At 47.9% G+C, this 59818-nt stretch overlaps 1 protein-coding gene and 1 non-coding gene across 7 annotated transcripts; one reads left to right on the forward strand and one right to left on the reverse strand.

Annotated features, from left to right (window-relative positions):
* Positions 1-1555: 1555 nt before the first annotated feature.
* On the reverse strand, positions 1556-58610 carry Slc5a11 (solute carrier family 5 member 11). 6 transcript variants are annotated; one of them, XM_047534073.1, is made up of 17 exons: positions 58539-58610; positions 56258-56451; positions 47433-47591; positions 45170-45241; positions 40417-40521; positions 38922-38981; positions 31536-31640; positions 30227-30332; positions 26577-26657; positions 21848-22053; positions 10905-11040; positions 7517-7624; positions 7031-7181; positions 5368-5536; positions 4376-4591; positions 3634-3802; positions 1556-1866 (listed from the first exon to the last, which is right to left on the reverse strand). In XM_047534073.1, the coding sequence occupies exons 3-17, from the start codon at positions 47565-47567 to the stop codon at positions 1661-1663; spliced, it is 2025 nt and encodes a 674-aa protein (XP_047390029.1). In that variant the 5' UTR covers positions 47568-47591; positions 56258-56451; positions 58539-58610; the 3' UTR covers positions 1556-1660. The 6 variants fall into 6 exon arrangements, with proteins under 6 accessions (XP_047390029.1, XP_047390030.1, XP_047390032.1 ...); XM_047534074.1 differs by lacking the exon at positions 58539-58610 and adding an exon at positions 56637-56733; XM_047534076.1 differs by lacking the exon at positions 58539-58610 and adding an exon at positions 56566-56725 and having other exon boundaries at positions 4376-4516.
* On the forward strand, positions 29271-29344 carry Trnat-cgu (transfer RNA threonine (anticodon CGU)). The gene has a single exon. It is a non-coding gene; the product is annotated as a tRNA-Thr (tRNA).
* Positions 58611-59818: the final 1208 nt, after the last annotated feature.

A 59818-nucleotide genomic window follows, 5' to 3' on the forward strand; every position in this document is an offset into this window, starting at 1 on the left:
GAGGTGGAGCCAGAGGAGGGGGCGGAGCTAGAACAGGAGGAGGAGCTAGAGTTGGTGGCCAAGAGCGAGGAATGCAGCTGGTAAAGTCAGGAGGACCTGGGCCTGCAGGGTCTTAAAACCTGTGCTTGAAAGCATTCCGAGGATAGAAGGGAACTGGGGAGAGGAGAAAGGAGTGCCAGTTCAATTGTACTTCAGATGTCCGACTGTGGTGCAGAAGTTGGACTGAGGCAGAGGTGAGACCAGAAACAGGGAAACCCTGCTTCCTCTGCTGGCCTAAATTAAAGCGAGGCAGTGGGAAGGGAGTGACGTGGACATATTCAGAGCGTGGACCAAGACCTAGGAGTTGGTTTTTAACCACATTTAATCGGCCCCTTTATGGTGAGAAAAAAATGTGAATATGTTATGACCTTCAACTGCTAGGGAGAGTGACCAGAGCCCAAGCTGGAGAGAGACCTGGTCATTAGGGGTCTTGTCATTCCTGCAAGGAATGTGGGTTCATCCTGAGAGTCACTGAAGGGATTCTAGGCATATAAACCACTTGATCAGATTTGCTCCCTGCCTATGGCAGAAAAATGGGCCAGACAAGTGGGAAGGCCAGTCAGGAGGCTGATGGCAGCAGTCTGAACTGTGACAGAGACGATCCCACTGAAATGCACTTCTGGCTCCAGCTAGAAGGCAGCAGAGTCGGGGTTCAGGTCAGAGCTGGGGGAGCTCGGGACTCTTGGACAGCCCTACGCCACCCACTCCTCTCTTGGCCCTCAGAGTGGGAAACACAGCCTGGCCCATGAAGATTGCCTCTGGAGCCCTCTAGCCTCCCAACCATCTCAGGCTCTTGCAGGGAGCCTGTTCCAGGGCCTGATGGGAACATCAGCAGCCACTCTCACATATCTGCCCCTTCTTGTGTGGGCTCAGGGTGCCTTTTGCCAGCCTACAAAAACCATTTGGATTCACTTGGAGAAGCCAGGCCTCCCAACAAGGGGAGGTTCTGGGCCAATACAGGTACCTTTGGACCAGCTGGTCTCAGGTATTGAGTACATCAACTTGGAACTCAAAAGAGATCACTGAACGACTAGGGAGGAGAGTGGCTCCTCAGCCCCAGAGTCCTATTTTCCTTTGACGTCTGGAAATTGGAGACCCTGGAGAGACTGCTTCACTTTCCAGCTCCATCAGGCCAGTAAATCACTCCACTTACCAAAGTCCTTGATCCAGGGCTGCAGGGCTTTTGTCTTAGCCATGCACATAGCAAACAAGCCCTATGTGTTATCCTGTCAGACCCCATTGGGGCCCCAAACCGAGACACTGAGATGGCTGACTCCAGAGACTAGCAGGTGGCTGCTCTCCAGGTCCGAAGCAGCACTGGCCCTCAACAGTCCCAGCCCGATATTCTTCTAGCATGGGATTCAGGGCACTACCCTCAGGGTCTGTTTCTAAGAATTCATATGCACAGCAAGGATCACAATGAGAAGACCTTTGGGGACCAGCTATTCCTTTCTAGAAGAAAAGAGCTAAATGCCATGTCAAAACAGCCCATAAATACTTTGGAAGCCTCCTGGTAAACAAACAAAAGCTTTATTATTATTATTATTATTATTACTTCATTAAAAAATAACAGGGCATTGAAAACAAACTGAGAACTTTTGATCCCTGGGTCCACCCTGCATTAAGCAAAGTAGCCCCAGAGAAAGATGGCGCAGGTCATGCAGACAATGCAGTTGATGTCCAGAAGGGTTCTCACAATGGGATTTTCCTCCAAGAAATCGGTGACAGGTTCCACTTTGCCTGGGGGCTCCTCTTTGCCTTTATTCTCCATTCCACAGAGCCACAGGATGGCCTTCACCACCTTGGACCGCTTTGGAGTCACATTACCTAAAAAGAACCCAGCAAAGAAAGGTCATAGAAAATGGGATTGGTCTCCAGAGATGGGAGATGAGGGCCAACCCGGACATGTCCATGCACTGGGATAAGTACTGTCCCAGAAGCATAGTCAAACCTCCATACCCATGGGTTCCACACCCACAGAGCAAACCAAAAACAGATCAGAAATACTTGGGGGTGGGGTCATGTGAGTACTCAACATGTACAGGCTTCCTTTTTCCTTTTTTTTTATTGGCAGGGGGAGTACCAGGGATTGAACTCAGGGGCACTCCACCACGGAGCCCCATCTCCAGTCCTATTTTGTATTTTATTTAGAGACAGGGTCTCACTGAGTTGCTTAGCACCTCATTTTTGCTGAGGTTGGCTTTGAACTCGAGGTCCTCCTGCCTCAGCCTCCCAAGCTGCTGGGATTATGGGCGTGCGACATCGCACACCAAGCCAGGCTTTCTTTTTTTGACATTTCCCCCACAAAACATGGAATAACAATTCTTCATGTAGCAATTACATTGTATTAGGTATTACAAGTAATTCAGAGATGATTTAAAGTATGGGGGAGGATTGCATAAGTTACATGCATATAAATGTCACACTATCTTATACAAGGGACTTGAGTGCCCACAGTATGGGTGTCCCCATGGAACCTGAACTGGATACTGAGGAACAACCGTGTTCATTAATACCCTAGGTCTGGAAGAAGGTTTAATTCTGCAAGATTGGTATTTTCAGAATCTTGCTCTCTTCAGATGAAGAAATTGAGGTTCAAACTAACTAGAGTGAAGTCATACCCCTGGGAGGCAGGGACACAGTGGATTTACAAAACCGACTCCCTCTGAAATTAAGGGCACCTTCCTCATCCTGAGAATTAAAGCTCCAAATTGTTTTAACTTCTGAACTTCCTAATAACTTGCTTTTCTGCATCTCATATTTCTTCACACTGAGGGTCAAGGCCGAAGGGCTAGTCCTCAAGTCCCCACCTGGTGACGGACAAGGGGAAGCTGGGACTGACTGGTCCTCTGGACATAAATCTGCATATGTATATGTCCTGCCTTCTCTTCTCTTGTGAAAGGCTTCCTGGTTTTTAATTCTCTGAAGACAACAATTTGAAAATAAGAGTCCTCCTTCACAACTGACTTTGAATAAGCCTATTTTTCTTGCCAGTTCAACTCCCAAGTATTTTTGGAGGCAAAGTCCAGCCCAGTTAGGACTCCGGTCTGACACCCCTGTGTTGCATCACCTCCAGAAGACACGGAGATAATAGGAACTGGTGGGGACTTTGACTAAATGAAGGGCTCATCCCGTATCTGCTTAACACTCCAAAGAACTCCCGCCATGTGGGCACAAACATTGCCACTTTTCAAAAGAGGATGGAAATCTGAAATTTTATGTGACATCTTCCAGTTTTTAAACGTTAATGGGCATTTTATTAAAACAGCAAGTGCGTGAAGCCCAAGTAGGTCTGCAAGTTGCCAGATTGAAGTCACTCATACAGAGTACCTCAGTGATCTGGCAGACCACATGGGCTTGCGTGAGGATTACTCAAACCACGTTTGAGTGGTCACTCAAGGGCCTGCTGTTACTGACCATCTGAGGCTTCCGTTTGAAGTTACTGGAGAACCTCTTTAGGTGGCTAGAGAGCAGAAGGACCAAACACTGCATGCTAAGAATCCAAGTCTGTTTCCTTTTCTGGCTTGTGATTTGATAGGAAAATCTTCCCTTAAACACAGGCTCCTGCTATAACTAAGGTAAGAGACAACTCACAGCTATGGGTTTTGGACATGTTTTCTTGAACCATCTCATTCTGGATGCAGGTGCTGGTGGCCTCTGGGGTTCCATTCTGAGATAGTGTAAGAGGCAGGGGAATTGCTGGTGGCATCGGTTCCTTCTGGACCCTGGGGTCATGACGCGTAAACCAGGTCAGGCGACTGACCTAAGGAGCAGAGATGAACTGTGAGGTACAGGTAGAGGGCCGCCATCTTTTCCTCATCCCCTGCCCAGCCCCAAGCTCAGCCTCCATGCCTAGAGTCTGCTCAGTCTTGCCTTCTTGCCCCAACCCCCAACAGGTTTCAACTTCCTGCACTCCATGGGTTTCCCTCACTCACTCTGTCTTTCTTATGGCCCTCATTCTAGTCCTTAGAGCTTAACCCTGGCACTAGGGTATGGTGGGAACCAGGGATTGGCCATTTCTTTGGCCATAGGGATTGAATTGGTTCATGAATGAGCACGTGTCCTAAGCTGACTCTGCCAACAGGAATCAGGAACCTTGCTCGAAATCCTAGGACACAAATGCCTACACTTTTCCTCAATGACAGTAAGGAAGATATGTCCCTAAAGTCACTTTGAGATTGAGGCAGAAGTGAGAGATGGATTCTGATGATCTTTCTTGAGTTCTGAATCAGCCTGTCCCTGAGGCCCAGTACTGGACTTGGGTTTTTAATGTTCAGCCCTCTTTGTCATTTGCTATGAAGAGTCTTGGTGGACACAGCTGTCAAGCCAAATGTACCATCTCCTTGGAGGGCGGTTCTGTGAACCAGCTCACGGTGCACACAGTGATCAGGGTGGCCACGGACAGGATCATGGAGAAGTAGAGGTAGTGGACGTCCTTCACCACAGCAGGGCGCTCGTCTGGTTGATCACACAGCGGCTGCACGTAAACAAAGTCTAGGACCAGCCTGATCAAGCCCAGGAGCAGGCCCAAGAGCAGGCCTGAGAATGCACCCTGCGAACAGAGCAGAAATGTCTCTTTTCCCCAGACACTGAGGGCCCGGGCCTCCAGAAACCTAGAGAAGCCACCTCAGGAACTTGTCTTTCTTTCTTTCTTTTTTTTTGTACCAGGGATTGAACCCAGGGTCACTTACCCACTCAGTCACATCCCCAGCCCTTTTTTGTATTTTATTTAGAGACAGAGTCTTGCTGAGTTGCTTAGGACCTCACTAAGTTGCTGAGGCTGGCTTTGAACATGCCATCCTCCTGCCTCAGCCTCCCGAGCTGCTGAGATTGCAGTTGTACCCCACCTCGCCTGGCTCATCTCTAGACTACTTATAATGCTAATACATTGTAAATGCTATGCAAATAGTTGTTCTACTCTTTTTTTCTTTTAGGGACTAATAACAAGGAAAAAAGTCTGTACATGTTCAGTATAGACACGATTCCCTGCACCCCTTCAAACACTTTTTATCCATGTTTTGTTAAATCTGCAGATGCAAAACCCACAGATACGGGGGCCAACTCTAATGAATCAATTCCATTATAGTTCACTCCGTCCTTTCTAATTTAGCATCCCTGTTTAATGACAAAAATGCATTCAGATACTTTTGAGAACCCCTTGCCTTCTTTCAAAAGTCGGGTAACATGCTCCCTGCATCTTTCTCTGAGGAGCTCACCCTCCCTAGAGATGCCCATGCTTGGGTCTCCCGCTAGCCCCCTGAGACCATCTTCTCCCAGTCCCCGAGGGCAGCGCTTGGCTCTTGCATGGTGGGGCGGCTCTAGAGCTACCTTTTCATTGGCCCGCTTCCAGAAGCATCCCATGATGAAGACCACAGCCACAGGCGGCTGCAGGTAGGAGCTGATGGACTGGATGTAGATGAAGAGTTGACCTCCTTGGCTGGCCTGGACCGCGGGGATCCAGAGGATGGAGACCAGCACCAGCAGGACCACAAACACCCTGAGCCAGAGGGACAGAGACCCAGAAGAGTGTCATCTTCCCTAAACATTTACTTCTTTCTTTTCTAACAGTTTCGTTGAGGTATAAGTTACGTGCCCTAAAATCCACCCCTCCTAACTGTGCAATCCAAGAACTTTTAGGAAATTTGTAGAGTTGGACCATTATCACTATAATACAGCTTTAGAACATCTGTCACATCAAAAGTTTCCCTCCAGCTTCTTCCTGCTCTGAGCCTAAGCAGCCACTTACAGGCTTTGAGGGACATCTGCCATAAATGGCAGCACATGGGACCGGTGCAGCTAGCTTCTTTGGCTAAGTTCATCTTTTACAGTACATCCCTGTCGTGATGTGAATCGCTATTTCATTTTTTATGGTTGAAAACATTCCACGGTCCTGATCTGCCATTCCATGTCATTGTTGATCCTCTGCCAGTTGATGGGCACTCAGATTGCTTCTCCTTGTTCGGGGCTGCTTTGTGAAATGTATAGACACATGTTTTCATTTCTAGAAATGCAAACTCTGGGTCGCATGGCAAGTGTATGTTTAACAGTTGAAGAAGCTGCTGCCCATCTGCTTTGGACCAGTTGAACCGCTGGATTCTCCCATCGCAAGCTCTAGGAGTTCCGTTTCTCTTCCTTTGTGCGTCTTTTTGATGAGAGGCAGCTTAGGTGCACAGTGGTATCTCACTGCAATTTCAATTTGCATTTCTCTCATGATGAATGATGTTGGACATCTTTTCATGGCCTATTAGTCATTTCTATAGCTTCCCTGCTGAAATGTCTCATCAAGTCTCTTGGTTGTTGGTCTTATGGATTAAGAGTTCTTCATACATTCTAGATTATGAATGCTTTGTTTTATAGGAAGTGGAAATGCTTTAAATTCTGATGAAGTTCAATGTGTTGGTTTTTTTTCCCTCTCTTATGGATTGTCCTTCGGTGTCATATCAAGAACTCTTTTCCTAACCCAAGGCTGAAGAGGCTTCAGGATGCATCTGACAGTCTCTAAGGTGCTTATTTACATGTATTTTACATAAAATTTACATGCCACCCATTTCAGCTCCTCCCATTAGACTTCAGAACTTTGCAGATGATGGGGTGTAGAAATCTTTCCCCAATCGCCCAGAATAACCTCCTCCCTTCTACCTGGTTACTCCTATCATTGCTCAGGTCCAATCAGGTTGGGTGCTCCTCCTCTGAGCCTCACTTTCCGGACTCCTCACATAGGGTTATAACTGTTCATTGATTTCTCCTCCTCCTCCTCCTCTTCCATAATGGCAAGAATTATATCTTTTCACTGCTGTATTCCAGCTCCTGGACATAGCAGGTGCTCATTGAACGACTCCTGAATGAAGGAGTGACGTACTCATGCACCCTCAGAGGAGACTGAGCCAGCCTGGGTACGCCGCTGGCTGGACTTTGCCTGTGGGTGGGCTCAGTTCTCTTCGCCCTGAGTGCCTGCACCTTACCCTGCCCAGCCCCACGCCATAAGACCTACCTGCCCACAATCATGAGCTCCTTCTCAGATGCCCGTGGCCGGATGTGATTCCACAGATCCATGGTGAAGATGGTGCTGGCACTGTTAAAGATGGAGGTGAGGGAGGACATGAGAGCCGCCACCATCACAGCCATCATGAGCCCACGGAGTCCTAGGGCAGAAGGGAGGTCTATGGGCCTCGGGCTTTCTGAGGACAGCTCCTGCCTTCACTCGTGACTCTAGGACCCCAGGCCCAAAGCCAGCTGATCCAATCGGCTCAGCTCTGAGGAGGAGGAACCTCAGGACAGTTGGGCAGAGCTCCCTGGTGATCCAGGACCTCTGCTTTTTCAGGGGTAAGGGGGATCCTAATCTGGGGCTCAGCCTCTGAGTCCAGAGCCTACTCCTGCCCACAGCCCTCACATCTTGTTCCTACCTCAGATCAGAACCCACCACTGCTCTCCTTTCTGGGCCCTCCAGGGGTCTCGAGGTAGGGATGACGGGCATTACCTGTGGGCAGGAGCTCCAACACCAGCTTGGGGTATGCGATGTCGGAGCAGCCCGAGGGGTTGCTGCAGACTTTCTGGCAGATTTCTGGATGTGCACAGGCCACTTGATCTGCGGAGGAAGCACAGGCCCGGAGCTGAGCAGAGAGACCCTTATCGACTCCACCAGAAAATATATTTTCAAACCTACTTCTTGGATCAACTGTGGTATCCTCAGAGAGGACACCCAGAGGTAGCCCTGTATAACATTCTCTTCGTGGCTTCGTGTGTTTCTGTCTCAGCTCTTAGTACTACCAATAACTCTCTCCCTTATCTATCAGTCCATTTATGTATTGACCTGTCTGCACCACCAGAATATAAGGCCCACTAGAGGGGCGCTCTGTCTAGTTCACTTGGGGATCCTCAGGGTGCACTCGATTAAGGCCCAGCAGATTGGCTCTCAAAGTGTTTGTTGGATAAATAGAAGAATAACTAAATGAGTGGATCAATTACTTTCTCTGGATTTCAATTTCCTCATCTGTAAGATGGAAAGAGCAGTAAGTATTCAATTCATAATGTTATTTGGAGGATAAAAATTAGGTAATACAGTTGTTCCTTGGTATCCAGTGGGGATTGGTTTCAGGAACCCCTGTGGATGTCAAATCTGCAGATGCTCAGTTCCTTTTATAAAATGATGTAGTGTTTTTATATAACCTATGCAAATCCTCTTATGTAATTTAAATCACTCTAGATTACTTATAATGCCTAATGCAATACAAAATAGTTATTATAATCTATTATTTAGGGAATAATAACGAGAAAAGAAAATATGTACATGTTCAGGACAGATGTAATTTAAATTTTTTTTTTTTTTTTTTTTTTTTTTGGTACCAGAAATTGAACCCAGGGGCACTTACCCACTGAGCTACATCCCCAGTCCTTTTTATTTTTTATTTTGAGACAGGATCTCACTAAGTTGCTTAGGGCCTTGCTAAGTTGTTGGGGCTGGTCTCCAACTTGTGATCCTCCTGCCTCAGCCTCCTGAGTCACTGGGATTATAGGTGTGCACCACCACACCTGACTTAAGTAATTTTGATCTGCAGTTGATTGAATCCATAGACATGGAATCCAGGTATATGGACAGTCATGTATAAAATAATAATTGGGAGCACTTACAAAGCATATCAGTCAACCTGATGTGTCACTAAAACAAAATACCAGACACAAGCTACTTATGACCTAAAGAGAGGTTTATTTTGGCTCACACATCTGTAAGTTCAAGACTAAGATGGGGTGGCCCCATTAGTCTGGGCCTCTGGTGAAAGTAGCAGATGATGATGGGCATGGGGTAGAGCAAATGCTATATCTTGAGCTAGGAAGGAGAGAGAGAGAGAGGAGGAGGGAGGGAGAGGGGGAGAGGGAGAGAGGGAGAGAGACAGGTTGGATCCTATAATCCTTCTCCACACTCCCAAAGACCTAAAAACTTTCCACTAAGCCCCACCTCCAAAAGTCCACAGAACCTCAGTACTGCCACCCTGGAAACTAAGCCTTCACATATGGACCTTTGGGGGACATTCACCCAAAGCACAGTATATCATACTTGCCATGTGTCTGGACCTGCTTTAAACCCAATGAAATATCATCATCCCCATTTTACAAGAGAGAATACAGCCAGGTGTGGTGACACACACCTATAATCTCAGCAGCTCTGGAGGCTGATGCATGAGGATCACAAGTTTGAGGCCCTAAGCAACTTAACAAGACCCTGTCTCAAAATAAAAAATAAAAAGGGCTGGGGATGTGGCTCAGTGATTAAGTGTCCCTGGGTTCAATCCCTGGTACCAAAAAAGAAAAAATCAAAGTGAGAAATAAGAGGCCAAGGGATTTGAAATGACTTATGCAAGGTCACACAGCTCGTAAGTAGCAGAGCCAAGGCTCAGGCCTGGACAGTCCAGATCAGAATCCGTCCCCAAGGCCACCACCACACTACTCAAGACCCCTCACGGGGCGTGGCTGCTTGTGGCCAGGTCCTCTGTTCACCTCAAGCCTTGCTCAACAGCTATGTTTTCCACCAAGGTGCCACAAAGTTCAAGATTCCCCTACATACCTCCCTCGAGGTTTTTCCAAGCCTGTGCCCTTATCCGGAGCCGGTGCCGGCTCCTCTGGACTGGAGGACCAGGAGCCCAGAGGGTAGCACCACGGACAGCACCCCACCTTCCCTTCCCCGCTCTTTCCTCCTGATATCTAAGGGTCTTAAATGCCTTTTTTTGTTTCCTTTTGTTTATTAGCAGTTAGGTCTTTTTATTAAAATATTTTTTATTTTTACAGACACATTTTGATTCATTGTACACAAATGGGGTACAACTTTTCATTTCTATGGTTGTACACAGTGTATATTCACGCCATTCATGTAATCATATATATATATAGGGTAATACTGTCTATTTCATTCCACTGTTTTTCCATCCCCACTCCCTCCCACCCCTTTTTCCTCTACACCATCCAAAGTTCCTTCTTCTCTTCCCCCCACCACCCCCCATCGTTATATATTGTCATGCACTTATCAGAGAAAACATTCAGCCTTTGGTTTTTTGGGCTTGGCTTATTTCACTTAGCATGATAGTTTCCAACTTCATCCATTCACCAGCAAATGCCATGATTTTATTCTTCTATATGGCTGAATAATATTCCATTGTGTATATATACCACAGTTCCTGAATGCCTTTGACTAAACCAGGCCAGCTGCAGACTGTTTCATCCTCCCTTCCTTTAACAGCATGTAGGATAAGGCTCAGGGGAGAAAACTCTCCACCTTCCACTCCCCTTTAAGGGCAAGAGATAGAAGCTTCTTCTGTACAGGTTCTGACACCGTGGTCATGTCCAAGGCCATCGCCTACTACAGTGTTGTTATCCCCTTGGCACGAACCTCTCCCATTACCACATTTAAAAACATAATAAAACTAAGTGGAGGACTCCAGAGGCCTTGATATCTTCTGATATTTATTGAGAAAAGTACAAATATAAAGGGTCCCATTGGGCCAAAGTTACCCAACCACTGGGCTCAAACACCAAAAACACCAGAGGGATTTTCGCATGAGACTTCAGGAAACTGACATCAGGAAACCCAAGATTTTAGCCCAATTGGTGATATAAAAAATAGAGTTGAGAAAGAACACCCCCCCCCCAGTGAGTTTCCACTGAGTTTGGCTTGGGGCATCTCTTGGACTTGTCCATTGAACCCACACTGAGGAATGATGTTAGTCAGCAGATGCTCGGATGGAGATGCCACTGTCTACCCACTAGCCCAGGACGCTAGCCACATCCTCTTGAGGGCAACTGGTTATATGTTTAGGACACTTTGCAGGGTCCTAGACTCACAGACAGATGAACCTCTTCCCCAGCCGTCTTCTCACCTGGAAAGAGGACGCGGCTCACCATGCCCGGGAACACCATTATAAAAAGTGGAAGCACCTTCAGGTATGCGGCCAGCAGGGACCCTCCTTTGGCATGGGACAGATTCTTGGCAGCCAGAGTCCGCTGAACAATCACCTGGAAGACAGTGAGGACAGGTAGAAGCTGAGGTGGCTTGCTCTGAAGGCAAACCAGGTGTGCACCCATCCTTGGTAGGTCTTGGCTTCCCTTTGAAGAAAGAACTCCTCTGCCCTCTTCCTCTCCTTCCATCTAGCAACATCATCATGCTGGTTTGCAGTATGAACTCTGGAGATGGAGACAGCCTGGGTTCAAATCCTACCACCCCACTTCCTGGCTGCATGACCCCGAGCAGGCAAATTTACCTGTCTTTGCCTCAGTTTTCTTGCCTATCAAATGGGGGTAATACTGGGGCAGTTTTGACAACTGAATGAAGCAAAAAGGTTTAGAATGCTTAAGATAATGTCTAGTGGAGATCCAAGATGGTGGACTAGAGGGAGGCTGCGTTCCTTGTCGCTCTGTAACTCCGGTTTCAAGCAGAGGATATCTGTTTCTTGGTGAGGCAGTTTTTGCTGCTTATTGATCCCCTGCTGTTTACCCCATTTGTCTGCTGTGATCACCTGCAGTCTGCCAGCATATTGACGCCTTTTTTGAGTGCAGATTGCTCACTGTCAGGCGCCTATCATCCGCCATTTGCTTGCCTCTCGCCTGTTCATTGCCTGCCTTACACCTATCCATCACCCAACGCACGAGGTTCACCTCCTGATTGTCCAACAACAGTCAGCAAACTGATCGCCGATGGCCAGTGGAGCACCAGCTGCCTGCTGTTGCCTGGAAGTTCACTGTCACAGTACCTGCAGGTTTGATTACACGTGGCTGCCGCCATTTTCAGACAACAGCCAGACCCTGTAGGACTCCTGGCTGGACTGACTGAGCCCCGTCTCCATGATCCTTCAGCCCGACCGATCACTCCCTGCCTCTGGGGCCTTCACATTGACTGACTGCTCCCTGCCGCCAGGACCCCCAGACCAACTGACTGCGCCCTATCACTGGGACCCCAGACCGACTGATTGCAACCAGCCTTCAGGATCCCACAACCACACCAAACACACCCGACCTCCAGGACCCCTGCCTGACCAACCGCATCCCGCCTCCAGGACCTCCAGCTGACCACATCCACCCCTGAGCTGTAGTTCCCCATTTGCCAACACATTTGGAAGCCAGAGCGGCCATGTTGGATAATCCTGGAAGCCATAGCTCCAATCTTTAGGTGGGGCAAATCCCATCCTGAGACGCCTGCTGGAGGCTTGAAGCTCATTGTCAGGTACCTCTCATGCATCAGGCCACTGAACTCTGGGAGGTTTCATTACTATATGACTGTTATACTGTAGATTTTCTTTTTTCTCCTTATTGAAAAAATTTAAGTTTTTATTTCTTTACTTTTCTTGCTCTCTTTTCCTTTTGTTTACCTGTTCCCTCAGAGTCTCTTTCTCCCTTTTATGCATGCTAACATCCAATTTCTTTTGATTTACACTCTCACCCTTTCTATTATCTAGAACTTCTGTATATTCTTTTCTTATCCCATTAACAGCCACATTCTACATCCCTATGCATCCTCTTTGTCCTCCATTTGAAACTGCAGACCTTATTGCAAATCTGTTTGTTTTACTGAAAATAATATTTGAACTCATTCCGTTTATTATGACAATTTTGTTATTGTCCTCATAGGGGCTATTTGGTCTAGGATTGCATAGAGTCTGAATTGGGCACTGCTAATATTGATCTCCCCTTAAAGAAAGGGTTTTGGAAACCTATAGGGCCACTATAAGCCTATAGGGGGAAATCTGCAATACTGCAGATCTGCACTGCTAGAGGGGAAGATATATGAACAACATGAAAAAACAAGGGAAGAAAATGATCCAAACAAATCTAGATTCTATATTAATAGAATCCAATGACAGTATGTTAGAAGAAATGTCAGAAAAAGACTTCAGATTAAGATGATTAAGACTTCAGATTAACATGATTAAGATGATTCGTGAAGCAAAGGATGAGATAAGAGAGCAAATGCAGGCAATGAATGATAATACCAATAAGCTGAAAGAGCAAGTGCAGGAAGCAAAAGATCATTTCAACAAAGAAATAGAGATTCTCAAAAACAAAACAAAACAAAACAAAATAAAAAACAAAAAAAACAAATGGAAATCCTTGAAATGAAGGAAATAATAAGTCAAAATAAAAAACTCAATGGAAAGCATCACCAAAAGACTAGACCACTTGGAAGACAGAACCTCAGACAATGAAGACAAAATATTTAATCTTGAAAATAAAGTTGCCCAAACAGAGAAGATGGTAAGAAATCATGAACAGAATCTCCAAGAACTATGGAACATAATGAAAAGACCAAATTTAAGAATTATTGGGATTGAGGAAGGCACAGAGATACAAACCAAAGGAATGAACAACCTATTCAATAAAATAATATCAGAAAATTTCCCAAACCTGAAGAATGAAATGGAAAATCAAATACAAGAGGCTTACAGAACACCAAATGCACAAAATCACAACAGGTCCACACCAAGGCACATTATAATGAAAATGCCTTACATTCAAAATAAAGATAGGATTTTGAAGGCTACAAGAGAAAAGCATCAGATTACATATAGGGGGAGACCAATATGGATAGCAGCCGACTTCTCAACCCAGACTCTAAAAGCTAGAAAGGCCTGGAACAATGAATTTCAAGCTCTGAAAGAACATGGTTGCCAACCAAGAATCCTATACCCAGCAAAACTAACCTTCAGATTTGAAGATGAAATAAAATCCTTCCATGATAAACAAAAGTTAAAAGAATTTACAAATAGAAAGCCTGTGCTACAGAATGTTCTCAACAAAATATTCCATGAGGGGTAAATGAAAAACAACAATGGAGGTCAGCAAAGGGAGGAACTACCTTAGAGAAAAACCACTCAAAGGAGAAATCAAGCCAACTTAAAAACCAAAAATAAGCCAAATGACTGGGAATACAAATCATATCTCAATAATAACCCTGAGCGTTAATGGCCTAAACTCATCAATCAAAAGACATAGCCTGGCAGAATGGATTAAAAAGAAAGACCCAACAATATGCTGCCTGCAAGAGACTCATCTCATAGAAAAAGACATCCACAGACTAAAGGTGAAAGGATGGGAAAAAACCTACCACGCACATGGACTCAGTAAAAAAGCGGGGGTTTCCATCCTTATATCAGATAAAGTGGACTTCAAGCCCAAGTTAGTCAGAAGGGATAAAGAAGGACATCTCATACTGCTTAAGGGTACCATAAATCAGGAAGACATAATGATAGTAAATATTTATGCCCCAAACAATGGTGCATCCCTGTACATCAAACAAATCCTTCTCAATTTCAGGAATCACATAGACCACAACACAATAATTCTGGGTGACTTTAATGCACCGCTGTCACTACTAGATAGATCTTCCAAACAAAAACCAACCAAAGAAACCATAGAACTCAATAATACAATCAATAACCTCGACTTAATAGATATATACAGAATATTCCATCCATCAATTGAGCGGATTCACGTTCTTCTCAGCAGCACATGGAACCTTCTCAAAAATAGACCATATGTTATGCCACAAAGCAGTCCTTATGAAATGCAAAAAAAAATAGAGATACTGCCTTGTGTTCTATCAGATCATAATGGACTGAGAATAGAAATCAATGACAAAATAAAAAACAGAAATTACTCCTACACCTGGAGACTAAATAATATGCTATTGAATGAAACATGGATAACAAAAAACATCATGGAAGAGATAAAAAAATTCTTAGAGGTCAATGAGAATGATGATACAACATATCAAAATCTCTGGGACACTATGAAAGTGGTACTAAGAGGAAAATTCATTGCATGGAGCGTATTCCAGAAAAGGATGAAAAGTCAACAACTAAATGACCTAACATTACAGCTCAAAGCCCTGGAAAAAGAAGAACAGAATAACAGCAAAAGTAGTAGAAGACAGGAAACAATTAAAATCAGAGCTGAAATCAATGAAATTGAAACAAAAGAAACAATTCAAAAAATTGACAAAACAAAAAGTTGGTTCTTTGAGAAAGTAAACAAAATAGACAAACCCTTAGCCACACTAACAAAGAGAAGGAGAGAGAAAACTCAAATTACTAAAATCCGTGATGAAAAAGGAAATATCATGACAGACACCGAGACACATAACATAATGAGAAGCTACTTTGAAAATCTGTATTCCAATAAAATAGAAACTACCAAAGACATTGACAAATTTCTAGAGACATATGCTCCTCCCAAACTGAACCAGGAGGACATACACAATTTAAACAGATCAATATCAAGCAATGAAATAGAAGAAACCATTAAATATCTACCATCCAAGAAAAGCCCAGGACCAGACGGATTCTCAGCTGAGTTCTACAACACCTTCAAAGAAGAACTCATTCCAATACTTCTCAAAGTATTCCAGGAAATAGAAAAGGAGGGTACCCTACCAAACTCATTCTATGAAGCTAATGTCACCCTCATACCCAAACCAGGCAAAGACACATCAAGGAAAGAAAATTTTAGACCAATATCCTTGATGAATATAGATGCAAAGATCCTTAACAAAATATTGGCAAACCGTATCCAAAAACATATTAAGAAAATCGTGCACCACAATCAAGTGGGGTTCATCCCTGGAATGCAAGGATGGTTTAACATCCGTAAATCAATAAACGTAATCCATCATGTCAATAGACTTAAGGATAAGAATCATATGGTTATTTAAATTGATGCAGAAAAAGCATTTGACAAAATACAACACCCCTTCATTCTGAAAACACTAGAAAAAATAGGGATAGTAGGAACATACCTGAACATTGTAAAGGCTATTTATGCTAAGTGCATGGCCAACATCATTCTTAATGAAGAAAAACTGAAACCATTTCCTTTAAAAACGGGAACAAGACAGGGATGTCCTCCTTCACCACTTCTATTCAACATTGTCCTCGAAACTCTAGACAGAGCAATTAGACAGACTAAAGAAATTAAAGGGATACGAATAGGAAAAGAGGAACTTAAGCTGTCACTATTTGCTGATGACATGATTCTATATTTAGAGGATCCAAAATCGCCTCCAGAAAACTTCTAAACCTCATCAATGAATTCAGCAAAATAGCAGGCTATAAAATCAACATGCATAAATCTAAAGCATTTTTATATGCAAGCGACGAAACAGCTGAAAGGGAAATGAGGAAAACAACTCCATTTGCAGTAGCCTCAAAAAAAATAAAATAAAATACTTGGGAATCAATCTGACCAAAGAAGTAAAAGATCTCTACAACGAAAACTACAAAACATTGAAGAAATTGAGGAAGACCTTAGAAGATGGAAAGATCTCCCATGTTCTTGGATAGGCAGAATTAATATTGTCAAAATGGCCATACTTCCAAAAGTGCTATACAGATTCAATGCAATTCCAATTAGAATCCCAATGATGTACCTTACAGAAATACAGCAAGCAATCATGAAATTCATCTGGAAGAATAAGAAACCCAGAATAGCTAAAGCAATCCTTGGCAGGAAGAATGAAACAGGGGGTATCGCAATACCAGAACTTCAACTATACTACAAACCAATAGTAACAAAAACGGCATGGTATTGGCACCAAAATAGACAGGTAGATCAATGGTACAGAATAGAGGACATGGACACAAACCCAAATAAATACAATTTTCTCATACTAGACAAAGGTGCCAAAAATATGCAAAGGAGAAAAGGTAGCTTCTTCAACAAATGGTGCTGAGAAAACTGGAAATCCATATGCAACAGAATGAAACTAAACCCCTATCTCTCACCCTGCACAAAAATCAACTCACAATGGATCAAGGACCTTGAAATCAGACCAGAGACCCTGCATCTTATAGAAGAAAATGTAGGTCCAAATCTTCAACTTGTTGGCTTAGGATCAGACTTCCTTAACAGGACTCCCATAGCATAAGAAATAAAAGCAAGAATCAACAACTGGGATAGATTCAAACTAAATAGCTTTCTCTCAGCAAAGGAAACTATCAGCAATGCGAAGAGAGAGCCTACAGAGTGGGAGAATATCTTTGCCACTTATACTTCAGATAGAGCACTAATTTCCAGAATATATAAAGAACTCAAAAAACTCTACATGAAGAATACAAATAACCCAATCAACAAATGGGCTAAGGATATGAACAGATGCTTCACAGAAGAAGATCTACAAGCAATCAACAAACATATGAGAAAATGTTCACCATCTTTAGTAATAAGAGAAATGCAAATCAAAACTACACTAAGATTCCATCTCACCCCAATTAGAATGGCGATTATCAAGAATACAAGCAACAATAGGTGTTGGAGAGGATGTGGGGAAAAAGGTACACTAATACATTGCTGGTGGGGATGCAAATTATTGCAGCCACTTTGGAAAGCAGTGTGGAGATTCCTTAGAAAACTTGGAATGGACCCACCATTTGACCCAGCTATCCCACTCCTCGGCCTATACCCAAAGGATTTAAAATCAGCATACTACAGAGATACAGCCACATCAATGTTCATAGCTGCTCAATTCACAATAGCCAGACTGTGGAACCAACCTAGATGTCCTTCAATTGATGAGTGGATAAAGAAACTGTGGTATATATATACAATGGAATATTACTCAGCTATAAAGAATAATAAAATTATGGTATTTGCAGGCAAATGAATGAAATTGGAGAATATCATGCTAAGTGAGATAAGCCAATCTCAAAAAACCAAAGGACGAATGATCTTGCTGATAAGTAGATGATGATATATAATGGGGGTGGGAGGGGGGCAAGAGTGGAGGAAGGAGGGACTGTATAGAGGGAAAAGAAGGGTGGGAGGGGTGGGAGGGAAGGAAAAAATAGCAGAATGAATCAAACAACATTACCCTATGTAAATGTATGATTATGCAAATGGTATACTGTTACTCCATGCACAAACAGAAACAACATGTATCCCATTTGTTTACAATAAAAATAAATTAAAAAAAGATAATGTCTAGCACACAGTAATTGCCCTATAAATATTAGTTGCTGCTATCCACCTCTAGACTCTCAGACATAAAATTTCTAAAAATGTTCTTTTAAGTTTAAACTATTATTTTTCCTGTGGATAACTAGAATCCTCACTAAATCAGCAAAGAATCCTTAATGGAAGAGCATCCGGAAGTAGAATTTGTCCCAAACTTCACATGACGCCCCTAAAAATTTTTCAGTGTGTTTGGATGAATACCCAGTCGTGGGATTATTGCTTCATTAAGGTGCCAAAGGAATCAGATAGGAAAGAGTTTCCTACAAAAGATCTGAGGGAACTCGGGCCTCTCTTCCCTGAACTGGTGTCTCCAAATGTGGATTTAAGAGATAGCGGGATGATTTTAAGAGTAAGCGGTGCTGCTTGAAAAACCACAGGCCCAGGGAGGAGGTGTGGCCTTCCACAGGAAGCCCCAGCCCAGGTAATGGAACATGGCTCATGGGAACACTGGGAAGGAACTGAACACATACGAATCGCTCAGGTCAGTGATTGGCGCATTGCGGAGCATCCATAAATATTCAAATACCATTCCTTGCCAGTTGGGACTTTGCTTTCCCGTCTCCGCTCAGGACAATCTAGAATATCTGTCAGTTCATGATGGCTGCTGACCTGTCTTGCTCTTCATTTCTGCAGTGAGTCCAGGTAAAGGGCTGGCAGTGAGCGCGTTTCCTATCCCTGCCCCACCCAGGCCACTGAGCCAATGCATCCTTAGCCTCTGCGGAATCTGGCTCAGCAGAAACCCCTCCTGGTCAACTAGAGTCAAAGGTTAGAGGCGGGCTTGGGCTTCTGGGCCCTTTTGCCCTGATGAGCGTTTGAAAGATCAGATTCTCTTGGGCTAAGTCCTAAGTCTCTTCCATTGCAGAGGATGGAGGTGACCTTCAAGGATACACATGGGAATAAGAGTTTGCAAAACTATTTGTACAGATTAATAAATACAAGTTGGTGAGCCGTGTTAAGAATAGTAACATGAACCACGGTAAAAATGGACATGTTGGTAATGGTTTGTTTAATGTACCTGTAACAAAAGACTATGAAGAAATGTCTCATGCGTCTCTATTTTGTAATTATTGGGAACCCCATTTGACACATGAGGAAACAAGGCTCAGAGATGTGACATTGTGTCTCTACCTCCTGAAGTTGACCCGTGGATCCGTACTGTCTCTCAGGGACTCTCCTACCTGAGATTCGCTAAGGTGGAGAAAGAGGCTCTATTAAAGGGGCAGCGTATGTACATGGAGCACACCACTGCCTCAAGCTTAGCTCTTTCTGCAGACAACCCCTGGGTGGGATCTGGGTTTCATCCTCTGCACTGTCTCCTGCCTCAATTCAGTTGTCCAGCTCAAGATTGTTGCTTTAATTAGATTCTCATCAGCCCCGACTGTGCAATAGAGCTTCCAGAAGGGCACACAGACCTCTGATCTTTAACGTAACAGGAAGTCCCCCATTTGAACAGGGGACACATTCTCTGATTTAAATCGGTGCAGGGGAAGGGCCCCCCACACCCTTGCTGGTCTGCCTCATCTCCCCCGACCCCACCGGTAGCTGCTCCTCAGCTCCACTCAGGTCCATCCAGAGTTTCTCTGTGTCATGCAAGCAAATGCAAACTGCCTCTATTCTGCCCGCTTATCACACTGCACTGTCTTTTAATTTTCTTATTTTTTCTTATTTGCATTAAGACCTTTGCTCTGGCTGTGCCCTCTGCCACAGACTCTTTCTCCAAGGTCTTGGGAATATCTGCTCTTCTTCAAAGGAAGGCAGAGCAAAGACTCCTCAAAAACAGCAAAAACAACCATCACGTGATCCAGCCATGTCACCACGGGATATATATCCAAAGGGTGTGAAATCAGTATAATAAAGGGACACCTGAACTCCCCTGTTTAATGCAGCATGATTCACAATTGCCAGGCTATGGAATCAACCTAAGTGTCCATCAAGAGATGAGGGGACAAAGAAAATGTTGTGTTTATACACAGTAAAATAATATGTCTTAATTAAAAAGTATCCTGTCGTTTATAGCAACATGGATGGACATGAAGATTAAGTTTGTGAGCCAGGCTCAGAAAGACAAATACCATGTGATTTCATTCATATGTGGAATCTGGCAAGACTGAGAGTAGAAAGCAGTTAACAGAGGTAGGAGAGGGTGAGGGGAGGTGTGGGAGGAGACTGGTTCATGGGTACCAAGCCTCAGTTGGAGAGTGAGGTGGTGGACACCTGTGATCCCAGTGGCTTGGGAGGCTGAGGAAGGAAGATCACAAGTTCAAGGCCAGGCTCAGGAATTTAGTGAGGACCTAAATGACTTAGAGAGACCCTGTCTCAAAATAATGTTTAAAAAAGGTGGTGGGACTGGGCATGTGGCTCAGTGATTAAGCTCCCCTGGGTTCAATCCCAGTACCAAAAAAGAAAAGAAAAGCCACAGCTAGAGAGAAGGAATAAACTCTGGTGTTCTGTTACACAGAAAGGTGATTGCAGAGAGCAATATTGGAGCTTATACATCAAAATAGTTGGAAGAGAGGGTTTGGAATTGCTCCCATTTCAACAAAATGATAAATATTTGAAATGATAGATAAACTGAGTCTTCCAAGTTGATCATCACTCAAAGTATAAAGGTACTTGAATATCACATGTACCCCAAAGATATGTGATTATCTATCAATTAAAAATAAACAGGGGCTGGGGATAAAGCTCAGTTGGTAGAGTGCTTGCCTGCCATGCACAAGGCCCTGGGTTCAATCCCTAGCACCCCAAAAAACTAATAATAAAAAATAAATAACAGTTGGGTGTGGTGTCCCATGCCTGTGATCCCAGCGGCTTGGAAGGCTGAGGCACAGGGATCACAAGTTCAAAGCCAGCCTCAGCAACTTAGGGAGGCCCTAAGCAACTCAATGAGACCCTGTCTCTAATAATACAAAACAGGGCTGGGGTTGTGGCTCTGTGGTTAAGTGCCCCTGAGTTCAATCCCCGATACTGTATAAATAAATTTAAATTTAAAAAGAATAAAATTCCCCCAGAAGTCTCAACCGCACACCCACTGTCTCAACTCCCTTTCTCTCACTGTATTCTCTCAACTCCCTTTCTCTCACTATATGTTTTTTCTTTTGTTTTGTTTTTTTTCCTGTTTTTCTTTTCTTTTTTTTTTTTTTTTTTTTCGGTACCAGCGATTGAACCCAAGGGCACTTAACCACCGAGCCCTATCCCCAGCCCCTTTGAGCTTTTATTTTGAGACAGAGTCTCCCTAGGTTGCTGCATCTGGCTTCAAAGTTGTGATCCTCCTGTCTCAGCCTTCTGAGCTGCTGGGATTACTGGCCTGTGCCATCCCGCCCGGCTGTATTCTTTTTTAATGATGACTTTTAACATCTCACATAATTTGCTTATTTACTGTCTCTGTTGACTCTCAGCAGAAGACACACGCATGTGCGGGCGGAGCGCTGTCTCTGATGTGCCTCGCCCCTGGTGTCTGAGTGCCCCATGGAGGCCCTGGAACACCCAGGATAGTTTGCTGGACGATGATGTCCAACGTAAACCTTAACCTCCAGGTAAATGGATCAACTCCTTTGCCTATTGGTTCATCGTAGTCACTTAAACAGGATGGATTCAATTTCCCCCTTTGCAAAGATCAGCAGCTTTGGATTTGCTGCAAGTGCCAGGAGGAGCCAGAAGCATAATAACATGGAGAACCACAGAAAGGAAGGGTGTCAAGGAGCTGGGAAGACACACGAGAGGGCAGAGGCGGGGAGGGGGAGACGCCGGCTTCAGCCACCCTGCCGGCCACCCCAGGGAAAGAGGAGCCTTGGGGGAGTTTGCTCGGCCAGCTGCCCTGTACCTGATCTGTGCACCAGTACCAGAGAGACGGGATGGACATTCCAAACAGGATCCCGGGCCACGGGAGATCAGACTTCACTGGATCTCGGAAGATATGGAAGGCATCTTCTCGGGGCAGCCCGCAGCTGCTGTTCCCACTCCGGTTGCTAGCCAGGGCCAAAAAGTACTTCTCCTTCAGACCCTCCATCCCACCAACCGCAGCAAAGCCTAGAGCACAGAGGAAACCTCGGTTTGCTGGGAAATCAGATGGGTTTGTATCAAGCAGCAAAGGGACGCATGGAGCTGGATGAGGTCCTCACTGGAGCAGAGCTACTGAAAAATGTCAACCCCTTAAGGTGTCTTAACCTCTTTTCTTCTTTTATGCCTTTGTTCCTTACTGCGGATTGCTCCCCAGAATACTATATTTAAATGCACAATACAAAGCACCAAGAATTATTAAAAGGAAAACAAAAAACCCAGAAGACAATCATCAAAATATAGAAATGATACAATGTTTACTCCATTGAGAAATAAGATGCAGCAGTTTGTCTAGGAATGATTGAGTTAAACAGAAATGAGCAATGAAGCAGTGTTTGCCTGTATTGGAAGTCACTGTCATGGAGTACAAAAGCACTTGGGATATCTGTCAGTATCAAAGTCACCGGTGTTGCTACTACTGTGGCCCGTGGCCTACACTTATCATTGGAAATGATAAATTTCAATTATATGTTTGGGAAAATCAAGATTTTTTTTGACCCCAAGGTCACAGGTACCCTGAATTTGGTCCATGGGTCCCAGGTTAAGAAACCCCGCCTTCAGGAAGCCTTCTTTTGCCTTTGAGCTTCTCGGCTGCTCTCAATTCATGGTATCAAGGAGTGGGCCATGTCGTGGAGCCTTGTGCAAGTCCCGTCCACTCTCTGAGGTTCAATTTCTTTTTCTGTGAGTGGGGACAGTGAAGCAACCATCGCTGGCCTGGGGCAAGGACCACATGAGATGACGTACACAAAACGTTTATCACACAAAACTGAGCTATTCCAGAAAACGGACTGCTGTAGTTCACAGCTAATTTCATTTGTTGAAAGGATTCAAGATTGCTCTCACTAGATTACATTCTGCATTCTGGAAGGCCTCCCTGCCCCCTGCCCCAATGCTGGGGACTGAATCCAGGGGCAGTCTGTCACTGAGCTACATGCCCAGGCCTTCTTATTTTTTATTTTGAGACACAGTCCAAGTTGCTGAGGCTGGCCACAAACTTGCCATCCTCCTGCCTCAGCCTTGCAAGTCACTGGGATTAGTGTGTACGACACACACCTGCAATCCCAATAGCTCTGGAGTCTGAGGAAGAAGGATCACAAATTCAAGGCCAGCCTCAGCAACTTAGTGAGGCCCTAAGCAACTTAGCAAGACCCTGTCTCTAAATAAAAAATAAAAAGGGTTGGGGATGTGGCTCAGTGGTTAAGCATCCCTGGTTTAATCCCTGGTACCCCCCAAAAAACTGTTTTTACAGCGTAGTGTTTGACTTCCTCTATTAAATATGAAATGTAAGGTTCTTGTTTTATTTGAATAATTCATAATTGCAGGGTTTTTTTTTTTTTTTTTTCTTCTCGAAACTGGGGTCTCACTGTGCTGCTCAGGTTGGTATTTGTGAACTCAAGTAATCCTCCCTCCTCAGTCCCCTAAGTATTTGGGACCACAGGTGCCTACCAAGCACTACTTGGGAGATGGCTTTAACATTCTAAGTAATTAGTTTGAAAATAAATTCAAACTCATAATGAGTTTAATTTTTTGGTTTGTTTCACACGGGTAAGGCAATCAAATAGTGTTAGTGTGGGTATTTTTGCAAAATTTTAGTACTTTTCCATGATTGACTTTTGTAAAATCTTTCTGTGGATGCTGGAAAAAAAGGAACATTCACTATTATGATAATGTTTATTCATTTACATAAAATTCATAACTTCTAAATATTTTTGTTTTGCCCTCTTGTTCTGTCATGTGTTAAAGTATTTTCATACTACTTAGCTTTCTGTGAACTTCTTCTAACAACTTTTGCTTTTGTGTTTCTTGCTGCAATGTTATTTAACACACAAAGATCATATCTCTATTGTTAATTTTCTACTTTTCAATATAAAAGGTATTTCCCTCTGTTGGATCCTTTTTGCCTCATACTATGCTATTTTTACACAGACCACTTGCAAATGATATCAACTCAGTTGAACCCAAACTAGAAATCTTGAGTTTTGTTGAGGAAATAAACAATACCTAGCTGAGTAAAAGAATAATAGCACACAGCTGTAAACTTACCACGTCGATGATCACTGCGTTCAATAGAGAATTTTGTCTAATTTTTTTGTACTGTAATAGGTAATGCTTTTCTTTCTCTTTTATTTTTTTCCTTTTGGTTGTGACTCTTTGTTATTTCCTTTTAAGAAAAAAAATTCCTTAAACATATATATATATAAACAACTTTAAGAAAGAAAAATTTATTTTGCCTCATGGTTCCAGGGGCTTCAGTCTGTGGTTGGCCAGATCTATTGCTCTGGGCCTGGGGTGAAACAGAAGCAGCATGGGAGAAGGTGTGGTGGAACCAGGCTGCTCAGCTCCTAGCAGCTGGGGAACAGAGAGAAAGAAAGAGAGCTCTCTTTATAGTCCTCAAGGGCATGTGTGCCCCAAGACCCACTCCTGACAACGAGGTCCAAGGTCTATGGTTTCCACTGCCTCCCAACAGTCCCTGCGGGTAAGATACCATTAAGGGATTAGCCCATTGGGGAGATAAGCACCTCATGATCCAATCACTTTCCCAAAGCCCCACAGCTGAACAACATTGTGCTGGGGACCAGGCAGGATCCTGTAGCCAGTGTTATCATCTTTCCTAACCATAGTACAGTTATCGAAATGAAGAAATTAATATTTCCCATTATCCGAATATTTGAGTCCTCCCCTAAATCCATATGTTGGAATCCTAATCCCCAGGGTGATGGGGACTTTAGGATGTGATTAGGTCATGAGGGCGGATTCCTCATGAAAGGGATTAGTGCCTTAGAAAAGGGACCTCAGAGCACTAGCTAGCCCCTTCCTCATGTGAGCACCCAGCCTGAAGGCACGTTCTCATCCTACGGAATCTGCTGGCAGCTTGATTTTGGACTTCCCAGCTTCAGATTTGTGAGCAACGTTTGTTGTTACAGAGCCCGAGTGGACGATGACAGCTTTGGAACAATACTATTAACTACACCACGGACTCTTCAGATCTCTCCACCCATGTCCTTTTTCTCTTCTGGGATCCAAGCCAGGATCCAAGCCAGGATCCCACTTTGCATTTGTCTCCTTATTTTCCTCCACTCTGGGATAGTTCTGCTGTCTCTCCTTTATTTTCCAGGTCCTTGACCCTTTTGAATAATGGTTAGGTATCTTATTGTCCCTCAATTTGGATGTATCTGCTGCTTAGTCCTGATGAAGTTAAGATGCATATATTTTCGGCAAGAATGGCACAAACTTAGTCAGGTGCAGTGGTGCGCACCCTTTGTCCCAGCTACTTGGGAGGCTGAGGCAGGAGGATCATAAGTTCAAGGCCAGTCTCAACAACTTAGTGAGATCCTGTCTCAAAACAAAAAATGGAAAGAGCTGGGGATGTGGCTGAATGCTAGAGTGCCCCTAGATTCAATCCCCAGGAACAACAAGAAGAAGAATGGCACAGAGTCAACGTGCTCCGCTCGGGATCAGGAGGTACGTGGCATCAATATGTCTTATTACTGCCGGTCTTAACTTAGATCACTTAGTTATGGTGGTGTGCAGCAGTTTTCTCCTCTGTATACTGACTATTTTTCCTTTGTAACTAAGAACTATTTCAGATGCAATACTTTTCTTCTTCTTTTTTTTTTTTTTTTTCATTCTTTCTTACTAAGTTGCTGAGGCTGGCTTTGAACTCACGATCCTCCTGCCTGAGCCTCCCAAGCTGCTGGGATTACAGGCATGTGCCACTGTGCCCAGCTCAGGTGCCGTGCTCTGACATTCTGTGAATGTCTATGTCCTCACAGGCTTTCACCTACTAACTGGAGCACCGAGCGTTGGAGCACACTGGCAACAATTATTACTCTGGTGCTCCAATGGCGAATTTCTAGTTCCTTCATCCTGTCTATGTTGACTTATCAGAATTCTTCTGTAGGAAAGAGTTGCTCCTTTACCTCCTTTCATATATTTATCCAATCATTTATCCATATCCACATAAGAAGAGATATTAATTTTTACTTTAAAGAAAAGCATGGAAGCCAGGCTGGTGGCTCATGCCTGTAATCCCAGCAGCTCAGGAGGCTGAGGCAGGAGAATCTCAAGTTCAAAGCCAGCCTCAGCCAAAGCAAGTCGCTAAGCAACTCAGTGAGACCCTGTCTCTAAATAAAATACAAAATAGTGCTGGGGATGTGGCTCAGTGGTAGAGTGCTTGCACTGGGTTCAATATTAAGCACCACATATCAGTAAATAAAAGATCCACTGACAACTAAAAAAAAAAAAACTAAAAAATTAAAACAAAATAAAGTAAAATAAAGGTATTACTACAACTGAAAATATTTTTCAGGTCCATCTACAACTGAAAATATTTTTTATAAAACACCCAGAAATTTCCATGAGAACACAATTCTCTTTCAGCCAAAATAACCATGTCTCAAGCAAAGCCCCTGTGACAGGAATCTCATGCAGTGTGCTTTTTCACAACCGAGTGATACCGTCTTCCACCCAAGCAACTGTGAGACCCCACTTACTGTAGCCCATCAAGGTGAATGCTCCCAGGAGCATGATCCCAGTCTGCAGAGCGTCCGTGTAGATCACAGCTGCCAGGCCACCTGGGGGACAGACACTGAGGTGAGCACCAGGGACGCTGGTGGGGAGGGGTCACAGACGGACAAGAACCTACCGGAGACTTCCTAAGGCCGACTGATTGCAAGGCGGGAACAGTAACCTCCCCTGCATGCGTGGACATTCTGCAACGTGGGTCGCATTTCCCGTTATGGTGAGGAGAAGGTGGCCCTGTGACCTGCTCTAATCCTGTAGAAGTGACACGGTGCAGCTCTAAGCCTGGCCCTGCAGGAGCCCTGCAACCTTGGTTCTTAATCTCCTGCTGCCCTGAGAGCAGAATGCTCCAAGGAGCCCAGTCTCACCTAATGGGGGATGGTGGCAGCATGGGGGCACCACCTAGCCAGCAGCCATGCTGCCCACCTGCCATGGGAGGAGGCCATCGTGGTCCCACCAACCGTTCCCATCCAACTCCCACTCACTGAAGGCAGGTGAGGCCAGCGGGCCAACCACCCAGGAAGCCATGAAGGTGGAGGAATCAGGAGCCAGCTTTGTGGAAGCCCCTATACCAGTGGGTGGTGTGTCAGCAAAGCAGTGCCTCACCACGAGGACTGTCTCACCACGAGAACTGTCTCACCACGAGGACTGTCTCACCACGAGGGCTCTCTCACCATGAGGGCTGTCTCACCACGAGGGCTGTCTCACCATGAGGGCTGTCTCACCACGAGGACTGTCTCACCATGAGGACTGTCTCACTGAGGACTGTCTCACTGAGGACTGTCTCACCACGAGAGCTGTCTCACCACGAGGACTGTCTCACCATGAGGATTGTCTCACCATGAGGACTGTCTCACTGAGGACTGTCTCACCACGAGGGCTGTCTCACCATGAGGACTGTCTCACTGAGGACTATCTCACCATGAGGACTGTCTCACCATGAGGGCTGTCTCACCATGAGGACTGTCTCACTGAGGACTGTCTCACCATGAGGGCTGTCTCACTGAGGACTCTCTCACCATGAGGGCTGTCTCACCATGAGAGCTGTCTCACCATGAGAACTGTCTCACTAAGGACTGTCTCACCATGAGGGCTGTCTCACCACGAGGACTGTCTCACCATGAGGACTGTCTCACCATGAGAACTGTCTCACTGAGGACTGTCTCACCACGAGGGCTGTCTCACCACGAGGACTGTCTCACCATGAGGACTGTCTCACTGAGGGCTGTCTCACCATGAGGGCTGTCTCACTGAGGACTGTCTCACCATGAGGGCTGTCTCACCATGAGAGCTGTCTCACCATGAGAACTGTCTCACTGAGGACTGTCTCACTGAGGACTGTCTCACCATGAGGGCTGTCTCACCATGAGGACTGTCTCACTGAGGGCTGTCTCACCATGAGGGCTGTCTCACTGAGGACTGTCTCACCATGAGGGCTGTCTCACCATGAGAGCTGTCTCACCATGAGAACTGTCTCACTGAGGACTGTCTCACTGAGGACTGTCTCACCATGAGGGCTGTCTCACCATGAGGGCTGTCTCACTGAGGACTGTCTCACCATGAGGGCTGTCTCACTGAGGACTCTCTCACCATGAGGGCTGTCTCACCATGAGAGCTGTCTCACCATGAGAACTGTCTCACTGAGGACTGTCTCACTGAGGACTGTCTCACCATGAGGGCTGTCTCACCATGAGGGCTGTCTCACTGAGGACTGTCTCACCATGAGGGCTGTCTCACTGAGGGCTGTCTCACCATGAGGGCTGTCTCACCATGAGGGCTGTCTCACCATGAGGGCTGTCTCACTGAGGGTTGTCTCACCATGAGGACTGTCTCACTGAGGGCTGTCTCACCATGAGGACTATCTCACTGAGGACTGTCTCACCATGAGGACTGCCTCGCTGAGGACTGTCTCACTCCACTGCCCTCAATTTCTGAACAACTTTATTTCTAAGACTGGAAAAGGGATGTGAGGACCAGGCATTCAGAGACCCGTAGACTTTTTGAACAGGACCATGGTGGTCTGCCCACGAGGATCTGAGTGGGTTTTACCACCTAGAATAGTCTTTGCCAGGACATCATGGTGGCAAAGCCATCAGTCCCTGGGCAGAGCCGTCTCCCAGGCCCTCTCTGTTCCTGCCTCCTGCCTCCTTTCCTAAGGGGAAGGGACACTATCTGATGTGAACATGTGTTTACCAAAGGGCACAGTCACTGTGTGATTAAAAATAAACAATCCAGCGCGGGGGCATGGCTTTCTCCCCGATCCGCCTTCCTTATCAGCAGGGACAGCCTACTCACAAAGGGGACCAGCCCTGGCTTAGGTTCTCGCCCCAATTCTCCTCTACCCTGTATTGAATTCACCTGAAGTTTTTGAGAAACTAAAGTTTAGCATCACTTACACCCACCTTCATGTCTATGCTACTGTTTATTGAGCATTTATTTGAGATTTTTTTTTTGAACCCAGGGATGCTTAACCACTGAGCCACATCCCCAGCCCTTTTTATTTTTTATTTTAAGACAGGGTCTCACTAAGTTGCTGAGGCTAGCTTTGAACTTGTGATCCTCCTGCCTCAGCCTCCTGACCTGTTGGGATCTGTTGGGATTATTGGTGTGGGCCACCACACCCAGCAAGCATTTGTGATTTTGTACTTAGAATGTAGGTTCCAGGCTGGGGATATAGCTCAGTTGGTAGAGTGCTTGCCTCGTAAGCACAAGGCCCTGGGTTCAATCCCCAGCACCTCAAAAAATAAATAAATAAAAAATTTAAAAAATGCAAGTTCCTCTGGGGTAGAGAATTTTGTCTTTCTTGTTTATGTCTATGGTCCAATTCCTAGTATAGTGTGTGGCACATAATAGGTGTAAATATGTGTATGTATATATACATATATATGTATATATTCTTTCTCATAGAGATGAGAAATTGTGTGTATGTGTGTGTGTGTGACTGTACCTTTGTGGAGTGAATTATATTGTACCAAGAGGAAGCAGAGAAGGGTGAATCTGGAGCAGATGAGAAGGTGAACATTCAAAAACAGTTGGGGTGGCCAGGCGCAGAGGTGAACCCCTATAATTCCAGCACCTGGGGAGGCTGAGGCAGGAAGGTCATGAGTTCAAAGTCAATCTCAGCAACAGTGAGGTGCTAAGCAACTCAGTGAGACCCTGTCTCTAAATAAAATACAAAATAGGACTGGGGATGTGGCTCAGTGTTTGAGTACTTCAATCCCTGGTATCCCCTGCACAAAAAAAACAAAACCAGTCAAGGTCCTACTATGTGCAAGGCAACTTTTCTAGGACACAAGTCTCAGTGAGAAAGACAAAGCTGTCCACCCTCAGGCCCCAGAATTGCAAGAGTTAATTGTCCAGCTTCATATTCTGCATGTGAATACACATACTCAGCACTTAGTAGGTCCTCTACAAGTTTGGGGGTCCAGGAATAGGGAAAAACCAGTACATGGGGGTGTATTTAGAAATCCTTTTTCTTAGTGGGCAATCCTCTTTCTTTAGGTCATGGCCCAGATGAACCCTAAGCCTGGGGCGATGGAGTGGGGTTCAGGGCCCCAGGTCTGAGCACACGGGAGCATCAGAAGCCCCGCCCCCCTCCCCGCGCTGGCCCTGATTCTCGTACCTGCGACGGTGTACAGAGCTGTGATGGCCAAGAGCCCGACCACCGACAGGTAGAGATCCAGGTGCAGAGACTGCTGGATAAAGATGGCGCCCGCGTACATGTCCACCTGCGGAGACGGGAGTGTGACAGATGAGCGGATGGACGCGGGGATGGACGGGTGGACCTCGGCAGCACGGTCTCTCCAGGGTCAGGCCCCCGCCCAGAGTCTGACAACACAAAAGAACCCCACATGGCCTCTTCCTCCATCTCATCCCAGGTCAGGAGATGCCAACTGGAGCCGGTGGGCACGTGGAGACCCTGGCCCGGGCCAACGGGATGGGTTCCCGCTTCTGCTCTTGGTCTTCTCCCACTCCACCCTCCACCCTCAGCCTCCATGATTCTGTCATGGTCACGTCCGTTCTTCTCGCCATTAAAACTTCTGAGCAGGGTCTGGGGTGGTGGCTCAGTGCACAGCGCTTGCCTGGCACGTGTGAGGTGCTGGGTTCACTCCTCAGCACCCCATAAAAATAAATGAATAAAATAAAGAGATGGTGTTTTTTAAAAAAAAAACAACAACAAACTTTTGTGATCCCCTCGAATAAGGGCTAAATAAGTCAGAGTCACCTGCCAGGCCCTGTGACACGCCCGCCCCTCGGCTTCAGATTCAGGCTCTCAGAACATTCGGTTCTTACCCACGGCGTGCACGCCCAGCCCCCCAGCTTTTGCAGGTGTTGGTCTCCCATCTGAAGTGCCCATCCCCCTTTCTCTAGCAGGTTAACTCCTTCTGAGATGTGATTTCCCTGTGAGGCATCTGTCTGTTCTCAGGGGCTTGCAAGGGAACATTCCAGAAGGAGTTCTGAGTCTGTCCTTTGTGCCGGGAGCTGGCAAAGTGGGTGGTAGTGGTTTGGATCAGATGGCGCTCCTTCGCCTCTGCTTGCTGCCCTCTCCCCGGGCGCGTTCCTGCCCAGCCCCAGCTGCGGCCTGAGCCAGGCCTGCTGAGCGAGCCCGAGGCTGCCAGCGTCTGTTTGCCACTTTCCAGGAGCTCTGCCCTTCCAAAGGTCAGAGGGAGGCAGGTCCAACTTGCCCTCAGTACAGCTGAGGAAGAGCTAATCATTGCCTGACCCAGAGGAAGGTCAGAGTTCCCCCTCAGGCTGGTGGGGCGCTTGGCATTCCACACAATGACTCTGACCTCTCTGCCTCCCCTCTGCCTGCCTGGCCTCCCAACCTCCTCTGGCCTCCCCGAAACCACCTGAGAGGAGGGGAAAGCAGATGGGGAGGAGGCAGCCCAGAGAGCGGCGGGCAGCCTGGCCAGGCCGTGTCCCCAGCTTACCGATATCTTGGTGAAGATGTACATGAACAGGTAGATCACGGCCAGGGTGACGGAGATCCTGCTGCCACCAAAGCGCTTCCTCAGGTATTCCGGCATGGTGGTGACCTGTGGGGGCGAGAGCCCAGGGTCCAGCTCCAGCTGACTCTGGCTTGTGGCCCCCCCGTGGCCGGTCCTCTTCATGCCCACCCTTCCCCAAAGTCAGACTCACAGAGGGTCTTCCTGGGAGTCTTCCCGGGTCCCAGGAGTGGAGGAGCTGGGGCTCTGTGCAGGGGTGTGGACCCCACTATCACAGCCAGGGTGAGACATGCGTCTGCCCCCTCGAGGCTGCTGCAGCTGTTCTGCCTGGGCCGCGCTGGGGACTGAGGCCCTCCACCTCCAGCCCTTCCTTTAGTGTTTAGCTTGAGACAGGCTCTTGCTCTTGGCCCAGGCTGGCCCGGAACGTGTGATCCTGCCTCCCACGCAGCTGGGATTGCAGGCATGTGCCACTGTGCCTGGCACTAATATTTTTTTTTTTTTAATAGGTTTTTGAAAACACACACACACACACACACACACATACACACACACACACACACTCATACTTTCTTATTTACATAAACTTGTCTTAAAAAGAAACTTTAAATCACTACTGTGATAGAAAATCAGTGAAGAGCCTGGGCACACACCTGTCATCCCAGTGGCTCGGGAGGCTGAGGCAGGAGGATCGTGAGTTCAAAGCCAGCCTCAGCAACTTAGTGAGGCCCTAAGCAACTCGGTGAGACCCTGTCTCTAAACAAATTAAAAGAAAAAAAAAAAAAGGCTGGGGATGTTGCTCAGTGATTATTAAGCCCCCCTGGCTTCAATCCCCAGTACCAAAACACAAAAACCAAAATAACAAAACAACAACAACAATAAAAAAAACCCCATCCTAAATTTAAGGAAACCCTCAAAAATAAATACAGGAATGACAGGTCCATTTAGCTTCTATTCTCTTCCGCAACTTGTTGTTGTACATTAAAGATGTCCTTTTTTTGGGGGGGTGGGTACTGGGGATTTAACCCAAGGGTGTTTTTTGTTTTGAAACAGAGTCTCGCTGAGTTGTTTGCTGAGGCTGGCCTTGAACTTTCCACCCTCCTGACCTTGAACTGGCCATCTTCCTGAGTCGGGATCTCGGGCATGTCCACTCACCCCTCCTATTTGCCCCACCTATTTATTCTTTCTTGACGGAGCCGGAGGGGGAGAGAACTGCTGAGGGACAAGGCACACTGCCTGAGACATGCGACTTTGTCCCCGAGTTGCCCTGATAAGATCACCTCACAATGTGCTCACATTCCAAACCGTCACACACCATGCTGTGCCCCCCACACACGTGCCATTATTCCGAGTCAATTAAAAATGAAACATTTTGAAAATAATTTAAAAACCCGAAAGACTATGGAAAAGGAAATGGCGTCCATTTGAGATTCAGAGTAGCGGCCGGGGCCAACACCCAGCGCCACCTCCAGAGTCCCCGTGCTCCAAGTTCTGGCGGAATTGCTCTACTGCAGCCCTTTAGCCTGGCCTAGAAAGCAGAGTCTGAGGAAAGAGGAGAGGTGGCTGGAGGGTGGCGGCGGAGCCAGGCTGCAGGTCCTAAAGCCGCTGAGGAGACAATCGGCCAGCAGGCAAGGTGGAGAGAGAGAAGAGAGGAGAGGAGAAGAGAGGAGAGGAGAAGAGAGGAGAGGAGAGAGAGGAGAGAGAGGAGAGGAGAGAGGAGAGAGAGAGAAAGAGAGAGAGAAGAGAGAGAAGAGAAGAGAAGAAGAGAGGAGAGGAGGAGAGGAGAGTAGAGGAGAGGAGAGAGAGAAAGAGAGAGAAGAGAAGAGAAGAGAAGAGAAGAGAGGGAGAGGAGAGAGAGAAGGAAAGAAGAGAGGAGAGAGAGGAGAGAGAAGAGAGGAGAGAGAAAGGGGGGAGAGAGAGAAAGAGAGAGAAGAGAAGAGAAGAGAGAGAAGAGAGAGAAGAGAGGAGAGGAGAGGAGAGGAGAGAAGAGAGAGAAAGAGAGAGAGAAAGAAAGAGAAGAGAAGAGGGATAGGAGAGGAAGGAGAGAGAGAGAGGAGGAGAGAGGAAAGAGGAGAGAGGAGTAGGAAAGAGAGAAAGGGGGGAGAGAGAGAAGAGAGAGAGAAGAGAAGAGAAGAGAAGAGAAGAGAAGAGAAGAGAAGAGAAGAGAGGAGAGGAGAGGAGAGGAGGGGAGAGGAGAGGAGGGGAGAGGAAAGAGGAGAGAGGAGAGAGGAGAGGAGAGGAGAGAGGAGAGAGAAGAGAAGAAAGGAGAGGAGAGGAGAGGAGAGAGAAAGGGGGGAGAGAGAGAAAGAGAGAGAGAGAAGAGAAGAGAAGAGGGGAGGGGAGGGGGAGGGGAGAGGAGAGGAGAGAGGAGAGAGGGAGAGGAGAGAGGAGAGAGGAAAGGAGAGAGAAAGGGGAGAGAGAGAGGAGAGGAGAGGAGAGGAGTGGAGAGGAGAAGAGAGGAGGGGAGAGGAGAGGAGAGGAGGGGGGAGAGAGGGAGAGGAGAGGAGTGGAGAGGAGAAGAGAGGAGGGGAGAGAAGAGGAGAGGAGAGGAGAGAGGAGAGAGGGTGAGGAGAGAGGAGAGAGGAGAGAGGAAAGGAGAGAGAAAGTGGGGAGAGAGAGGAGAGGAGAGGAGAGGAGGGGAGAGGAGAGGAGGGGAGAGGAGGGGAGGGGAGGGGAGGGGAGGGGAGAGAGAGAGAGGAGAGAAGAGAGAGGAAAGCAGAGAGAAAGGGGGAGAGAGAGGAGAGAGAGAAGGGAGAGGAATGGGGAGAGGGAGGGGGAGAGGGAGGGGGAGAGGGAGAGGTAAGGAGAGGAGAAAGGAGAGGAGAGAGAGAAAAAGGAGGGGAGAGAGGGGAGAGAGAAAGAGAGAGGAGAGAAAGAGAGAAGAGAAGAGGAGAGGAGAGGGAGATAGAAGGGAGAGGGAGAGGAGAAGAGAGAGAGAGGAGAGAGAGGGAGAGGGAGACAGGGGACAGGGGGAGGGGGACAGGGGGACAGGGGGAGGGGGTGAGGGGGGAAGGAGAGAAGAGAGAGAAGAACAGAAGAGAGAGAGAAGAGAGGAACAGAGAGAAGAGACAAGAGAAAAAGAGGAGAGAGAGAGAGGAGAGAGAGGGAGAGAGAGAAGAAGAGAAGGAGGGGGAGGGGAGGGGAGGGGGCGGTTCCCAGGTGGGCGCTGTGTAGGAGGTGACCAGTGATCCCAAGGACCTGCCCACCACCCTCCCGGAGCCGCCCTGGCTCTAGCTGCCCCGGTGGCCTGTCCACACAGGGACGGTCTCTCCTTGGAGCCCCAGCAAACGCCCTCTGCCCGGGGACCCCCACGGCAGCCCTGCGGCCCTCCCTCTCTCATGCACTCCTATTGTCAGGGAGGGGACCTCGACACGTGCTGTCCCCCAAGCACGTCCACACTGCCGCCCACCCTAGCTCTTGAACAGCCCCCTTCGCTGAAACCCCCGCCACCTGGTGACAGCGATTTCCACTCCTTCCTGCCCCTCCTCTTCCTGTCTCTCCAGCCTTCGCCCCAAATTTGGAAACAGCTCCAACAATTACCCGAGAACTCCCAGCAGACACCACATGGAGAACCTCAGTGCTCGGGCAAGTCCTCAGCCTCAGCATCTCCAGGACCTCGGTCACCTCTGACACCCAGATGTCCATCAGCCCAGCTCTCTCCCTGGCTGACTGATGACTCCACTTTGGGACTTGACCAAGACCTCTGGTCCCTACCTGGTGCCTCTCTGGGGCATTGGATCATTCCTCATTCACCTCTGGATTCAGGTGAGACCGGGTGTCAATTCATTTCAACAAATACTGAGCGTCACCCCTGTGCCGGGCACCATTCTAGACACCAGGAGAAAACAGATGGTCCCCGTGCCCCCCACCTCCTGGGAGACACATGGCCTACTGCAACGATTCTCAACCAGGCAAGATTTTTCACCCCCACGGGAGTTTTTTGGCACTGTCTGGAGATATCCTGGCTGTCACAATTTGGGGAGGTGGTACAGGCACCTAAGGACAGAGACCAGAGATGCTGCTCAACATTGTGCCGTGCACAGAACTGCCCCACCAAACATGACACACTCATGACAAAGAACAACCGGCCTCAAATATCACTGGTGCCGAGGCTGAGAACCCCTGGTCTGGTGGAAGAGGCTTGTTGATTTAGTCATCACACAAGCAGATGCAGAATGGCAACCTGAGCAAATGCAACAGACGAGGAGACCGAACCCAAAAGGGAGCTGAGAACGGCTTTTCTGGGAGAACCATTGCTTGATCTAAAATCCGAAGGACAAAACGGAGTTAATGACCAAGTCAAGAAGGACAAAGGGAGACTTTTCGGCAGGAGGGGAGAGCCTTGCCATAGGCCAGGGAGGTAGAGACCTGGAGAGCAGGAGGAACTACTTGGGAGAAGGTGCCCGACCTGCGCCCGGTGCAGCTCAACACGCCCTTCTTACTGGATGGGAAATGTCCAGAAGGATGGAAATGGATGGAGAGGTGGGTGGCCCCTGAGAGGTACGGCTTGCTTTCCACGTTCATAAATAAAATGAGTCTCTAATTGCCTTAGTGGGTCATATTTGCATGATCCTATTTTGCAAACATGGTAGGCAAAAGTGAATTCTAGGTGGATGTGGAAAGTTCTAGAAAAAAAATATACATGGGAGAATACCTTTATTTGCAATAGGAAAATTTTTTTTTTTTTAAGCAAGATGTGGAAGGGAGGATAGATGTGACTCCAGTAAAATTGAGACCTGTTTCATCGAAAGGTACCAGGAGAAAGTGAATGGAGTTAAAAAAAGAAAGAAAAAAACTTGTGAACACGCAACCATCCTGAGGACTTATTTCTGGAATATCTGACGAATGTCTACAAATCAATAAAACAAGACTTGCAACCTAATAGAAAAATGGACAAAAATCCTAGACTTTCTGTTACTATGATAAATACCCAAGGTAGTCAATTTGTAAAAAGAAAAGGTTTGTTTGGGCTCCTATTTGAGTTTGGGTTCATGGTTTTGCCCAGGATGGGTTGGCTCCATTGCTCTAGACCTGTGGCAGCACATCACAGTGGGAGGGTGTGACAGAGCCAAAGTGCTCGCTGTATGGCAAAAGAGAAGAAGAGACTGGGGTCTCACAGTGCCCTGGAGAGTACTCCCCAAAGACCTATGCCCTCCCATAGGCCCTGCCTCTTAAAGTTCCCACCGCCTCCCAGTAGCACCTGGCTGGGCACCAAGCCTTTATCATCTGGATTTTGGGGACAGACCAGATCTCAATGGTAGCAGCAAGTTACAGCAACTTCCAAAGAGGAAATTCCAATGGCCAGAAAGCACATGGATAGACTCGTCAATCAAAAGCACAGTGCGATACCAAGTGCACGTGCTAGATGGGCAAGAATGTTGAAGACCCACATCTCAGCAAGGATGTGGAACTCTGGAGGGCGGGGAATCTCTCCGGGAGAAAGTTTGGCAGCGTCTTGTAAAACCTAAGATAGACATTCAGTGGCCCGGCAATTCCACTCAGGGACAGCAGGAGAGTCTCCCCATCCATGCATGTGTGAAATGAGGACACGGGTGTACACAGGCCCATGACAGCACTGTCCACCGCAGCTGAACACGGGACCGCCTGAGTGTCCATGAACTGCAGAATGGTTAAATGCATCAGGGTGTTGCATCCACATAGCAAAGAAAATCCATGCACCCAAAGAATCCATTGCCCTCTGGGGAGGGTCAGCGGAGTAGGAGCTAGAGAAGGAGGAAGGAGGGACAGGGAAGGGGAGGAAATGCCCAATGAATTTATCAAAATCATGCTGTGTGCACATGTAAGCACACCACAGTGAGTTCCACTTCCCCCTGTGTCTATTTGAAAAATCAATCAAAAATAAACAAATAGCCGGCTGTGGGAGAGCACACTTGTAATGCCAGTGGCTCCAGAGGCTGAGGCAGGAGGATCACAAGTTTGAGGCTAGCCTCCGCAACTTAGTGAGGCCCTAAGTAACTTTACAAAACCCTGTCTCAAAATAAAAAAATAAATAAATAAGGGCTGTGGCTCAGTGGTAAAGTGCCAGTCGAGTAAAGGAGGGAGAGTAGGGAAAGGGAGGAGGTAGGGAAAAGGAGGGGCACCAGGGACTGAAACGGATAGATCAAGTCCCATGCACGTATGCTTTTGTCAAAATGAACTCAACTATTACGTATAAGTATAATGCATCACCAAAAAAAAAAAAGAATATGTTACCCCTGATTCAATTTATGTACGATTATAAATAAAAGTTAGCTCAAACAGTATTGCTCAGGCATGAGCGATTACAGCTGCAAAGGAAAGTCAGGTAGTGAGCACTTCAGGAGGAAAGGAGGCAGGGAGGCCTGTGGTCCTCCTGAGGTTCCAGGGGGACACTATGTCCCAGGTTCTGCGGGGCGTTCATTTTACAACAGCCCGCCAAGCTACGCGTTGGTGTTTTATGGCTTCCCTGTGTTTATTTTTGCCATAAAAAGCAAACCGATGGCTTCTAATCTTTTCTCAGCACCCTGGTATTTGTGACCAGCGTGGGCTTAGTCTCTTCTTTGGATGTTTGCAGGATATTGCCCAAAGGCTGTCCAGAGCCAGGGGATTTCAATTAGTTCATCACTTTTGCAGAGCCGGGGACGAACACAGAGCCTGGCACCCAGGGATCCGCATCCCCAGCGCCTCCTCCCATCCCTTTTTGAGACGGTCTCGCTAATTTGCGAGGATTTGTGATGCTGTCTGCGTGCGGTGGCACACGCTTGCAGTCCCAGGGACTGGGGAGGCTGAGGCAGGAGGATGCTCTCAGGCTTTCCTATTATAAACCATGACAGCAGCCATCCAGTCTGGCTGTTCATCCTTCCGCCGCACGGGCTCCTTCCTCACTCAGCAGATGACGATGACTTCTACTTCTTTTGTGGGGGGTGGTGCTGGGGATTGGACCCAGGGGAACCCAGGAGTGCTTTACCTCTGAGCTGCATCCCCAGCTCTTTTTATTTTGGCACAAGTTCTCACTAAGTTGCTTACAGCCTTGATAATTCACTGAGGCTGGCCTCGAATTTCTGATCCTCCTGCCTCAGCCTCCCAAGTCACTGGAATTACAGGTGTGCATGGCCACACCTGGCTGAGATTGTTTTGTTATTTGTGTTTTGGCATTAAAACAATTTTGAGCCTACATCTTTGCAGCCTCTGAGTGGCCCATGTGTGCCTTGGTTGTTGGTTATGAGGCAGGAGCTGCTCAGGGTTCCTAGCGGTCTCACCTGTGCATCATCCCTCCCAGGGCTGGGATCTCTTATGGATGAGCCTGTCCATGAGCCTCAGGACAGGGAAGGCCAGCCCTGCCTTTCCCCAGCGTGCCTCCCCATCCCATCCCACCCTGAAGACCCTCAGACTCACCTGGCCAGCGATGTAGATGGGAAGGAAGATCCAGGCCAACATCAGCACAGAGAATAAGCCCTGCCCAAGAAAACAGTCAGAACTTGACTCCCAGCTCACATGGAGGTGCCGATTTGGATTTCCCTCTGCACCCTGAGGTAACCTGACCTGAACTCCACCTGATTTTGTCTTTTACTTACTGAACAGTTCACCTTCCCTGCCCTTCAGATTTCTACTTTTTTTTTTAAATAGGGAGAAGAGAATTAAGGAGGGAAGAGAAGAGTGGACTATAAGCCTTTGTGATGTCCTCTAGTTTTGTGTAGCCTAAATGTCACATCACCCTTTTAACCAGCTGTTCTTCCTCTCCTCCTGGGCAGTGGTGAAGGCAGACCTGGGCTCTAGGACATGCTCATGCATGGCTGGGGATGCTTGGAATGTTACTGAGTCTCATTCTGCTCACTTGTGAAATGAGAATTACAGTCCTTCACTATTGTACTACAAGGAAATGGGCAAGATGATATTTCCCAAGCAAGTACTGTGTGCTGGAACTCCTCTGACCCTTTATAAGCATTAATTCATTTATTACTTCATTTAATTCTCATACTGTCTCTATGTGGCAGATAGAGACTACTAAGTGACTTCTAAAACTGCTTTTTAGACCATCCAGGTTGGAGATGTAGCTTAGTGGCTCAGAGAGGTTAAGTAACTTGCCTAGAGTCACAGAGCTTATGAGCATTGAAGCTGGGTGTGAACCCAGGTAACCCGGTTCTAGTCTGTAATTGAATTTCATAATGCAATAGCACATGCAGCATACTTAAGTCTGAGCCAATGTAGAGTATGCACTTAAAAAATGTAGTCGCAATGAAGATGAAGGTCATCATTAATAAATAAAATACTTCTTCCCCAGAAAAAAATCATCCGGTGTGAACTCTGCTAGGTAGGAATGTGTCCTAGCTCATGGATATCACTGGGGTAACAAAAAAGACCAAATACCTCTGAGCTGTATCATTTTTGTGATGGTCAATTGCTGTCCCATGAGATCATCCTTTTTCTGCATCTGTGAGAGAGGGATTCTGAATCCTCCTCTCCCAGTCTCTATCTGTGGGAGTCTCCAAGCGAACACAGGACGTCTGAGACTTACAGACCCAACTGAGGTTTGCTGATGGGGCGACCTTGAAGCCTCCTATTTCTTTTTTCAAAATGTACTGTTCTACTTTTTAAAGTGCATCAGTGCATGCACCTATAATCCCAGTGGTTTGGGAGGCTAAGGCCAGAGGACTGCAAATTCAAGGTCAGCCTCAGAAACTTAGTGTGGCCCTACAAAACTTAGCAAAACCCTGTCTCTAAATAAAAATACAAAAGAAAGGCCAGGATGTGGCTCAGTGGTTAAGCCCTGCACCCCTGGGTTCAACCCCCAGTACCAAATAAATAAGCACTGAGAGCATTCACAGGATTTTTCCCCAGGTGCGCCCATCAGGTAGAGGGGGGATGCCTAAGTCCTGGGTGAAGTACTTACATTAAGCTCATAAGCAGTTACAGAAATACCCACAGCAGCCCCGGACCCCGCCAGACCAAGGAAATGTCCACTTCCAACGTTGCTGGCGAAAAGAGATGCGCCCACCTGCAGGGAGATGGATGCGTCAGATGGTGGAGCCGAGGCCTGGAGTAACCATCTTGTCCCCCAGTTCTGTCCAGGTTCCAAAGGGACCCAGGCAAGTAAAGCCCACCCTACTCTGTCTGGCAGCTTGGTTCAAGTTAGAGAAAGACCCTCCCTCCCCATGCTCCTATCAGAAATCGTTACAATACGTCTGCGCACCTGCGGTGCCGCTGTGATTTGCGCCCCCTAGAGGCGAACAGTGCACAGCTTGAACAACGGTGTGCAGCACCCCTGCGGGGGAGGGGAGGAGGACAGGTACTGAGTTCAATGCTTCCTGATGAGAACCAGGAAGCCTGTATGACTCCCCACTTCTGCTGCTCATGTCACCAGCCCTCCTTCTGGGAGAAAGCCCGGTGGTCAGAGACCCTGGTGTCAGTTGATTAGACGGGACAGCCCTGGGCTCCTGGCCCCAGCTGGGCCGATTATGTTGCCCCTTCTGGGAATCTGGAACAGGAAGACAGTCTCCTGTCGCTTGGACTGGGGGTGCGTGGACAGGGAGGTGTGCAGCGTGGGGCACAGAGAGGTGGGTGTGCTCATCCCTGCCAGTCGGCGAAGGCAGAGGAGGAGGGAGGTGTCTGGGGCTGAGGGGAGGCGGGGAGAGGAGGGGGAAGGAGGGGAAGGAACTGGAACTGGAGGGGGAGACAGGAAGACGGAACTCCAGGGCTCCGGTGCCTCTCTGACCGTCCAGTCCTCTTCCCCTGGAGATCTCTTCCACCCGTGGATCCATCTGTCGCCGGGATCACATCCTCGTGGCTGCTGTAGCTCTGTGGTTAGATTTGAAACCGGGACGCATGAGTCCTTCGACTTAGTTTTCCTTCATCACGAGTGTTCTGGCTGTTCTGGGTCCCTGGCCTTTCTGTATGAGTTTTAGGATCAGCTTGTGGGGATCTGGAAGCCGGGGTGGGGAACCCTGAGGTTTCCATGGCAATCACAAAGCATCCGTCAATCAACTTGGGGATTCTGTCACCTTGGCGGTATGAGTCTTCAAACCCAAGGACACGGGCATCTTTTCAATTCATTAGCTCTTTAAAGCTTTGCCAATGATGTTTTCAGGGTGTTATTATCCACCTTTTGTCAAATGTATCACCTTTAACAAACGTAGTTTTCCTTTTGATGCCATTGTTAATGGAATTATTCTCTTAATTTCATTTTCAGATTGTTCATTACTAGTATATGAAAATACAAGGGATTTTTTTTTTTTTTGTATTGGGGATTGAACCTGGGGTGCTTACCCACTGAGTCACACCCCAGCCCTTTTTATATTTTATTTTAAGACAGAGTTTTGCTAAGCTGCTTAGGGCCTCGCTAAGTGGCTGAGGCTGGCTTTTAACTTGCGATCCTCCTGCCTCAGCCTCCCGGGTTGCTGAGATGACCGGTGTGCCCCTCTGCGCCCGGCTAAAATACAATTGACATCATCTGAAATCCTACTGACTTCATTTATAACCTCTAGTAGCCTTTTGTGGATTACTTAGTTTCCATTTGCAAGGTCATGTTGTATGCAAATTGAGATAGATTTATGTTTTCCTCTTCAATCAGGGTGCCCTTCACTTCTTTTTCTTGTAAATTTCCCTGGCTAGAACCTCTGACAAAATGTTGAATAGAGCCAGGTGTGGTGGCACATGCCTGTATCCCAGCAGCTTGGGAAGCTGAGGCAGGAGGATCAGGAGTTCAAAGCCAGCCTCAGCAATAGCAAGGCACTAAGCAGCTCACTGAGACCTTGTCTCTAAATAAAATACAAAAGAGGGCTGGGGATGTGACTCAGTGGCCGAGTTCCCCTAAGTTCAATCCCTGGTATCCTCCCTTCCACCCCCCAAAAATGTTGATGTGTATAAGGGCATCAAACTCAGGAGGCTGAAACAGGAGGATTGCCAGTTTGAGGCCAGTCTCAGCAAATTAGTGATTCTTTGCGCAATTTAGCAAAAACCTGTCTCAAAATATTCTGTCTTAGAAAATAAAAAAGGGCTGGGGGTGTAGCTCAGTGGTAAAGAATCCCTGGGTTCAATCCCTAGTGTTATACACACACCAAAAAAAAAAAAAAAAAAAATTCTTTGTCTTGTTCCTTATCTTAGGGGGAAACTCTCCGCCTTTCACCCACGAGTGTGCTAACTGTGGTGTTTGCCCTTTATTAAATTAAGGAAGTTTCCTTCTCTTCCTTGTTTGTTGGAAGTTTTAACATAGAAGGGTCTTAGATTTTTGTCAAACACCTTTCCTGCATCTGCTGAGGTCATTGGGTGGTTTCTGTCACTTATTAGATAACACAGCATATTACATTGACTGACTTTTGTATATTAAACCAAGTTTTCATTTCTAGGATATATCTTACTTGGTCATGATGAAGGATATGGAAAATGACAACCTCCCAAAACTGTCTGACCCAGAGGAAGAGGGAGGAGGAAGTTAATTATTAATCCTCTCCCAGTGCATCCTTTCCCAATAACAATGGGCCCGAGGGGAAAAGCAAACTTCCATCCCTCCGGGGTTCATCCCCAGCATCTCCACCTAAGCAAACACTGACCCCTCCCCAACCCCAGTGGGGCCTGAAGGGAGGAGGCGGAGACTGAACCGCTGGGCCCTGGACTTGGACCTCCCCCATTGCAGGTGAGTCCTGAAAGGAGAAAAGCAAATAGCGACACTCCAGGTAACAGTGGGTCCCAGAGGAGGAAGGCAAGCCATGAACACTGAGTTCTGAGCTTTTCCCAGGGACAGTGAGTTTCGCACTTCTTACAACCAACTATCTGTCTATCTACCTGACTTTCCAAACCAGCACTTCCTGCCTCAGGCTCCAATAATGAAACCACCCTCACTGCAAACTATAAAACTCAAACCCCTTCTGTAACCGGAGGCCATTTTCCTACCCAGAAAATGAGCCCCTCCAGTGCCTGATTGACAGACTCCGCTGTGCAATAAAGGAGAGCTTGCCAATCCGTTTGAGATCTGCTTATTTGTGTTTTCATGAGAGTACCAAAACCATGTTGGTTAGCTTTGCTTACACATGGTGTACATTCATTTTTATGTGTTGCTAGATTTGGTTTGCTGAGAGCTTTTGAGTCTATATTGAATAGAAATATTTATCGGTAGCTTCTTTTTCCTGGATTTGAGCTCATGGTAATACTGGCCTTGCAGAACGGGTTAGAAGCATCCTCCTATACTTTGGAAGTATTTGTAAAGAATCCATGCTAATTTCTCTTCTAATTTTTGCAAGAGTTCACTCTGAAGTCCTCTGGTTTGGGCTTCTCTTTGTGGGAAGTTTTATGTCTTTACTTTGCACGGGTAAAAATTCAGGTTTTTCATTTCTCCTTGAGTCACTTTGGGGACTTGGCGACTTTCTAGGAATTTTTCCATGTCACCTAGATTTTCTAATTTGGTGGGGGGCATACAGTTGTTCACAGAGTTCCCTTATAATAATGTTTTTAAACATTTCTGAAGTATTGGTTTTTAAACATTTCTGAAGCTCCACCTCTGTCATCCTTGATTTTAATAGTTGGCATCTTCTCTCTTTTCTTCGTGGTCAACCTAGCTAGAAGGTGGTCAATTTTGTAGACCTTGGCAAGATCCAACTTTTTTTTTTTGGTACCAGGGATTGAACTCAGGAGTACTTAACCACTGAGACATATCCCTAGCCCTTTTATATATATATAATTTAGAGACAGGGTCTTGCTAAGTTGCTGAGGCTGGCTTTGAACTTGTGAACCTCCTGCCTCAGCCTCCCTGAGCTGCTGGGATAATAGGCATGCGCCACCTCCCCTGGCCCAACTTTTAATATTGTTGATTGCTCTGATGATTTTCTATTCTCAATTTCAAGCCTGTCCACTCCAGTCTTTATTGCTTCCTCTCTTCTGCTTTAGTTTGCTTTTCTTTTTCTAGTTAATGCGAAAGGTTTAGTAATTGGTTTGGCGTCTTTTTCCTTTTATAAATCCAGGCATTGCCTATGAATTTCCCTCTGAGAAATCCTTTAGCTGCATCCTGTAAGTTTTGGCCTGCTGTGCTTTAGACCTTCAACCCTCTCAATGTATTTACTAATTTCCATTGTGATTTCTTCTCAGATCCATTGATTATTTCAAGATGTGTCATTTAATTTCCACATATTTGCGAATTTCCCATACCGCCTTCTGTCAGTGATTTCTCATTTTATTTCACCATGGAGAGACAACATACTTTGTGTTCATTTCGATCATTTTAAATGTATTGAGACTTATTGGTAGCTGATCATCTTCAGTTTACCCTGGAGAATGTTCCCTGAGCACATTAGAAGAAGACATATTTGGTTGGATGGATTATTTTCTAGAGGTCTGTTATGTGATAGATAGAAAAAAAAGATGACAGACAGACAGACATAGACAGAAGAGTCAGAGAAATCAGGTCATCGGGTCCCAGTGGGATCCCTTGAACCTCTGCATTCAGCCATATCTGAAACCAGTCCCACAGGTAGACTTGTCCCTTAGAGGAGCCGATAAATTCTCATTTTGCTTAAACAAACTTGAGTTGTAGCTAAGCCTTTTTTTAGTTCGGGCTGTGACTTTCAGATAACATGGAACCCAAGAGCCCTGAAATGGAATACCCATACTTGAAGGTCCTCTGACAAGTGACTTTAGTCGGACCAGGGAGTACTTACTGGCCACCACACCATGTCCCCACCAGCCAGGAAGTAGCCTCTCACTGTGTCTCTTTTGGTCTTCACCGTGGACTGAAACAAAGCAGAGGGTGCGGGGGAGACTGTTAGCAATCCCCAGCATTCCCCAGAGGGCCTGGACAATACTGCAGACTTGGAGTCCAGCAGGCCAGATTGGGTGGCCAATGTGTCTGACTGACTCGTGGACTTTAAGAAAAAATTAACATGAATGTCTTTAAGGGAGACAGATTCTTCCATCCCTGCTTCGGACATTTGTGGTAACCTGCTTGGTCTCCCAGATGCTTGAGCTTTAGACTCTGGCCTGGCTACGATGGCTCCTCGTGGAGAGCATTCGCTGACTGATTTCTATGTTCCAGACACCGTGCTGAGCATTTTCCAGGCATCAGCTCTTTTTAATCCTTACCATCTCCCAGGAGGTGGGTGCCACTAGGCCAATCTGACAGATGAGAAGACTGAGGCTGAGGTCCTATCCATTCATGCTGCTATAACAAAACACCAGAGACTGGGTAATTTATAAACACCAAAAATTTGTTTCTTGTAGTTCTGGAGGTTAGGAAGTTTCAGATCATGGTGCCCACAGGTTTGGTGTCTGGTGACCTCACATGGCATGTGAGTGGGAGGGGGAACTAGTTTCCCTGATACTCTTATAAGGCCTCTTAGGAAGGTTCCTCCCTCATGACTTAACCACCTCCTAAAGGCCGCACCCTTAAATATTGTCATGTTGGCAATTAGGTTTCAACATAGGAATTTCGGAGATAAGTAAGTGGGTCTTCCACATCTCATATTTAAGGGTGTCCAAACTCATTCATTATGAGATAAATGCATGTTAACCATGCATGGAGATATTATTTTCCTCTGTCAGTTTGATAATACGTTGTTGGTGAGAATGTGATAAAACAGGCTTTGTTGTACATATGTGCAGATTGGTAATTTATGCCAATTGGACACAAATTAGCATAATTGTAAATACATCTATCCTTAAGTCTGAGAATTCTACTGTAGGAAATTTATTCTACATCATATCTGCACTCCAAAGTAATAAGTGTACAAAGTTTCTTTATTATAATCTGGACAGTAAGAGGCGAGAAAAAACCCAACAGTCCTTTAGCAGGAAGTTGGTTAAGTAAGTGACAGTAGACTCATCTAATGTTTAAGAAGATGTGGAAGATGGGCAGGATATGAGGAAGATGGGCGGCTCGGGAGGCTGAGGCAGGAGGATCTAGAGCTCAAATCCAGCCTCAGCAACTCAGTGAGGCCCTAAGCAACTGAGTGAGACCCTGTCTCTAAAAAAAAGATAAAAAAGGCTGAGAATGTGGCTCAGTGGTCAAGCATCCCTGGGTACTTTCCCTGGTACAAAAAAAAGAAGAAAGAAAAAGAAGATGAGAAGCTTCGAGGGACTGATATGAAAAGATACCTAAGAGACATTGATAAGTATGTACAAAAAACTACTTTGTGTTTAAGAAAGAGGGCAATAAACATATTAATATTGACTCTGATTTGCATAAATAATCTGGAAGAATTCACTAATACATAGTGATAGCAAGCTAATAAGAGCAGCTACCTGTAGAGGAAGGAGTCATAGTCTTTAAACTGTATGTCCTGAGCTATTTTTATTTTTTAGTCACTCTTCCCTTTAAAAAAAAAAAAAAGTCCTTTGGATGGCTGGGTGTGTTAATGCACATCTGTAATTCCAGCAACTCGGGAGGCTGAGGCAGGAGGATCACGAGTTCAAGGTCAGCCTCAGCAATTTAGTGAGAGTTGTCTTAAAGAAAGAAAGAAAAATAAAAAGCAGGGGATGCAGTTCATACCCCTGGGCTATGTCCCCTGGACTTCAGAAACAAACAAACAAACAAACAAACAAAAACAAAAAGCTTTAGATTAAAATAAAAAGAACATAGGCTTCAAAATAAGGGAAATAGGAATTCTAACCGCAGCTCTCCTATCTTACTAATAAGATAAACTTAAATTGAGACTCAGTTTCTTTATCTGCAAAACGGGAACGTGTCCTCCCGAGAGGGTCCTATGTGAATTGCATGAGATCACATAAGGGGAAATGCTTAACCGGCGCTCAACACACAGTCAATTCCAATGTGCTTTTTAAATTTTAGGAGTCTGATTAAGACCTTGAGCTGGTTTCTTCCTCTCTCAGTATGTTACCTCCAAAATAATGGGGTTTACACTGGGCCTCTGACCAGGTATTCCCTTCTCTCACCCTTCCCCACTCCCATCCTGTGGTCTGGCTTACCCACAGTCCAACGGCCAGGACGAAAAGGAAGTAAAACACCAGCACCGCAATGTCACCAGGCTCCAGGCTCTTCTGGGGAAATGCCTCCAGGGGATCAGACTGTGGAGGCTGAGGGCTGCTGATGCCGCTCTCCATGGTCCTGAACGAACCCTCGCAATCCTGGAGAAGTGCAAATGCAGGTCAGACCCCAGGTTCCCTTTCTGTGGCTGCCTCCCAGGGCCATCTGAGAAAGAGGATCCACATGGAGGGATGTGTGGTGGAGACAGGTCCCTACATTCATCCATCCCTCCTCCCATCAGCCATCCATCCATCCTTCATCCATCCTTCATCCATCCATTCATACAATCATCATCCATCATTCATCCATCCGTTCATTCATTCATTCATCCATCCATCCATCATCCATCCATCCTTCATTCATCCATCATCCATCATTCATCCATCCTTCATTCATTCATTCATCCATCCATCCATCATCCATCCATCCTTCATTCATCCATCATCCATCATTCATCCAGCCTTCATTCATCCATCATCCATCCATTCATCCATCCTTTCATCCATCCATTCATCCATCCATTCATCCATCCATTCATCCATCCATTCATTCATCCTTCATCCATCCTTCATCCATCCTTCTTCCATCCATTCATCCTTCCATTCATCCATCCTTCATCCATTCATTCATCCATCCTTCGTCCATCCATTCATCCATCCTTCATCCATCCATCATCCATCCTCATCCATCCTTCATCCACCCATCATCCATCCATTCATCCATCCTTCATCCATCCATCCATTCTTCCATTCATCCTTCCATTCATCCATCCATCATCCATCCATTTATTCATGATCTATTCATTCACTCATTAAATATTTTGATGAAGTCACATCACATCCTCGGTTGATTTTTTATCAATTCAACCACACACTTTGCAAAATATAAAGAATAACAATTTAAGAAGTGAAGCTGATTTCAGCATCCTCTTCCACTTAGTAAGCACACATCCCAGAAGGAGAAGAAAATGAGACATCAGTCAGTTCCCATGTCCAAGGTACCTCACAGCTGGGTGAGGGTTGAGCCACCAATTTTGTTTGAGGTTCAGTCAGATACCATGATCTTCTTCTAAGCCTGGATATGCCCACTAAATTGCATATATATAATACACATCTATGTAGTACCTACTGTATGCTAGGCATCACTCAGTGTTTACTAACCTGCAAAGTGGATGTATTATCATCCTCATTTTATAGATATCGAAGTTAAGGCACAGAGAAGTTAAGTCACTTGCCCAAGGTCATACGTCTCAAGTGGTGGAACTGGGATTTGAATGCAAATAATCTTGCTCCAGAATCCAGGCTTTAAGCCTGTTTCCCAGTAGACTGCTCTTCCATGGGTAATTTGACTAGACCTCGCTGGCTTTGCCAAAAGGAGAAGGGGGCCCTACTACAAACACAACTGGTTCCAAGATCTGGATAAAGCAAATTATTAGACTCTCCTCTGGAACATCTAGTAGAAATCCAGCCCTGCTCATACCTTGATATTAGCCCATGAGACCCATTTAGTACTTTTGTTTTAAGTTCTAAAATTTTCATTTTCTTTTTTACGCATTTTATTTATTTGCCAAGACTTGCATTTTTCTATTTACTCATTTATTTATTTTTATTTTATTTTTTTACGGACTGCATTGTGATTCATTGTACACAAATGGGGTACATCACTTCATTTCTACGGTTGTGCACGATATAGATTCACACCATTCGTGTGATCATACATGTACATGAGGTAATGAAGTCTGTCTCATTCCACCGTCTTTCATACCCCCGCCCCTCCTCCCTCTCATTTCCCTCTACGTGATCTAAAGTTCCTCCATTCTTCTCTCACCCCTCACCCCCATTACGTCTCATCATCCACTTATCAGGGAAAACAGGCCAGCCCACCACCACATTTAGTACTTCTGAACTTTCAAACTGTAAGATACGAAACTCATGTTGTTTTAGCCACAAAGTCTGTGATAACTTACTACAGCAGCAATTGCACAAATAGTTTAAATATAATTATCAAGACTCTGGATAATTAGGGGAACATCAGAATAGAAACTAGTTTATGTGCTAAATATATAATTTGCAAGAAGTGCTTTGTGATTTTAAATATCATGAAGATCACGTGATGGTCATGACGGAGCATGCTATTAAGAGCGTCTTCTGAAAAATACTCCTGGGTGATGTTGTGAACGAGTTCACTTTTTAAGTTAATGAACCCCAACACTTTGTGTTTTACGTCGCCTGGAGGAAGGTTCTAGACTCAGATGGTCCCAAGCTCGTCTTGCCCACGTGAATTCTGCTGGCTGAGGTGTTGTTACTGCGTTTCCTGTCCCGAGGTCTCCTGTGTGACCCCTCCTGGGTGAGGGGCATGGATACCTGGGAGCCTTTGCTGCCCAGGACAGTCCTGTGCCCCTCAAAGGGTCTCACGTCTCAGATCTGCACTGGCTGAATGTTGGCGGTACTCCCAAATCATGACAAAATGCTCCCATAAGTTTCAAAACGTGTCCTGAAGGCTAGCAACACCCCCATGTACACCTCCACCCGGCTGAAGAACAGCACTGTGAAGTTTTAGTAAGGAAGAAGTAGGGGCTGGGGTGCAGCTCAATGGTAGGACATGCACCTAGCACGTAGGAGGCCCTGGGTTCCGCCCAGAAAATAAGGAAGTGGCGTGACCTGCCGGGGAGGAGATGATCAGCAGGGAGGGGTCAGAGCCTGTCTAGTCCCTTTCCTGCTAGTATCGGCCACATATCTTCACCTGGGTGATTTATAAACAACAGAAATGGGCCGGGCGCAGTGGCACACGCCTGTCAACCCAGCAATTCTGGAGATCGAGGCAGGAGGATCACAAGTTCAAAGGCAGCCTCAGCAACTTAGTGAGGCCCTAAGCAACTCAGCAAGACCCTGTCTCTAAATAAAATATAAAAAAGGGCTGGGGATGTGGCTCAGAGGTTGAGTGCCCCTGGGTTCAATCCCTGGTTCAAAAAAACCAACAAAAAACAGAGGTGTATTACCCACAGCTCTGGAGGCCTGGAGGTCCAAAATCAAGGTGCCAACAGAGCCAGTGGGCGAAGCCCCGATCCTCATAAATGATACCTTCTACCTGTCCCCACATGGCAGCCAGGCTCCTTCCAGCCTCCTTTGAAAGGGCACTAATCCCATTCACGAGGGCCCCACACCTATGAGCTAATTACTGACCAAGGTCTCACCTCGTACTGGGATTTAGGTTTCAACATGTGAGTTTTTGGGAGAGCACAAACATTCAGACCACAGCAGAGGGAGTAGGGGGGGAGAAACACTGGGGATCAGAACCAACAGGACTCGGTAATTGACGGGTTATGGAGGGAGGAGAGCTGGGGAACAACTGCCTGCCCCGGTACCAGGACGGCGTGGTGCCAGAGGGGACCTCACGGGTCCTTGGAGCAGGGCTTCTCATCTGCAACCGCTTGGCACTTGGATTCTTGGCTGTGGGGTGGTCCCCTGTGCATTGCAGCATGTTGACCAGGACCCCTGGTCTCCACCCACCAGACGCCGGCAGAGCCCTCCCCCAAGTTGTGATAGCCAAAATGTTCCCTGGGGTGCAAAATGGGCCTCTGTGGGGACCACCTGGCAGAGGCGTACAGGAGGAGCTGCAGGTCCACTTAGAGATGATGCCCCGTGGGGCCCTGGGTGATCTGCAAGCTCCCTTCTCAAGCCCAGTGTGGCCTTGAACTTCTGGACAGCAGCTGGGCCTTGCTCCTCTCCTGAGAGAATGCTCACAGCCACGTGGACGGGGAGGTGGCGGCCCTCTCCAAGGAGGAGACCCATGCAGCGTTTAATGGGAGGGAAGATGGGGGGAAGGGAGCAAGGAAGGAGAAAGAAGGGAAGACAGACTCACGAGGACTGGACCGTGGCTCCTCCAGGATCCCTGATCTCCCAGGATGCAGGCAATGAATAGCAGGAGCCAAAATCCCACCCCGGCTCTCCTCACCTGTGTCTCAGCCAGGTCTAGGTCAGATCACTGGCATGGGTACCATGAATGCTAAGAATGACACCTGCCCCAGACTCCCCTGTGTGACCCACAGACCGCAGGTCTTTGTGGGAGAAGGGAGGGAGGGAGGAGGGAGGCTTAGAGCTGGAGACTCCTTGTGGCACCGGGGTGGAGTTTCCTAAAGAGGTTCCCTCGCTGAAAGGCAGGCTTGGAGGGGACAGGGGGTTAGACCCCTCCAGCATATCTCAGAGGGGAAAGCCCTCCTTAGGTAGAGAATGTTCTTGCCGCCTTTATAAGTGAGGAAGTTGTGACTCAGAGAGGTTTAGGGAGACATCCAAAGTCACACAGCTGATGAGCGGTGAAGTGAGTCTCAAATCCAGATCTTTCTGATTTCAGAGTCTGCACGCTCGAACACTTCAACCTGCTGCTTCCAAAACAGGAGACTTTGAAGATGAGGACAGGGAGCAGCTCAGGGCTGCAAATGGAGAGGGGGTGGAGGGTTCCAGAACACTCCAGGTCTGGAAGGAAGGAAGGAAAAGGAAGGAGAGACAGCGGCTGCCAGGGAGCCAGCCCTCCCTGTCCCCAGCCCCACCCCCACGCCCCTTGCAGCCCTCGGCCCGCCAGGCACCGAGAGCGGTGGGAGCGGCTCGCTGCAGATAAACAAGTTATTCATCACCGCGTTGAGACCGCAGCAGCCGGGGGAGGCTGGCACCGCTTCCAGGCCTTCCTGAGTCCAGGGAAGTGGGGCCCTGCCAGGGGTGCGGAGGGATCGGCTGCATCTTCGCGGCGGGAACGGGAGCATCCGTGGACCAGAGACGCTGCAGAACCCAGTTCCTGCCGCCTCTGCCGCCGGCTCCCAGCCCCTGCCTCATCCAGCACCGCCGGAAGTAGAGTAGGATCGGCAATGAACTTGGGCGCCAGGGCGCTTCTTCTGTGCCCTCTTACTACACCCTGGTCTGTTGTACCTCCAGCGAGCTGGCTTCAGGAGCCGGCTGTGTCCCAGTGAACTCCGGAGGTGGGATTTGAACCCAGGTCCTGTGTGGCAGCTTGTCATGGTGTCCATGCCTGGTCTGGCTGCCTTTCCTCCCTTCCTCTAGCGCTCTCTCCTTCCCTCTCTCTGTTTCTTCTCCACAAACATTTGTTAGGCACGCAACTAAATGTATGCCAGGCTCTGTGCAAGGTCTGGGAAACTCAATGGAACATTTATTAAGCACTAGCTGTTTGCCAGGCTCAGTGGGAGGCCCTGGAGTCTCAGTAGAATAAACATTTATTGGGCACCAGCTGTGCACCAGACTGTGCGCGAAGCCCTGGAGACTGAGTAGGGCAACCAATTATTAGGCCTCAGCTGTGTTTCAAACTGTTAGTGGAACAAGCATTTATTAGGCACCAGCTGTGTGCCAAACTCTATCCTTGGCATGGAGGATAAAGCAGGGAGACAGTCAGTTCCACCCCCATCCATTTTCACCCCAAGCCCATGTACCAGGACCTTGGGGTGAAATGACCCCAAGCACCTTCCGCACCTTGTCCCATGATCCCTTGCAGCCTCAGGAGGGCCATGCTCCTCTTGTGAGGGGCCCTGGAGGGAGGGTTAAGGGCAGCCCGGGTTGTGACAAAGGCTTTGTTTGCAGTGGACTGCCGGCCCTTGAGGTTGCCTGCTGGCCAGAGCACAAAAGGAAGCTCAGTCACACAGGGACAGCCCGCAGCCCTTCCTTTTGACCTTTTGTGTGATTTGCTGTGGTGGATGTGAAAATTTTCCACACTGCAGTGCAAGAGGAAAAGAAATCGGGAAACAGGTTCCCAGGCCACGGGCCACAGGGGGGCTGGGGCTTCGATGTCCTCACTGCGTTTCCTGTCCCGGGGTCTCCTGTGTGACCCCTCCTGGGTGAGGGGCTCTGAAGCGTCTCATACTGAGTGAAAAAGGGAGGAAACACACAGAACAATACTTACAGCTCGACACTGTCTGTGTACGTGGACGGACACACACACACACACACACACACACACATGTGCCAGGATGCTGGTGTGTTTGCCACCTTAGAGGGAAAGGCAGGAGGCGGCCAGAGAGGGAGGGAGAGAGAGAGAAACGAAAGTTCCCTGCACGGACCAAAGGTGACATCCACTATCTCACTCTAAGTTTTAATTATGGGTAAAAGACCGCCCAGGAAATAGATGTGACAAGTGTAAACACTTTAGAACGTCACTGCGCCAGCTCATCCTACCCAGCTCGACTTCCTCTGAGCTCTGTGATCTCGAGCCAATAACCTTCCTGAGGCTCAGTGTCCCCATCTATAAAATGGGGATGATAACCAGACGTAGGTTGGTTAAAAGCAGCGCGCAAGTCCATTCTATTACATACTTAGGTGCAGAAAACTTGATCTGTCCCATCCAGGCCTTTGTGGTCAGGCAGGCCCTGGCCACTTACGTGCATGAATCTCATTTATGACACAGCTCTCTGAAGAGCTCAGGTGTCTGATGAACCCATTGAACAGAGGAATCAAAGAACAGGTCACTGGTAAGTGACTGAACTGGGCTCCCACCCAGGTTGGACTCAGCGCCCCTAACCACCCTGAGACACGTGAAGATTCCAGATGTGATAGCAAGGCCTGCAGGGGACAGCAACCTCCGGGTCCGTTACTCCCACCGCTTTGTGGTGGGCTGCAGGGGAAGCCCTGCTCACTCCACCGTCACAAGCGGGGCCTTTGGTCCGAGTCTAGAGGCCTCAGGCAGAGGCAGCCCGATCAGAGGGAGAAGGTCAATTCTATTAAGGCAGAGAGGGCTGCCAGGACCTCCAGGTTCAGAAGGAAGGCGCTAGAACAGCCCCTCTGGCTTCCTGAGCAGGTGACACATGGCCCCCCTTAGGAACTGGTCTCCAGAACAAGGCCAAGAGCCGGACAGCAGGACTTTGGGCTGGCTTATCCCCAGCAGCTCCGGTAATTCAGAAGTGAATTCTTGGTGCAGTAGGACAAGCCAGCTTCCCCTCTAAGGCCCACAGAAGGGAGCAGTGTGCCCGTGAGTGCAGGGGACTCAGCTGAGCCTCCTCCTCACTCACTTCGCCCCCTCAGGGATGACCTGCCTCCTGATTCCTGGAGCGAATAGAAGTCACAAGAGCTCCTTCTGAGCCCAGACCTGTCTGTCCCAGCGCCAGCGCGGCACGGCTCCCGATGCCCCCAAGGCATCTCAGAGTTAACGTGTGCAGTAAAGACCATGCTCTTGGCAGCACATGGGCGCTGCTCGCGCTCTTCCCGCCTCGCTGACAGGCAACATCATCCTTCAGCTGCTCACATGGGCCATGCGTCATCCTTCCGTCATTCATTCGTTCACTCGTTCATTCATTCATTCAAGTGACCTGGGAGCAGCTGTCCACGTTGGGCGCTGCATCGAAGCTCCAGAGATGCCATGGAGCGCGAGTGTATCGAAGCTCCTAACGCCCGTGTGACAGGGGATCCGGCCTTCCCAGCTCCCCGCTCTTCTGCTCCTGAATCGTAGCCCGAATCCATTCACTTGCCCTCGCCTTGACTTGTATGGCCCTCATCCAAGCTGCCATCAGTCTGTCCAGCCTAGAGCAAGGACGCTCTTCCTACCTGGGGCCACCTTTGCTTCCTGTCCATCCACACCCCCTGCGGAAGCCGGAGAGATCCTTGAACACAAACCGGATCAAATTATCCGCTTGATCAAAACATCTCCGCGCCCACTGTGTGTCTGCTGTGTCCCCCGCCTACGGCACGCTGTCCTTCCTTCTCTTCCTCAAAGGCAATTTCTGGCCTCAGGGTCCTGGTCGTTCCATTCCCTCTGCCTGGGATGCCCTTCCCTATTCTCTTTGCCTGACAAGCTCCTCCTCACCCCTGGGACATCAGCCATCCCCTTTTGGAGGATGGACGCATCCCCCAAACAGCCTTCTCTTGGCCCCAATCTCGATTGGCTCCTTGAGTTGTTGGCTTTTGCAGCCAACATGACTCCCTGTGGCAGTTCATTCACACCCAATGGCTCGTCCACAGGATCCTGTCTTTCCACCGGTCTCCACCATGCTCTAAGTTCCGTGAAGTCAGAGACCGTGTCTGCCTCTCTCTCCCAAGGAGGGGATGGCATTTTTCAAAGTCCTATCTGCAGGATTCCCTTTGGGGCAAGGGATACTCCATGGGCGACAGCTGCAGAGCTACTCAGCAGAACCCTACTCCCAAAGCCCCAGGCCTGCACACGCACTCACGGCCACCGGCCCAGCTTTGCCTCTTACTACCTTGTTTCCCTGGACAGGTGGCTTCAGGGCCCTTAGGTCTGTCTGTGATCCAGGGGACCCGGCCTGCCTTGCTGGCTGACTGTGTCAGGCAGAGGAGGCCCAGGAGGTAAAGCTGGTTGATCGAGTCTTGCATGCCTGCTGCCAAACCACGTTTGCTTGTATGTAACAGCAGCTGTGGGCGGACTCTGCCCCTCCAGCTTTTTTGTGGCCTAAGTGGCTATATTCGCTTTCATTATCTCTCTGGGTCCTCCACCACCACACCTGTAGGCTGGGCCTGGATGAACTCACATTCTCATTCGACAGGTAAGGAACCACAGGTTCCATGTGGTCGAAAGTCCCTGAACTGACTGAGCTCTGACTCACAGGAGGTGCCTCCAGCTGCCAACCCACCCGCCCGGCTCCCAGTCCCCGAGCCACACGCTGTTTGCCTGTGCTGGACAAGTTTTCTGTGCAGACAGAGGCTGCAGCCCAGGGTTCTCAGCTGGAACACTTCTGCCCGCGCCGTCTCCCTGCCCCCAGACCGACCGGGGACCTGAGTTGGGAGGCTGGGTGCCTGCTGCTGGGAGCCCGGCATCTTACCTTATTCCAGATGCAGGCTCAGCGGCTGGGACTTCGGAGGCAGAAGGAGGCGGAGATGCCTGGAAGAGGAGAGAACCCCTGGTCTCCTCTCCCTTTGTTGCTGAGAGTGTCAGAGGACAGCGGTGACCCCCGTTCCTAGGCTCCTGCTGCTCGGAGAATCTCCACACAGGTCAAACTCCAAACTCCAACCTCAGCTGCAGTGAGGATTAAAGGAAGCATGAATGATCTCCCCAGAACCCTTGAACTCCGGGCAGGCCCCTGTGGGAAGGTGGCCCAGCCCTGTTCTCTGCCTCCACCAGGAAGCTCACCTGGCAGGGGGCCCATGGATGGGGGGTGTGGGGAGACTCTGGAGCTGGGGACACAGTCCTGCCTCACTCACCCACTCTTCTACTGTCCCGCCTCCACGCTGGGAGAGGGCAGGCTTGGGACAGCTGGAGGAGGGGGGAGGAGAGATGCTGGTGGGGGCGGGGTGGGGGTGCAGGGGATAAAGGGAAAGTGCTCAGGAGGGACTTTTGCATCTATAGACAGCAGGGGCCTCAGCAGCAACAGGAAAGACACAGGATTGTTCAGCCCTTTCTGCACCAAGGCAGGGCAGAGATGAAGCATCCAGAGCCCAGGGAAACTGTCCAAGCCACGTCCAGCCACCCATGCACTGACTGCCAAAGACTCAGGAAAAGTATTGCAAATGTCTTTGCTGCAGGCTCAGGGCCTCCCAAACATTTTAAATTAGTTACTAGCATTTGCAGAGCCAAATGACTTAAAACTCATTTCTGAATTTCCCACATTCTTGAATCATCTGAAAATCTGGCCATGCCAGGCACATACAGGGCAGCTGCTGTTACCACCTCTTACTCCATCACCTGTCCTGCCTGGACCCTGTCGGGGAGGAGTGCCACCCCTGTCCTGGCAGTGAGTAGCCCAGAAACAACAGGAAAAGATAGCCTGTGTGCAATGGCGCAGAGCTGTGTTCCAAGTGCTTGGTGTGTCTTTACTTGTCTTTCCAACCACCCTGTATGACAGGGTCTATTATCATCTGCATTTTTGCTGATGAGGAAACAGGTGGAGAAAAGCAAGTAACTGGACCAAGCTCCGCCCACTAGTAGGTGTGGCGGGGCGGGGCTTAGAGATGCATCCAGCTGGACAGAGAGCGTTCCGGTGAGCAGAGACCTGCCGCTGGGTTAAACTCTAATCGGGGCCCAGGAAACCTGCCAGGAGACAAGGAGGTCTCCAAAGAGTGTGGTCAGGCGGGAGATGGAGAGGGGCTGGCCACTCGCCTGTCTCCAGTCTTGGGAGTGAGCTTGACTGCAGAGGTTATGCACCCCACCCTAGATGTCCCCCCCGTTTGCAGGCCTCCACCGTGTCCTGGCCCGCTGCCCCTGAGGAGTGTGTAATAAAATGTCCCCAACCTCTCCACGGAATCCTCCGAGTTCTTTTTTTGGGATTAGAAAACAGTACGCTGGGACCTTTGCGGACCTGGGGTTGAGCAGTTGGCTCAGGATCCCAGAGGGAAGCTTGTCGAGTTGACCCCAGCATCGGGAAAGGACGTGGAGCCTGCAGGGGGAAATCCCCGGCTGGCCGCAGCCTCCATGTGAGGTTGGAGGCGGCTTCCCTATGGGAGGGGTGGGGACCACCACGTGATCACGGGGACGCCCTGAAAATGTAAAGAGGTGCTCGCGCAAGCATTGGAAGCGGCGACCAAAGTAGTCCTGGTACAGCGGAAGGAAACCGTGCCCTGCAGCGGCCGCAGGGAGCCTGCCGTGTGCATAGCCTGTAGCCACAGACCAGGAGCCAGCCCCTCAGGCTCACCGCTGCAGAGTACAGCAAGAGTGGGCCTCAGTAGCCGCTCACCCTGCTGTGCTCACAAAGCCACAGGTGGGAGTGTGGGGTCCTTGCCAGGGCCGGACAGTAGGACATTGACTCCTGGGATGACGAACGCAGGACTACACACTGCCCCTCCGTCCATTTATGGTGCCCTGGTATCAATATCATTCCCAGCAAGCAGCCCAACTGATCGCAGATCTAGGGGAGACAGAAAGTTCGCAGTCGTCCATAAAACCCAGCCCAAACTGGAAGGACCTCTCCAGGTCTCTTACAGACAGATGTGGGTAGACTTAATAGCAGCAGTGAATGGAAGAAAAATAAACAATTTAATGCCACTCTGCTCAAAGACAAGAGGTTTCAACCATGATCTTTCAATAAGAACACAAAAAAGGCTATCAGAAAAGGAGAATGAACTCCGACTCCAAAAAGAGACAGAGACAGGCTGGGCATGGTGACATACCTGTGATCCCAGCAGCTTGGGAGGCTGAGGCAGGAGGATCCTGTTTGAGGCCAGCTTCAGCCACTTAGTGAGGCCCTAAACAACTTAGCAAGACCTGGTTTCAAAATAAAAAGTAAAAAGGGCTGGGGATGTGGCTCAGTGGTTCAGCACCCTGGGTTCAATCCTTGGTACCAAAAAAAAAAAAAAAAAAAAGAGAGAGGGAGAAGATCAAGACAAGCCTCTCTTTTTAGGAGATGTAATGAAAGCAGGTTTCTCCTTTGAGGAGTCTTTGAGCCCTTGGTTGTGGGACAACCAGAGGAAAGGCCAAGGTTCAGGGGTCCAAGCCTGTCTCTGGACCTGAGGCCATAGACAGAACTGGCAATCCATTGGTCTTCAAAAAGCATTCAGAGAGTAGCTGCTCTTGATGGACATGGGGGGAGACAGTGAGTCTGAGCCCTGACGTTGACTCTCAGGATTGGACGGCCGCCACCCACGTGTACCCGCGTTCCTAGCCCCCATCCTGCGTCTAGACAGGTGCTGGCGTCTTGTGGGGCAAATGCCTACAAGCTCCACGGGAGAGGTCCCTGGGGACCAAGTGTGCAGGTCAGCCTTCAAGTCAGCATCAAGGGGCAGCCAAGGAGCCTCACCTGCTGCCTACTCAACTGTCGCCACCAAACAGTGTCGGCTCCCTGGTGACCCTGGGGAGATAAGAGAGACTGCATGTGAACTGACTCACATAAAAAGAATTCGCCCAACCCACAGTCCTTTTATCTCCGGTGTGGCCCTGAGAAACCAGGAAGGAACCTGCAGGGATTGACATAAGGCCATTTGCCACTTGAAGCAGCGCAGCTGACATTGTCCAGGAAGGAGCTCAGGCCCCGCCCCAGCACGGCCTCCTCAGCACGGCCCCAGCCTGAGCACCCGCCTGCACCCGTGCCTCACGGAACAGCAGCGCCAGACTTAGAAACCAGGTCCCCATCTCCAGAGGTCGCGCTTCATTTGGTTGGTGACATCCTCCTCACTCCCCAATCCCCTTGGGCACCTCTGAGGCAGCTCCAGGCTCCCGACTCACTCACAAGGGAGAAGAGGGGCCAGAAACCCTGACCAGGTGCAGGGCCCGGGCTCCTGGGTCTGTCCAGCAAGACGAAGGTCACGGCTCAGGCTGGGATGGAAGAAGTTCAGGCGTTTCCACTTCCCCACGTGGAAAAGGCAAACAGCTGTGGGGGTTCCTGGGGTTCTGGAGGGCTGTCCTCCCTCGTCTGGCTCAGGGATCGCCGCCCCTGTGTGATGTGTGTAGGCGG

The sequence above is a fragment of the Sciurus carolinensis genome, chromosome 18 (genome assembly GCF_902686445.1).
Source record: "Sciurus carolinensis chromosome 18, mSciCar1.2, whole genome shotgun sequence".
Taxonomy (NCBI): Eukaryota; Metazoa; Chordata; class Mammalia; order Rodentia; family Sciuridae; genus Sciurus; species Sciurus carolinensis.

Excerpts from the sequence above, each read along its gene's own strand:
- Slc5a11 (XM_047534073.1), bottom strand. The coding sequence starts at position 47,567 with ATGGAGAGCGGCATCAGCAGCCCTCAGCCTCCACAGTCTGATCCCCTG. Across the intron at positions 31,641-38,921 it reads CCATCTACATCGCTGGCCAG|GTCACCACCATGCCGGAATA; the intron begins GTGAGTCTGAGG and ends TCGCCCCCACAG. Across the intron at positions 7,625-10,904 it reads GAGCCGCGTCCTCTTTCCAG|ATCAAGTGGCCTGTGCACAT; the intron begins GTGAGAAGACGG and ends CTTCCTCCGCAG.